Source organism: Peromyscus californicus, unplaced genomic scaffold (genome assembly GCF_007827085.1).
Source record: "Peromyscus californicus insignis strain IS unplaced genomic scaffold, ASM782708v3 Scaffold_12__1_contigs__length_115047231, whole genome shotgun sequence".
NCBI classification, from domain to species: Eukaryota; Metazoa; Chordata; class Mammalia; order Rodentia; family Cricetidae; genus Peromyscus; species Peromyscus californicus.
The window spans coordinates 72,446,529-72,517,978 of record NW_026294413.1 but is presented as its reverse complement, the minus strand read 5'-3'; the positions used below and the strand labels follow the sequence as shown (position 1 = coordinate 72,517,978).

At 44.5% G+C, this 71,450-nt stretch overlaps 2 protein-coding genes, 1 long non-coding RNA gene and 1 pseudogene across 3 annotated transcripts; all 4 read left to right on the top strand.

Annotated features, from left to right (window-relative positions):
- Window positions 1-4,913: 4,913 nt before the first annotated feature.
- Pnp (purine nucleoside phosphorylase) lies at window positions 4,914-12,725 on the top strand. Its single transcript, XM_052733365.1, has 6 exons — window positions 4,914-5,189; window positions 8,218-8,387; window positions 10,927-11,030; window positions 11,211-11,386; window positions 11,500-11,690; window positions 12,089-12,725. The coding sequence occupies exons 1-6, from the start codon at window positions 5,026-5,028 to the stop codon at window positions 12,307-12,309; spliced, it is 1,026 nt and encodes a 341-aa protein (XP_052589325.1). The 5' UTR covers window positions 4,914-5,025; the 3' UTR covers window positions 12,310-12,725.
- Window positions 12,726-44,385: 31,660 nt separating this feature from the next.
- On the top strand, window positions 44,386-54,703 carry LOC128107473 (uncharacterized). Its single transcript, XR_008217099.1, has 3 exons — window positions 44,386-45,003; window positions 45,236-45,353; window positions 47,873-54,703. It is a non-coding gene; the product is annotated as an uncharacterized LOC128107473 (long non-coding RNA).
- A 7,946-nt stretch (window positions 54,704-62,649) lies between these two features.
- On the top strand, window positions 62,650-69,733 carry Rnase10 (ribonuclease A family member 10 (inactive)). The gene has a single exon (XM_052733364.1). The coding sequence runs from the start codon at window positions 66,029-66,031 to the stop codon at window positions 66,671-66,673; it is 645 nt and encodes a 214-aa protein (XP_052589324.1). The 5' UTR covers window positions 62,650-66,028; the 3' UTR covers window positions 66,674-69,733.
- Window positions 69,734-70,208: 475 nt separating this feature from the next.
- Window positions 70,209-70,712, top strand: LOC128106954 (39S ribosomal protein L20, mitochondrial-like; annotated as a pseudogene).
- The last annotated feature ends 738 nt before the right edge of the window (window positions 70,713-71,450 follow it).

Here is a 71,450-nt window from a genome sequence, read left to right as displayed (position 1 = left end):
AGAGAGAGAGAGAGAGAGAGAGAGAGAGAGAGAGAGACTGGGCCTGACAGGGTTTTTGAAACCTCAAAGCCCACACCCAGTGACATACTTCCTCCAGCAAGACCACACCTATTCCAACAATGCCATGCCTCCTAATTCTTCTAATCCTTTAAAAAACAATTGTATTCCATTCTGACAAAGCCTATGGGGGCCATTCCATTCTTATTCAAACCACCACATGAAGTGTGGCTGATTCCCTCAATAGGAGCAACCTCTGTGAGCTAACAGCCCCTCCCACTTTGTGATGTTATTTAACTTAATTCTTTAAAAGAATTATCCTGGTGGTACAGACCTGTACTTGAGAGGCTAACGCAGGAGGATGCAGTTCAATGCTTGAATGGGTTTCATAGTGAGTCTAAAGCCAGCATGGGTAATTTAGTGAAACTGTCCCACAACAAAAAGTAAAGGGCAGGCTGGAGATATGGCTCAGAGGTTAGAAGCACTGGCTTTTCTTCCAGAGGTTCTGAGTTCAAATCCCAGCAACCACATGGTGGCTCACAACCATCTGTAATGAGATCTTGTGCCCTCTTCTGGTGTGCAGGGATACGTGCAGACAGAACACTGTATATACATAAAAATAAATCTTAAAAAAAAAAAAAAGTAAAGAGCATGGGGATAGAGTTCAGTAGAAGAGTGCTTGCCCAGCACATAGGAGATGTTAGGGTCAATCTTGACTAAGAGGTTTGAGGGTGGAGATTGGGGTGGCAGCGAGGGTGGGGAGGGGTCATCCTCAAATATAGGATTAAAAGTGGCTTTGGTATATAAAATTGTTCATAAAAGGAAAGATAAAGAAAAAATAATGAATTTAGCAGGAAGGTATAAGGGCAGAAACTACAAATGCTTACAAACATTTTCTTCATATTAGCACCCAAATGGTAACTAGTACATAGCTTGCATGGGCAGAACAGGGATAGCATTTGTTTGGCTTCTATCACTCAAACTGTTCCAAGTTTATTTGCATTTCTTAACTTTTATTTTAGGTTTATGAATGTTTTACTCTCAGGTATGTGTGTACCATGTAAGTTCCAGAGATCAAAAGAGGGCACCAGATCCCCCGGCAGATGGTTGTGAGCGACAACATGGTTGCTGGGAACCCAACCTGGTTCGTCATCGAGAGCAAGAAGTGCTCTTAACGGTTGAGCCACCGCTCCAGCCATGAGCTCTGCTCCTTTTCTTCTCCTCCGAGTTGGTGGTTTACCAATTTCATTTCCAGACTGAAGAAGGCTTTTGAGGCACTAGAGAGATGGCTCAGTGGTTAAGAGCAGAGTGTGTACTACTCTTGCAAGGGACTCAGGTTTGGTTCTCAGCACCCACATCAGGCAGCTAACAACTGCATGTGTAGTCAGAAAGTTTCTCCAGTCCCGCCCAGCCCCAAGGTCCCACAGGCATTTGTAAAATAATCATTCAGAGGCTTAATATTATTTATAAACTGTATGGCCTATGTCAGGCCTCTTGCTAGCTAGCTCTTATATCTTAAATTAACTCATTTCTATTAATCTATGTTTTGCCACATGTTCCGTGGCTTTACCAGTCTTTACCAGTCTGCTGGCATGTTGCTCCTTGGGCGGCAGGCTGGCATCTCCCCAGACTCCGCCTTTCTCCTTCCTGTCTCTCTCCTCGGATTTCCCACCTGCCTCTAAGCTGCCTTGCCATAGGCCAAAGCAACTTATTTATTAACCAATGGGAAAAACATATATCCACAGCATACAGAAAGATATCCCCCAGCATGCATGTAACTCTAGCTCCAGGGGATTCAACACCTCTGGTTTCCATAAGCACCTGCATTGGTGTACACTCCTTTCCCACAAACACATACACATAATTAAAGGCAATATATATATATATATATATATATATATATATATATATATATATATATATATTTCGGAGACAGAGTCTTTCTGTGCAGCCTGGGCCATCCTGGAATTCTATGAAGATCATGCTGGCCTCACAGAGATCCACCTGCCTCTGCCTCTGGAGTGTTTGGATTAAGGGCACATGCTACCATACCTGCATAAAATAAGTACTTAAAACATGAGTTTCATAATATGCAGAGTGAGTTTATCCAGCTGTCAGGGTTGCACAGGATGGATAGGAGTAGGAACTTCTCTGGGCTTTCACTCCCTTGTGTTTCATGTCTTTCATGAGCCCCAGTTCTTTCTATTTAGGAGGTGATCATTTTCCCTCTTTGGAGCCATTCCTTGGGGTCAGAACTGTTGATTACTTCTTAATGTCCGCCCAGTTATTCCAAGCACTAAGAGAAGTACAAATGGAGAAATGAAAATGAAGAACAAAAGTGATAATTTAAACAGCAAAATAAACTAAAACAATATTTTAATTTCAATAATTGGAGACTATTGGTGGTAGTGAGAGTAAATATTTCAAATGGGGAAAACTCTATTTCATGGTCTAGACAGAATGAGAGCTAACAGTTGAGAGTGTGAGTATCAAACAGGCTCCCACCCAAAGAATCTGGAGATTTTCACTTTTGTGATGGGGTCTCATATAGGCCAGGCTAGCCTCCATCCTACTTGTAGCTAAGAATGACCTTCAATTTCTGGACCTTCTATCTTTATGTTCCAAGTTCTGGGACATGTACCACCAAACCCAGTTTTATGTGGTGTTGGGATTGAGCCCAGGACTTTATGCAAGCTGGACAGACACTTTATAAATGAGTTATATCCCAGCTCTTGAGATTCTTCTGCAAGAATTCTGTTTGGTTTTTTGAGACAGATTCTCTCACTGTAGCCCTAGCTGTCCAGGAATTCACTCTGTAGACCAGGCTGGTCTCATACTGATCTCATAGAGATCTTCCTGCTTCTGCCTCCTGAGTGCTGAGATTAAAAGTGTGCACCACCACTCATGAATATATATCATAATTTTATTAAGTGTTAATAACCCCATGTGGCTATTATGAGTATTGTGGGATCCTAGATGATGCTGACAGACTAAATGAACCACTGATTTTTGTTTGATCTGATTTAAAGTTAGGTGGATATTAAAAGATAAAAGGAGATAATGGGAAATAATAACAGCCAACATTTACTATGTGTTTATTATATTTATAATTATAGTACCAGGTACTTATCAAAACACTTAACCATATTTTATATGATCCTTGCAAGAGTAGCAAATAAATTACTCTAATCATTTTCCAGATGAGACAGTTTAGGCACAGAAATTTTATTGGGGAGGCATGACATAATTGGTAGGCAAAGCGTAGAGAATGAACTCATACATAGGTAGTTTGGTTACAGAGTCTACTCATTTATACTGTATAAACTCAGGAATGAGGTTACATCTAAGTGACTGAGACCATGGTTCCCAAACTCTGTGCCCTGCAGGTACCACTTGGTAACTTTAAATATCTATATATTTTATTTATGTATTTTTCACTTATATTATTTATTTATTTATTTATTTATTCATTTATTCATTTATTTATTTATTTGAGACTGACTCTCCCTATGTTGCCCAAGCTGGCCTCAAACTTCTGGGCTCACATGATTCTTTTGCCTCAGTCTTCCCAGTAACTGGAACACAGCCAGTGCCAACATTCTGGATCCACTTACACACTCACACATAGCAGTATTGAAAATGGAATCCAGGACCTCATGCATGCTGGGAAAGCACTCTCCCTTACCTCCCCCCCCCTCCCCACCAGGGTTTCTCTGTGTTACAGTCTTGGCTGTCCTGGAACTCACACTGAGACCAGGCTGGCCTCTAACTCACAGAGATCATCCACCTTCCTCTGCCTCCTGAGTACTGGAATTAAAGGCGTGCCCCACCACACCTGGCCCTAATGTTTAAAAAAGCCCAATAATGATGATATTAATGTAAACCAATTAAAAATTAAAAAGAGCAATCAAACATAGATTCCCCCCCCCCCCCCCCCGAACTAGTTTTCTCTTTTTCTTTGTTCCCCTCCCCTCCTGCACCACTCCCCCCCTCCCCTCCACTTGACAGCACAGGCTGGCCCAGGCTGGTCTCAGTTGGTTCAATTCTCCTGCATCAGCCTTTTCCAATGCTGGGATTAAAGAAGTGAGCCACACTCAGCTGCTTCCGCTGCTGCTACTTCTGCTACTGCTATTGAGACAGGGTCTCACTACGAGCAGCCCAGGCTGGCTGGGAACTCACAAAGATCCCCGGCTTCTGCCCTGAGCGCTGGGATTAAAGGTGTGTAGCACCTCACCCAGCTTTCCAGCTATTATTTTTATTCTCTTATTCCACTAAAACCGGTGCGCAGTTAAGGCTCAATAAATGCTGTTAAGTGAATGAGCGAAATAGGATTGGAAAACAGTGGCTTGAGTTGTGGTGGTTAAACAACAAGCAGGAGAGATAAGCTCCCAGGAGAGGGGCAGATAAGGGATTTCACGATCTAAGCACGGGCTCTGGAGTAAGGTTTGGTTAAGGAGAAGGAAAACCAAATGCTTACCATGGCGTTGTACTGTTTAGTTCTGGGCTGTGTGGGGTGTGTGTATATAATTCTGTTACATGAATTTTTCTTCTTGACAGTGTTCTCAGGGTTAGCAGAACTGCTCCATTCAACCTGTCACCATCCTGTCTGTGCCTAGGAGCCAAGCATTCTACAATTCACATCCATCTGGGCCTCTGTGTGTTTCCCCAAATCCCGTAGGCACCAAGTCAGCACTGTTACCCGCGCGGCCCTATTTCCCTATTCCAGAAAGTAACTCAGACGTCGTTTTGCTTCATTTTATTCTAGGATTGCACAATCCACGGCTTGCATATTTTTCGATTTTCACATTCTTGCACAATAACACAGCGGAGAACGGAGTTGCTGACAGGCGGTTTCGGGGCTCTCCACCCTGCTTCTGGTCCCCTTCCCACACAGGCCTCCTTCCTGGCTGGGAGACTCATGAATGTGTGCGGGGACGACATGCTGGATGCCCTCGACTCGGAGAGGGTCCCTTTGAAAAGAACTCTGGCGAGGTTTCCTGCCACACCTCTGGATGAGGGTGTGTCACCATGGAGACGAGGCCGCTGCCATTGGCTGGCGCCTCGGCCTGGGGGTATAAAGCCGGGCTCAGAGAACGGTGCACTAACAGTGTTGACCAGACTCAGGCGGTGTCGCCCGCGGAGCGGAAAGGGCAGGATTTCGGCGCGGCGGTCGGTGACACTATGGAGAACGAGTAAGTGTCAGGCCCGGGGACTCGGACGTTCTGCCGAGGGGGATGGGCTGTCGCCGAGACCCGGGAACTTAGAACCCGGGTCCGGAGAAGGAGCCAGTCTGCTGGGGATGCAGAGAGGCCTGGCACCGAGCCCGGTGGCAGACTCAGGGCTCCGGAACGGTGGGGCGGCTAGCGCGCGAATCCAGCTGTGGGGGCGCCCCCGAGCAGGAAGGAACAGGTTAGCGCAGGGTAGGCGACTCCTTTCAGGAACTGTTGTGCCTCTGTGGTGCTCTGGGATGTTTGTGGAAAAGCAGGTACGAGCCCTGCCTACTTCCTAACACAAGTTTCTATTCTTAGGGGTCCAGGCAACCCAGGAGATAATTCGGTTGCACTATATCCCGCAGTTCCTCCTTTCGAAGGAAAATTGCTCGCTTTCCGAGACAGCCCCTCTCTTCCTTCCAAACTAGAGGTCGCATTAACAAGTTGGAAATGGAGTCTCCTTAAGGCTGGGAAATCTGTATTTATTTATTTTGGGTTTTCTGTATTTATTGATCTGCTCAGAAGACACCAACTCCTTCCTGTCCACTTTAAAAAACGATCTCTTCCGCTTCGCGTCGGGAATTCCCAGATTAATTCACCAGCAGAGCTGTAGGGATCACAGTAGCTTTGGGATGACCACAGGTCCGGGGTGTCCTCAGGGACTGACTGTGGCTGGACATGGCCGGTTGCCCTTTGGAATGCTGTTTCATTGGTTTCTTGCTTCTTTCTGTCACCCTGTGGCTCTATCCGGCCTCGCCCTACCTAGCTGTTTTACCAAGGGTAGCCTGTTGTGTTTTAGTCCTGTGCGTTTCCTGTAATATACCCCTGTGACTGTGTGTGTGACAAGGTCTTGCTATACTTCCAGGCTGGGCTCAGTTAACTAATGTCTGGGTCTGCCATGTAGCTGGGACTTAAGACTTTCTTGCTGGAAGAAAAAAAAAAATCTTTTTTTTTTTTTTTTGGTTTTCCGAGACAGGGTTTCTCTGTGTAGCTTTGGAGCCTGTCCTGGATCTCGCTCTGTAGACCAGGCTGGCCTGGAACTCACAGAGATCCTCCTGCCTCTGCCTCCCGAGTGCTGGGATTAAAGGGGTGGGCCACACCGCCCGACTAGCAGAGAATTTCTTGTTGAGGCTTTTTTGGTTGTGTTCAATCCATGTACACCACAGTTCTTCCACTCCCAAGATCAGTCTTTGATCTTTGCAGCTGGTTGTGATGGAATTGGACTTGGGACTGTGAGGAGGTTCTGGGTTGAGTTTTTTTTTTTTTTTTTCTAACACTGATTTCTTGAGACAGGGTTTCTCTATATACCAGTTCTGACTGTGCTAGAACTCGATTTGTGAACCAGGCTCACCTGGAACTCACAGAGATCCACTTGCCTATGCCTCCTGGGTCCTGGGATACTACTCCTGGCTTCTTACTGAGTTTTTAATCTGAAGGGATGGGCCCAGAAACTTCTATTTTCAACAAGTGTCTGCTGAGAATCCATGCAGCCAGTACTGGTTTAGTATTTTATAACCAATGCTGTGAAATAAGCCTGGTTCTTGTTTTATTTTGCAACCGTGTCACTCATAGTTCACAGTGTTATCCCAGTACTCCAAGGTAGAGACAGAAATGTCAGGAGCTCAAAGGCAGCCTGGGCTACATACTGAGTTTGAGGCTGGCCTAAGTTACAGGAGACCCTGTCTCAAAACAACAATAAACTCTACCAAAAATAAACAAACAGACAAAAAGTTTAGTTTCTGAGATATATATATATATATTATAGTCTTTGATTTTGAAATATATCTATGTAGCCCTGAGTGGCCTGGAACTCACTATGTAAACCAGATTGGCCTTGAACTCACAGAGATCTACCTACCTCTGCCACCCCAATCCTGGGATTAAAGGTGTGCACCACCAGGCCTGGCCACTGAGTATCTTTGTTAATTCCATATGACAGAGATTCCATTTGTACCCAGGAATCAAAGAAATATGTCCAGAGGAACTAAGGCTCTCATATAAACTTCTACTAGGAGTGTTCTTATTAATAAACAATAAAAGTAAAAAAAAAACTCAGGGCTGGCGACATGATTCCAAAAGTAAAGGTATTCCCTGCAAAGCCCCATCCAACTTCCATCCTTGGGACCTACGTGGTGGAAGGAGAGAACTAATTCCCAAGTTATGCTTTGACTGACACACACACATGCTGTAGCATGCTTTGTACACATCACACACACACACACACACACACACACACACACACACACACACACACACACACACGCACGCGCACACACACACATCAACTAAATTAAAATTTTCAATTAAAAATTAAATTTAAAAAGTTTTTGCCCAGCCGGGCAGTGGTGGCGCACGCCTTTAATCCCAGCACTCGGGAGGGAGAGCCAGGCGGATCTCTGTGAGTTCGAGGCCAGCCTGGGCTACCAAGTGAGTTCCAGGAAAGGCGCAAAGCTACACAGAGAAACCCTGTCTTGACAAAACCAAAAAAAAAAAAAAAAAAATTTTGCCCATAGCTACTCCAGTAGTGGGCTGAGGGGAGAATCCCTTGAGCCCAGGGGTTGGGGATTACTTTAGGCAATGTAGGGAGACCCTGTCTCAAACAAAAAAAAAGGGTAATAACAAAAGGCAAGAAACTTGTCCTCTTCAGGAGGGCTTTAGTTCATTCTGAGTCCCCTCCTTGATTTGATTCCTGCAGCATAGCTCTATGGCTGCCCCAAGGAGAGGTGCTGGGGTGCAGCTCAGTGGCAGGGCGCTTGAGGTGGAGCCCTTCATGGAAACAGGCTTCATTAGCTACCATGCTCTGGAATGAGCTGCGTTTCATGCCAGACTTTTAGTGGGCCTGATTCAAAAGAGAGATGGGGAAGTGGTTGAATAAACAGGGTGGGCTCCCTCTGGCCTATCATCTCTGTCCCCTGATGCCTTAGAGTCCCTGCCAGGTTTTCTGTGTGAACAGTCGTTTTCCTGTGTACTTGGAATAGAAGGTGAATTCACTTGGTTTCTCCCCCGCTAGATTCACGTACGAAGATTATCAGAGAACCGCCGAGTGGCTTCGGTCTCACACTGCATATCGACCTCAAGTGGCCGTGATCTGCGGCTCTGGGTTAGGAGGTCTGACTGCGAAATTGACTGAGGCCCAGATCTTTGACTACAGTGAGATACCCAACTTTCCCAAAAGCACAGGTATTGGCTGGGACTGTTGATGTTGGTGGGTGTCCTAGTCACTGTTGCTGTGAAGAGACACCATGACCAAGGCAACCCTAATGAAAGAGAGCATTTAATTAGGGGCTCTCTTTCAGTGTCAGAGGGTTAGGCCGTGATCATCATGTCGTGGAGCATGGCGGCATGTGTGGTTCTAGAGCTGTAGTACGCAGCCACATCCTAAGGCCAAGAAAGAGACTGGGCTTGGCATGGACTTTTGACACCTCAAAGCCCTCCCCCGGTGACACACTTCTCCAACAAGGCCACATCTCCTAGTTCTTCTAATACTTTCAAATAGTGCCACTGGCTGGTGACTAAGCATTTAGGTATATGCACCTGTGGGGGCCATTCTTATTCAAACCACCATACTGGGCTTATGTGGACTCTAATCAAGGAGACGTTCCCACTTCTGCCCTATCATTTGACCAAACACAAGTGTAAGACAGGGAAACAGACACCATGGGGTCAGAATGAGCTTAGGAAGAAATGACCCTGTTTTTACCGTGTGTGTCGGGGTGGTGAAATTCTGTAGTGTGCTGTGTGGTTTGTTGGTGAGGTGGCTCAGCAGGAAAAGTTACCTATCCCCAAACATGATGTTCAGTCCCCAAGGCCCATGTACCGAAAGAACTGACTCCCACTGGTCTTCACACTACAACACACTCTGTCACTCTTTCAGTCTCTGTCTGTCTGTCTGTCTGTCTCTCTCATTTCTTCTATCTATTCTGTGGCTCCAGTGGAAGAAGCATTATCTGTAGCCCCAGGACAAAGACCTGTTTCCATTGTCTTCCTGCCCTCTTTCATCTCCATCCCAGCTGCAGCCTAGACATACATGACAACAATAAGCATTGTGATCACAGGGATTAAGCTAGGAGAACACTTGGTGTACAGTGGTCTTTGGAAAGGGACCCATATGCCCCGTGTACTGTGGAGCTCTGAGATTTCCAGGGAGCTCTGGGACAGCAGCATGGAAACACTGGTTAGATTAGAAAGGCAAGGTGAGACAAAGCAAGCAAAGCACAAGAGTACTTTGTTTTAGGTTTTTTTTTTTTTATTCCCTTTTGCTTTAAATAACTTAAGTTTGGTTTACTTACTATTTATATATTTTCTTGTCTATTTTCCTCTTTCCTAAGGGAGTTGAAACTTTAAATAAATACTTAAAAGCCCTTTGGGAGAGGCAAGTAGATCTCTGTGAGTTCGAGGCCAGCCTGGGCTACAGAGTGAGTTCCAGGAAAGGCTCCAAAGCTACACAGAGAAACCCTATCTCGAAAAACCAAAATAAATAAATAAATATATAAGTAAATAAAAGCCCTGTGGAGTCAGTCTGGAAGGCCAGAGTAGGGAGGTGTGGGAGCAAGGGGTAGGAAAGGTAACATCACAGAGAGAAGGGCAAAGGGAGATAGTGGCATTGGCCCCTCCTGCCTCTCCTTCCTTCAGGGAGGAGAGCCCTGTACTAAGTGATAAGCAAGTTAATTTGAAGTTTATCAACTGACTTTTTATTGGGGGAATTGTACAGCTATGTCAACTTTGTTCTATTACTAGTATTTTTTTTAATGATTCTTGATTCTAGTCCCTCTTCCTGATAGATCTATTCTTTAAAGGAGTGAGTATAGGGTGGCCATCCATTAGAGGACACTGTTAGAAAATGGGAATGGTAATAATGGTTAATCTTTGTGCTCCCAGGCCCTACATACCCCAGTATGGGTTTTGTTTCCCCCAGGACTGTTATATGGGTGAAAAAGAAGGAGTTGTGTGGTCTCAACAATCCAGTATATACCAGGAGCTCCCTAGCTGGAATAAGGAGGTATCCAGTTTAGTTAGAGTTAACTATCAGACACATTTTAAGAATTTGGAAAATCTTGGAAGAGGCTTGTAATTACTGAGTCCACTATTTCTAACCTTGGTTGTACTCACATTTGCTCTACAAGAGGAGTTTCTCTTTGATATGCCATGTATGTTAATACTCATGGAAGAGTGGATTAGGAGGTGGGAACTAAGGGGGTTGGGGGGAAGGAAGTGAGAGGAGAGGAGGGAGGGGAAACTCTGGCCAGGATGTAAATAAAACAAACAAACAAACAAAACAAGCAAATAACAATCTGAGTTTCTCCATCTTTGCAAAAGTCTTTTGAAATTCTTTTTGTAATTGTGTTATATGTTCACATCAGATATTCTTACCCACATCTCTAACCTCAAGTTACATTTGTATGATTATGGTGATCTGGTCACCAGACTTCTGCTGTCTCTTGTTTAATTATATCACCATATGTTGAACACAGTGAGTGGCTTCTAGTAAATGCCAGTGTGTGTGTGTGTGTGTGTGTGTTACAGGAAAGAATGATCACTTTTCTTTTTGAGGCAGGCAGGGTCTCACTGTGCATCCCTGACTGGCCTGGAACTTGCTCCGTAGTCTAGGCTGGCCTTGAACTGGCAGGGATCTGCCGGCTGCTGCCTCCTGAGTGCTGGGTAAAAAGCGTGTGCCACTGCACCTGGCATAATCACTTTCCTTTTCCTTTTCTGTGTGCAGTGCAAGGTCACGCTGGCCGACTGGTGTTTGGATTCCTGAATGGCAGAGCCTGTGTGATGATGCAGGGCAGGTTCCATATGTATGAAGGGTACCCACTGTCAAAGGTACATCGGGGCACAAGCTTGGTTGGACTTGGAGGAAGATGGAAGGGCTGTCCTACTTTATTATCTAACTATTGGGCTAGGTGAATTTTTGATTTCTTGTTTCCTGGTGTGTATTATGCATGCCTTTGTGGGTAGGCTCGTGAGGTTTTGAAAAATCTCTTCTGACCTTTTGCATCTAAGGTGACATTCCCGGTGAGGGTTTTCCATCTTCTGGGTGTGGACACTTTGATAGTCACCAATGCAGCTGGAGGGCTCAACCCCAATTTTGAAGTTGGAGATATCATGCTGATCCGCGATCACATCAACCTACCTGGTTTCTCTGGTCAAAACCCTCTCCGAGGCCCCAATGATGAGAGGTGCGCATCTTAACCCTTTGCTCTGGATGCAGAGGGTCTGGGTTTGGTCCAAGAGTTGGGAAAGAAAGTTTGCTTGGTGCCGTTTATCTGAGATAATCCAGTCTGTGCTCCAGGTTTGGAGTTCGCTTCCCGGCCATGTCCGATGCGTATGACCGGCACATGAGGCAGAAGGCCTTGAGTGCCTGGAAGCAAATGGGGGAGCCGCGAGACTTACAGGAAGGCACCTACGTGATGCTGGCAGGCCCCAACTTCGAGACTGTGGCGGAGAGTCGCCTGCTGAGGATGCTGGGAGCAGATGCTGTTGGTGAGAAGGGGGATTTGGCTGGAGGTTTGAGGGAAGGATCTGGTAGGATAGCGAAGGGTAGGAAGAGGGTATGGATCTGGGGAAGGATGAATCAGATTAGTAGAAAAGTGGTGACTACAGGCTTGGGCTTCCACACTGTTTCAGAATATCAGTCCAGCTGCCCTCTGTGCCCGTGGCTGGGAGTTGGCCTCATATCATCATTTGCCACAAACGACAGAAACAGATTGTACTGGTGAAGTGTGCAAAAAAACTCGTAAGGCTACCTGAAGGGATGTGTCGGACAACATATGCTCAACACTCACTTAGTTGCTTCCGATGCTTTCTGAGATTTGATGAACTTATGAGAGTGGAGGGTGAGGAAAGTCACATGAGGGCCATCTTCTCTTTCTCCCCATCAGGCATGAGCACAGTCCCAGAAGTTATCGTCGCCCGACATTGTGGGCTTCGTGTGTTTGGTTTCTCACTCATCACTAACAAGGTCGTCATGGATTATGCCAACTTGGAGAAGGCCAATCACAAGGAAGTCTTAGAGGCTGGGAAAGCAGCTGCACAGAAATTGGAACAGTTTGTCACCATCCTTATGGAGAGCATCCCACTCCGGGAGCACACTGCCAGCTGATTGGCCTCGGAGTGCTCTGCTGCCTCCCTGTTGGGGTCCAAGTAGCTGTCTACTCGGCTCCTTCGATGGGGCCACTAGTCTCTGCTCTTAGATCGTAGCAGAAAGGGAAGAGGAGGATCCCTGCTCTTCGCCTGCCCTGTGTCCTTACACCATTCTGATGTCTGTCCCTCTTGCCCAGTTGCCTTCTCAAAACAGCTTAACTCCCACTCCTGGAAGAGCTGACGCTCATGCCCCACCACACTTGGAATATATGTCTTCAAACAGTACCTTCTAGATCTGGAGATCATACACATGTACACATGTTCCTCTGGGTTCAGTCTGCTTCCCCTAAAGCACTAGAGACCAAAGACCAACCCGATACCTCCTGGATTTTATTTAGTACCACAACGTTTTAAGAATAAAGAGATCAAACACTTTCTTTTTGTGTGTAATTTGGTATCAAGCTGGGGCATAGGCCAAAACAGGCTTGAAAAGCTTTGGGACCCCATGTCTTGTATGAGTCTCTGGTTTTCAGAAGTAGCTAAGGGTGGAGAGGAGGCGGTAGGTGGGTAGCAAAGGATGACGGTGAAAGAATGGTGGTGTAAGGGGCGGGGTGAGCGACCGCTTCTTTCAGACTCCTCTCCCTCCTTCGTTTCTGCTTTGCTCCGGTCACTTTCGTGAGTATCTGCATCTCACAGCTTTCCCGTCTGTACCTCAGCTGCCACTTTCTTATGCATTCTTTTTATCCTCTGCTCTAATTTTTCAGTCATTATTTTCCACTCCATCCTGGCAGTGCAGCAACAAATACCCTTTGCTGTTTTTCACACTGCTGCCAGGTTCTTTCCAACCCCAGTCAAGCCTGTAAAGTTGACTCATACTCAGTTGCTCTTTAAGCACCGTGTGATGGCTCTTCTTGGTTGTCAACTTGACTACATCTGGAATTAATTAAAACCCCAATAGAGGACACACCTGTGAGGGATTTTTGCTTAATTGAAATGAAAAGATCAACTTCTAATCTGGATCTTTGAGGTAGGAAGTCACACCTTTAATTCAGATCCTGAGTTGGGAAGATACACCTTTAATCCATATCTAATCTGGACCACTCCTGCTGGAAGCCTATATAAGGACGTGGAAGAAGGAGGCACTTGCTCTTTGCCCACTTGCTGTCTCCCTGCTAGCAAGTCCAATCCTTCACTGGCCTTACATCCTACTTCAGGATTCCAGCAAATACTGACAACCAGATGAGACATCCAACCTCATGGACTGAGAAACTACTGGATTCTTGGACTTTCTGTTCATAGTCAGCCAATGTTGGATAAGCTGGACCATAACCTGTAAGTCATATCTGTCTGTCTGTCTGTCTGTCTATCCATCCATCTACCTACCTACCTACAAATCTATCACCTTGCCTTCACCTTGCTAACAACACATTAAGGAAACTGCACTACCCTGTCATCCAAAACGGAACAAATCTTAGGAGACAAGAGAATGGCTCGAAATCAAGGGAACTAGATCTGGAAGGATGCCCTCGTCAAAAGAATTTCTGGGAAAAACTAATGAGTCCACTCTGGTTGAGAGGCCTGCAGGGTGCCTGTAAATGGACTGGGTTTCCTTGGTTTCCTGGAAGGTATCAAAACTTACACTCAAATTGTATTTTTTCCTTGATTCTACCATGGCCAGCTTTATCATCAACAAATACTTATGTACTATGTGTGGTTCATTGTCCTAAACAATCATAACATAAGCGAGTATAAGAGGAAGTGGGTGGGATGCAGAAAATGTATATAACAAATAAACAGCACAACTAAAGTAGTCATGCCTTTTGTCTGTCAACGACTTTTTACTAATCTTTTTTTTTTGAGCTGAGGATTGAACCCAGGGCCTTGCGCTTGCTAGGCAAGCACTCTACCACTGAGCTAAGTCCCCAACCCCTTACTGTGGTGGTACTATGTTCCCCAAAATATAGTGCACCCTAATAAACTTATCTGGGGTCAGAGACAGACCAACCACTAGATACAAAGGCTAGAAAATGGTGGCTCACGCCTTTAATCCTAGCACTCCAGAAGTAGAAATCCCTCTGGATCTCTTGAGTTCAAGGCCACATTGGAAACGGCCAGGCACGGTGACACACGCCTTTAATCCCAGAAATTGAGCCTTTAATCCCAGGGAGTGGTGGTAGAAAGCAGAAAGGTATATAAGGCCTGAGGACCAGAAACTAGAAGCATTTGGCTGGTTAAGCTTTCAGGCTTCTAGCAGCAGTTCAGCTGAGACCCATTCTGGATGAGGACTCAGAGGCCTCCAGTCTGAGGAAACCAGACCAGCTGAGGATCGGGTGAGACTCTCTAAGATTCCTGCTATACCTTACTAATCTTTTTTAACTCTATATTATCATGATTCAGAATCATCTTTTTCCACTAAACTTTGAGGATACCCTAATAATTTTTTTTAAGGAAAATAAGGAATACAATAATATGTGGAAAGCAGTATACTGTAAGGGCTAATGATCAGATCTACTTCAGGAATTCAAAGGAGAACTAACTTGGGAGTGGGGGAAGAGGGTGTGGAAATGTATTCGTGAGTCTTGAGTTAAGAAAGACAGGTGCTGAAGATATCCCCGAAAGCACTACTTAAACACATTTTGAATGTTTTATTATTTAAAACAAAATGGCTAAGCTGAAGAAATGAACAGAAAGATAAGAGGTAAAGTAGGAAAAGGAAGACGTTGTTCAGGTCCCTAATCTAGGCTGAGGTATAAAAACTGCATTTTCTAGTCTAAATAGATGGCCATTGAAGTCCAATAAACTAAAGACCTACAGCTAACAATTGCACCGATTATTTTGTCTGCCTAAAATGAAGCAAAAAGTGCTATTTTTCTCAAATGGTAATTTTTGCAGTAGAGTCTTGTAGCCCTAAACAGACTGGGACTCAACTCACTGTGTTGAGCTACAGCTTTTAAAAAGGCTTGAAATGGGGGCAGGACAATACAAAAGGAGGAGCAAATGAGAAAGACGCATCATGACATATATGTGTACTAACCTAAAAGATGACTGCAAAAGACTTTTTGATGGTGAAACTGTGTTCGCCTAAAGTGAACTCTAGCATAGCATTGTTAATATTAGATATTTAACCTTTTCTCGGGTTGCAGTTTTTTTTTTTTTTTTTTAGTGTTAGCTGTTAGAGGCTGTGAAGACAGCTTAGTGGTAGAGCACTTGGTTTGTGTGTGCAAGAGCCTAGCTTCAGGGCCCAGCATCACACACACATACACACACACACACACACACACACACACACACACAAAATCAGTAAATCTAATTTTAAAACCTTGCAATGGGTGGTACAATCCCATAGTCAAAAAACTAAGCACTAGCTGGACATAATGGCACAGACCTTTAATCCCAGCACTCAGTAGACGGAGGCAGGAAGATCTCTGTGAGTTCAAGGCCAGCCTGGTTGGTCTGCATAGTGGTTTCTAGGACAGCTAGGGATATACTGAGAGACCCTATCTCAAAAAAACAAACCAAACCAAACCACCTAAGTCCTACAAAAATGTAGATGATGAAATTCTCACCATGACAAACAATATTCTAGTTTCGGCAATATTCTAGTTTCGGCTGCTTTTATCCAAGATTTAGGCTGATAAAATGAATACGGCTTTTCTACTTCTATTATACATGCCAGGTAGTGTGTTAGATGTACTGGTCTGCACCATGCTCCTTTTAATCAACTTTTTTGGAGAGACTTTACACCAGTACATTGGGTGTTCCCTTGATAACGTAAGTCAGTGCAGCCAAGAATACATTTTATTTGGGGGGAAGCAAAGAAAATGTGAACAAAACTCTCCAGAAAGAAGCTACCCTGCAAACTGAACCTTCAGCAAAGCTGACTCTTAAGACCTGTAGTGACTAGGGGGAGTTCGGGCTGTTACAAGTCCAGAGGCAAATGACCTTGGGCCACCTTCAGTCCTCTTAACAGCCATTCACTGGCCTTCTTTGTCGCTGGCTGAAAGCTTTGTGGCTACTGGGTAGGTCACTTGCAATGTACCAACAGGGCCTCAGTTTCCCTTCGGTAAACCAGTGGTTTCCACCAACCAAAAGCTAAAAGTGTCATCAGATAACATCTAAGACCTTAACAAAACTTTCCCCACTTGGTTGTAGCCTGCTTCTTGGATGTCTCTACTTAATGGATATATTCATTTCCTCATTCATTTATTTATTGTGTGTGTGTGCTCACGCGCGTGCGCGCGAGAGAGCATAGCGTGCCATCATGCGTGTGGAGGTCAGAGAACAGCTTGCGGGTTCTCATTTTCTTTATGGGTCACGGGGGTCAAACTTGGATTGTCAAGCTTGGTGGCAAGTACCTTAATTTGCTGAGCCATCGAACCACCCATGAATTGTGTCTTGATGGATGACTTCCTTTGTTCTGTTACTATAACAACTTCACGAGACTCTTCCATGTTGGAACATGGAATTTGGGGTAACCTAAATCTGTGTTCCCGGGCCACTGTCACTCGTATTTGGCTCCAGGATAAACTATCTTTTCTCCACTTTGGGTTGGGAGCTGTGTTTCTGTGACCACAGAAAATTCTGGTATTAATTTTTGGTTTCTTTCTTTTTTTTTAAAGCTGTTTCCTAATGCGTAGATTGATTGTCTATGGGAACAAAAGAATAATGTCAGCACACAGAGGATAAAGAAAGGTTACCTCCCCTCCAGAATAGCCAGAGGGTAGGAAAGAGACAATGCCACCCTCTCCGTGGCATAGCCAGAGAGAGCGCTTGGCTATGCTGTACCTTCTACCTAATTTTGATTTGCCTGAGATCTGTGTGGCCCTCTTCCTGGTAAATTGCGTATGCTTTGTGTAATAATATTTTGTTTCTAAGGAACATCTTTTGAACTAACACTGGCTGTATGCCTGGTTTTTCTGCCACTGTTAATTTGTATTTCAATAAAAATGCAAATGTTCTTTTCTATAGCCTGTCTCCCTCATTTTTAGGTTTGGCCTAAATTAGATTGAATATTTTTCCAGACTCATTTGCCTTCCTGCGTCAGACCAAAGAAGCCCTTCATTTGGCTTTCGCTTTCCTTCCCTTTTTCAGTGTGCTGGGTTCTTGCCTGGCTTATTTCACTTGCCAATTCCCTCCTTTCCCAGCTCCGTTCTCTGGCTCAGTTCTCTGGTTGTGTGTTGGGGGAAGGACACTGTTTTGCTTGTGAGCTAGGGGCTCTGGGCTTTGGTTTCCCCTTTCCCAGTTTCGTTCTGAACGCTGCTGTTCCTAGCTCCTGCTGTGGCTTGAAACACAGGGTGAATGGCATGCTGTACAGCTGTAGCCTGACCTGCTTTGGTTCATCCAAAGGTTCCTTACCAAGGGTTGCCTAAGGCCATTTCTAGCTCAGAATATGAATCATCTCTCTGCTGGAAGAAACAGTACATAGTCACTACCATTCTATCTCCCAACTCCAACAAAGCATGGAGATCATTTCATTGCAATCAGGGGATAAAGGTGGTATATTGTTATTTTTTTAATTACATTTATTTATTTATTTATTTATTTATTTATTTATTTATTTATTTATTTATTTGGGGTGTGTGTGTGTGTGTGTGTGTAGACAAGTACAAAGGTGTGGAGATCAGAGGACAGCTTGAGGATGCTCAGCTTTCACCATGTGACTCCCAGGACTCAAAGGTTGTGAGGCTTGTGAGCAAGCAACTTGACCCACTGAGCCTTCATTCTCCTGCCTCAGACCAAAGAACCCCCTCCTCCACCTGGCTTTCACCTTCATTCCCATTGTCAGTGTGCTGGTTTCTTGCCTGGTTTATTTCCCTTGCCAGTTTCTGCCCTTCACAGCTCTGTTCTCTGGCTCTCTTCTCTAGGCAGCGTTTTGCCTCTTGTTTTTGTTTTTAAGAGTCGGGGTTTTACGTAGCCCAGGCTGGCCTTAAAGTTTTTATGTAGCTGAGGATGACCTAGAACACCTGATCCTCTAGCTTCCACCTCCTGTATGCTTAGATCACAAGCATATGCCGTCACGGACAGCTTCAGGTGTTATTTTTAGCACAGGTGTTTTAAATATTCTCACTCTGAACATAATGACATGCTAGGGAGCCTCTCAAGCTCTTGAGATGCAAAGCTGAGTAAAAGTGTCAGAGGTTTCAGGTGGGTGGCCACTAGGTTTCCTTGGATGCCTGTTGCTCTTCTCCCTCACAAAGACAGGGACAGCTAATCCCAAAGATGAAAAGAGAAAGACTGCCAACTCAAATCATCATGGCCACATGAATTCAAGCAAGCAATTAGTTAAAACAAGCTTTTTTATTTGAGTACACGGGCTGCCTCCCCCTAAGGCGGGCTTGAGAGGTCAGTATGGAATATGAGAAAGAGAAGGCCTTTAAAGCTCAGGAGTCGGGGGTTTCAAATGGGGGATTTGGAGGGCAAGATAGGTGGGGTCACAGGAGCAGAACATAAGCATAACAAGTTAGTCCCTCCTGGAACAAAGACATGCTTGCAAAGTAGACCAAGCAAGGTAGTCACGGGTAGTCACATAACCTTTTGTAGCAAAGGTAGGGTTGCAAGATGCTTATAAACAACTTTTTGAAACAAAGACATGATGGCCATTCCTGGAACATGCAGCACAGAACCTTTTATAGTTAAGGTTACAGGTGGGCATAGCCCAATCCTTGAGAAACAGAGGTTTAATCATAAACAGGAATGAACCAAGCTTGTCTTTACTATAAGATGGCTTTTAAGCCTAAGACGGAGGCAGGCTAATTATTCAGAATTACCCTCAGATTTATGAAGTACTTTTGCCCTGACGAACCAGCCTGCCTCCATCATCATCACTATGACTCTACTGATGTTTGTCAACAGTATGGCTGGTTGGCTTTGCAGAACCATAATGTTTATTTACAATTCTGTACTGCATTTATCTTGTGCATTTTTTTCTACTGGTTTTGAATTTCGGTCTTTTTCAAAATTTACATTTACTTATTGTAGGGGGCATGAATGAGCCACAGCGCACATGTGGAGGGTTCTCTCATTTATCTATCTAGAGCTTGGGTATTGAAGTCAGGTTGTTGTGCTTGGCGGCAAATGTCCTTCCCCACAGAGCCATCTTGCTCACCTCATCCATTCTATTCATTACTTATGTGGTGCTAGAGTGCTAAGCAAACACTCTATCACAGAGCTATCTCAGCCCATAACTGTATCCTTCCAATAATAACATTGTAGCTCGAATTATAATTGGTCTTAATAATAAAAACCTGGAGTCAGATATCAGGGTGAAAGCTGAAAGATCAGAGAAGCAGAGCAGCCAGCCACTAGAAAGACTTCTTAGCTCTAGGAATCCTCAGACTGAAAGGGCCGAGCGCCTATCTCTACCCTGCCTTATCACTTCCTTTCTCCGCCCAGCTATATCACTTCCTGTTTCCTCCTCCCAAGTGCTGGGATTAAAGGCATGAGATCCTAAGTGCTGGGATTAAAGGTATGTGCCACCACTGCCTGGCCTCTAGTGGTTAACTCTGAACTCTGATCTCCAGGCAAGCTTTATTTGTTAGAGCACAAACAAAATATCACCACATAAAATGTGTTATAAAAGGAAAACAGATGTACTCACATGTACTCAGGTGGGAATGCCAGAAGTGTGTGGATATGTGTACCTATATACACACACTTGTAAGCACACGTATGCAGCTCTGCAACTCACAATCAGTCAGTGTCGTTTATTAAAACTCAAGGAAGTCTAAGCATTCTCATATTCTTGTCAGGGCCCCTGGAATTGTTTTAGGCTGCTGATGAGAAATGCCCCCACAGACTCACAGTTTTGAACACTTGGTCTCTAGTGGGCGAGGATTTGAGGAAGTCGTGGAACCTTTAGCAGGTCCAGCCTTGTTGGAGGAAACACATCACTGGGGGAAGGATTTGACTCCTCACCTCCTGCTGACTTCCTCTGCTTTCTGTGTGTGGTTGGAGATCTCTCAGCTTTTTCCTCTGCCCTCCTCTGTTGCCGCGCCTCCCTCACCGTTGTGGACTCTCCCTCTGTGACTGTGAGACAAAATAAACTCTTTTCTTCCAGAAGTCACTTTTGGTCATGGTGTTTTATCATCACCGCATATCATAAAAGGTAGAGTATGCGTATTCATTTACTTCAGTGATCTAGTGTTGGGAGTATAGAGAAAAGCCATGTGACAGTGTTGCGGTTGTCACATTTAAATTAAGGGAGTCAGACTACAAATAAATGCAAGTGTAAAAATTATCTAAGTTAATAATAAGCAAAAAGGAAAATATTAGGGCCTGAAGAGATGACTCCACAATTAAGAACAATCACTGCTCTTACAGAGGACCCAAGACTGATTCTCAGCACCTGCATGGTGGACCACAGCCACCTGTAACTCTAGTTCCAGAGGACCCAGTGCCCTCATCTGACATCTGCGGGCTCAAGCACTCATGAGTTGCATATAAGTACAACCAGTCATGCACACACACACATAAAATCAATAATTTTTTTTTTTAAAGAGCAAGGAGAAAATAATGAAGCCAGATGTGGTATACACTTGTAACTCAGATCTTTGGGAGGTAGAGACAGGAGCACCAGGAGTTCAGGGCTATTTAAGTTACTTTTGGATTTCTGTGATAGGACATTGTGACCAAGGCAACTTAAAGAAGGAAGAGTTTATTGGGGCTTACGGTTCCAAAATGCTAGAATCCATGATGGTGGAACAAAGGCAGCATGAGGTAGATACAGCAGCTGGGGCAGAGGCACCTCTTAAATTGCAAGCACATGACTTGTGTGAGCTTGCGTGTGCACATGCACACGCACCCCCCCCCACACACACACACACAGAAGAGAGAGAGAGAACACTGGGAATAGCATGTCACTTTTGAATCTCACTTCCAGTGACATACTTCCTAGAGCAAGGCCAGACTTCCTAAACTTTCTCAAACAGTGCCACCAGCCAAGGACCAAGCATTTAAATGCTTGAGACTATGGGGGGGCATCCCCTTCAAACTACTACAGAGGAGGAAGAAAAGAAGAATAAAAAAAATCAAATCAAGACAGTGAAGGAAAGACAAACCGAAAACAAGTACAGAGGTGGTTGCTTCTTGGAGCAGCATTTTTTTCCTGAGCCATTGTGGCTTTTCACTGGGCAGCAGGATCCCTCAGGCCAAGAAAACTGTGGGTACCGGCTAAACTCATGAGAAGCCACCACTGAAGCTGTCCCGAAGGATCCCTGTGCCTGCCTATCTGGGGTATGTGAGAGGTTTCCAGTGTCTCCCCCACATCACTTCTCCAGAACGGTGAAGGAGACTTCCTGGGACTCTGAACCAACCTGAGGCTTCAGAGTGCATTACCTGTGGCTTGAGGAGCTAGTACAGCCTACCTGGTGGGTCTATGTGAAGATGCAATCTGTGCACATGCCTAACTTAAAAATAAAAATTATAGGGGTCGGGAATTGGCTGGATAGTCAAGAGCACTTCCTGCTCTTGCAGAGGACTGGACTTCATTCCAAGTGCGAATGTCAGATAGCTCACAACTGCGTGCACCCCCAACTCTGGAGGATCTGATATCTCTGGCCTCCTTGGGACCCTGCACTCACATTCACACACCCATACTCAGGCACACACACACACATACACATAGTTTTTAAAATTTAATCTTTTAAAAATAAAAACAGTTACAATGAGGTAACACTTCACCAGGGACTTGGCTCAATGCTGCATTTGCCTTGACCCTGAAATCCATCTTTAGCACTGAAGACGATGACCCATGAGATAGCATTTCCACTTGCTAGAACGGCTGTGATAAATAAGACCAATATTAGCAAGTGTTGACAAAGATGCCAAGAAACAGTGCACTCCCCTGTTGCCAGCAGGACTGAAAATTGGGTTGACTGACCATTTTAGAAAGCAAGTTGGTTATTTTCAAAATGTTTAGCACAAGGGACTGGAGAGATGACTCAGTGACTAAGTGTATTGGGTGCTCTTCCAGAGGTCCCAGGTTCAAGTCCCAGCACAGATGCAGTCCTTCACAACCATCTTTAATTATAGTTTTAATGAGCCTTGATTCTGGCCTCTGTGGGCACTTCTGGAATGTGGTGCAAAAAGCATACACATAAAATAAAAATAAAGCTCAGCACAAGGTCCACGCTTAGCTACACCTTTTTAGGCAGGTAACCATGGATCCATGTGCCAGGCCAATCAGTTGGTTAAAAAATACACTAAACCTGAAAGAAATCCAGATTGCTCTGGCCACAGCAATAGCGTGTTCTTTAATGGGGTCAACGGCATCTTTGGGAAACGATCCCCAAGCCTATTATGTTCTTGTGGGTACAGTATTTCATCCTAGGGTCAAGGGAAGAAGTGAGGTGTGAGGAGATCATGATGTCAAAACTTGCCTGTGTATTTTATGCCTTCTCTCTCTCCTTCTAAGATTTTCCTATTTCCATGGCTTATACGTTTGAATGTTTGGTTTCCAGTTGTTGGCATGTTTAGGAAGGATTAGGTGATGTGGTCTTGCTGGAGGAGGTGTGTCACTGGGGTGGGCTTTGGAATTTCACAAACCCAGGTCAGCCCCAGTCTCACTTTCTTTCTGTCTCCATCTTGAAGATCAGATGTAGGTGCTCAGCTACTGCTCGAGGGCTGTGCTTGCCTACCTCCCGCTGTGCTCCCCGCCATGATGGCCACAGGGATTCACCCTTTGAAACTGTAGGCAAGCCTCCAATTAAATGCCTTTTTAAGTTGCTTTGGTCATGGTGTTTCGTCACAGCAATAGAAGAGTAACTAATGCGCATGTACAGAGAGACATTCACAGTAGCACTATTCATGATAGATGAAACCCAGAAACAACCGAAGTGTCCATCAGCGAGTGAATGAATACATTTTTGTGTATGTCGGCCTGTATGATGGCATACCAAACCACTGACACAGATCTCAACATATGCTAAATAAGTGACCATGGATTTGTGATTCTATTTACATAGAATGTTCAGGAAAGGCGTTTATAGAGATAAAAAAATAGATTAGTGATTTCCTGTGGTTCAGAGTAGAACAACAATTAATATAAATTAGCCTAAAGCTCTCATCTCTAGTATTAAAATAGTCCAGAACTGACAGATGGTGATAGTTGAAGCACTAGATAAGGTATCTAAAAACCTCTGGGTTGTCCACGTGAAGCAGGTGAATTCTATCGTATGCAATACACCCTAATAAGATGTATGTAGTCGGAAGTTTTCTCCGGTCCCAAGTTCCTCTGGTCCTGCCTGGCCCTGAGGTCCGGCAGCCATTTCTAAAGTAATCATTCAGAGGCTGAATATTATTTACAAACTGTATGGTCTATGGCAGGGCTCTTGCTTGCTAGCTCTTATATCTTAAATTAACCCATTTCTGTTCGTCTATGTATTGCCACGTGGCTTCGTGGCTTACTGGTACTTTCACATCTTGCTTCTCCTGGTGGTGGCTAGCAGTGTCTCTCTCTCATCTCCTTTCTTCTCTCTGTATATCTGCTTAGAATTCCCACCTGCCTCTAAGCTGCCTTGCCATAAGCCAATGCAGCTTTATTTATCAACCAATCAGAGCAACACATATTCACAGCATACAAAAAGACATCCCACAGCAGATGTTTTATATTATTTATTTGCTTAAGACAAGATCTCCCTCAATAGCCTAGGATGGCCTCAAACTCACATTGATCCTCCTGTCTTAGTCTTCCAAAAGCTGAGATGATAAGCACACATCATTTCACCTACCTTAATAAAATGGATTGGGAGCTGGGCATGGTAGCGTGCACCTTTAGTCCCTGCACTTGGAAGGCAGAGGCAGGTGGATCTCTGCGTTTGATGCCAGCCTGGTCCACATGTAGAGGGAATTGCAGGACAGCTAGAGCTACAAGAGAAATCTTGTCCTGAAAGCATCAAAATAAATAATAAAATGGATTGGGGCTGGGGGAAGACAAGTGATGATGTACTGGTCCTTGCAGACTCTGGTGGACAGAAGAGCTCTGTGACTCCCACAGTTACACAGTACCTGTCAGGTGCTGCTAAGGAACCACCTGGCTGGATTAGCATCAGTGAGGTAAAACTAGATCTTGGGGCTGCAGCAAGGAGCCATCCCTGTAGGCAAAGTCAACACTGAGATTCCCAAGACACATTCCAGAGAGGAGTAAAGCCGTATCCAAGGTCAGACATCGTCAGGTTTTCACCCGCTTTATTGTTACTTTAACACTCTGATTTGAGAACATCACAACATAAAACAAATACTAGAAAGGAATGAGTGGTTAATACTGAAAAATATATTGCATATATGGATGAAATTGTCAAAGAATACATAAAAATAATTTAAAGAAAAAGTATCATATCTACATTGTTAACTATCTTCACAGCAAATGTTGGTGATCGTGCTGGTTCCTGACTATCGCTTGGCAGAAGGCGTTACACTTTTCTTTCCATGTCCCCACAATTTCCCGTCTTTCTATCCTGCCTCAAATAAAGAACTTATTACATATTAATAACAATATTATTAATTATAGTAATAATATTAATTATATACAATAGATAATTTATATAATAAATCACTTATTATTTTATGTGATGGGAAATACTTTGGAACAGAAAGATGTCAACCAATTGGGGACTTGAGTGTGGTATGGAACTAATAAAGCAGGAGAACAGGGCAGAGAAGTGAGGAGCCTCACAAAGGCTGCAACCTCAGCACGTGTAAAGAGCAGGCTGGCAAACAGGAAGGCTGGAACTCCTAGCAGAATCCCACTGAATCTGGCCACTGGCATCGATGCAAAGCACTCAAAGTGTCTGGCATTGCCCTGTGGCTCATTGCAATACAAATACACACACACTTGCTCAGGGGATTTGAGACACTGGCTGAGGAAGAATTGAAAGATGGAGAAAGTTATGTACGTGAAAACGAAGGGATCTCCAGAGTCTGGGTGAAGTCTCCAGCCAGCTAAAGGTCAGATTTCCCGATACAGCACTGGTGATGAGTCTCGGTAGGTAAAAAAACACTTGCAAGCAAACTTGAGGACCCAAGTTCAATCCCTGCATCCCATGGTGGAAGGAGAGGAACAATCTGATAATGTTTTCCTCCGACCTCCAGATTGTGTGCTATGGCACATGCACACGCGCACACACACACACACACACACACACACCTGCATTCAAACAACATACACACAACAACAATAACAAATTTTAAAAATAATTCTAACACAATGAACATTTATTAAGGCCTTGTTCTTTTCCCAGCTTTTTTTTTTTTTTTTAAAGATTTATTTATTTAGTATACAGCACGTATGACTGCAGTTCAGAAGAGGGCACCAGATCTCATTACAGATGGTTGTGAGCCACCATGTGGGTGCTGGGAATTGAACTCAGGACCTCTGGAAGAGCAGTCAGTGCTCTTAACCTCTGAGCCATCTCTCCAGCTTTAAACCCACATTTTCTAGGAATCTTACTGTTAGGAGCCTGCCCTCACTCCTGCACATGCGCAGCTCGGGGGGTCTTGCTACGTCATCAGGGGGCGCTGGCGACTATGTAAGTGGGGCGTGGTCACGCAATCTGTGCCTTAAAAGCCGGATGCAGACCCCACGCTCTCTCTGCTCCTTGCTCTGCTCTGCTCCCCTCTTCCCCACCCCACCATCTCTCTCTCTCTCCAGGCCTGGTCCCCTCCACTCCCCTTTTCCTCCTAATAAAGCTCTGAATACTGATAGTGGGTTCTGTTGTGACCATGACCTTTCCAGGCCACAACCAGCACCGCCACCAGCGCTAATTAGCATCCTTTCACTTACCCCAACCACTATTCATCGTAAAAGGTATTTCCCACCCCCTTATACACCCCTAGCGGTTCTGGCTTTGCTTTATCAGATTATTATTCCATCAGAAACATGTCTGGAGCCACTTATATTAAAAAAAATAATAATAATAAATACGTGCTAGAAAAGAAATGGCTCAGTGATTAAGAGTATTGACTGCTCTTCCAGAGAACTGTGTTCGAGTTCCATCTCCCACATTGATGGTTCACAATGGTCTGTAACCCCAGTTCTAGGAGATTCAATCAGTGCCCTCTTCTGGCTTCTGAGGGCATCAGGCATGCACACACACATAAGAAAAGGAGAAAAAAAATCTTAGCAGCCCTTTCAGATGTAAACTGAAAGCCACGTAAACTGAAAGCCACCAAAATGGCAAATATAGCTACTCTTAAGACGTTCAACGGTAACTCTCCCTTGAGAATTCCATGCTCACACTTGAGTATGTCTTATTGTTTCCTCAAGCATCTCACTTTCTCTCAACATCCATGGTCAGAATCTGTGTGAAAAACATCTTTTGGTGGACTGCAGCTTCGAGAAGCCACGCCCATGCTTTCCCCACGCCGTACTCTCCCTCCAGCAACTCTCTTTCCATTTTTAATGACATCTCCTTTCATATTGGCTCATCCTGGCTTTATTTTATTTTTCTAGTTGAAGCCAAGGATCCAGTTTTACCCAAGGTCCCTAAGAGATGAAGAGAACTTCCCAGACTGCTGGAGGTGACAGTGTGGAGCTGCACCTCTGTTTCCGACACTGTTCATATGAGATGCACAATGATGCATAAAGCTGTGACAACAGAGCACGCATGGAAAGCCTGCGGTATGCAAAAGAGCCCAAAGTGACAAGAGCAGGAAGTACAAACTCGTCAGCCAGTCTTCAGGAAGGAACCTTGGAATCAAGCAGTTCTAGTTCTTATCCTTGGCCACAGGCCAGAAATATCCTTGGTTATGACTTTGGCCAGAGGCAAAGCATTCCAGAAGAGAGCGCCCTAGTTCCTTGCTGGTTTCTTGTGATCTTTCTCAATTCCTCTTTACACAACAGATGAGCACCTCAACACCCACCCACCCCCACTTCCGTCTTGGAAACTATGTGTGAGGATCTGATTGAAACTGAGAAGCACCTGGACCCCTTGTTGGTACGCCAACTGTCCTGATGGGCTACCTGTGCCTCACCGGGTTTCAGCCATCACTTCCGTAAAACAGTTCCCAGTAGCTGCTCGATATATGCTGGCCTCACAGACAACAGCCTGTGAATTTCATTCTTTGAGTTGGTGAGACAAAGACGCCATTGGATTCCTTTAATGTTGTGGATGAGAAAGCTTCTTTCATTCTCAGAGATCACAATTGCCCCAATTTTACATGGACATTTTCTTTTTTTCTTTTTCTGAGACAGGATCTAATTATGTAGACCAGGCTGGCCTGAAACTCAGAGATGGCCTGCCTCTGCCTTCTGTATGCTGGGCCTAAAGGTGTGCACTATCATGCCCGGCATGGACCAACATTTTATTTTCCTGCTTAAACTTTACCTTCTTCATCTTCCTCTTCCTGCCTTCTGAACTCAGCTCTGTACCAAAGGTCGGAGGTCTGATGGGCGCTGGTCCCTATCTCTCTCCTTTGACACACTCCCCTTTCGCCCAGGATTGTATGCTAGTGTGAGTGGAGACTCCTGAAAAGCTGTGCCTGCAGAAACTGATTGGCTGATTAGAATTTCTGTCCTGTGGAGAGACTGGAATGTTGCAGGTCCAGATGCTAATGACCTTATCTTGGGTTAAGTTTTAGCCACAGTCCCACCCCACTGAATTCCTTGACCACCTCTGTGTCTGAGCTAATAGGAAAAAAAAATCTTTTAGAACCTATTAACTTAGCAGACCACTAGCTTCCACCAACCTGAAAGCTAAGAATGTCATCAGACACATCTTGGGCCTGTAGGAAAGCTCCCCCATCTCCCTGTCCCTGTCTCTCCGATGGACCCACCAGTGTATTTTAAACTTGCTTTGATTCATGACTTTGTTCTGTAAAACTATAAAACTTCATGAAATTGCTTCCACATTGGAACACTGACTTTGGGGTGGCTTAACTCTGTGTACCCAAGCCACGATCACTGAAAATGACTGCAGAATGAACTCTCTCTTTCTCTCTTTAAGATAAGAGCTGTGGTTTTTTGCGTTGACCTTCTCTCTGCCTTCCTTTCTACAACTAGGGCCCTTGTGAGCAGAGAGAACTTAGGTGGGCAGAGGTTGCCTGGGGCCTACACCCTGCCTCTTACGAGCCACTGCCAGCGTTTACTGACTTACTGCTCCTTCTGATACTGTGTGGAGGTATAGGAACGGGTTTCTTTTCTCTACCAATGAAATAGCTAGAAGGCAGGACACGTTTGAAAGTCAAGCAAAGGCAAAGTTTATTAAAGGGGGACACATCATTTAGAGTTTAAAAGAAAAGCCTCCCGAACTGTAAATTTCAGCAGCTTCCCAGAGGAGGAAAACTGAGGGGAAAAGCAGAAAAGGCCACTTTGAGTCAAGCTGGTTCAGAGGTCAGCCACACAGCAGCAGTCTGCTTTATAGACTGAGCAAGGAAGCCCAAAGTGCCTGGAAAAGGCATATTTAGGTTCTGGTCAAACAAACAGGAAAACAGAAAACAGGATAAGTTGCAACTTTCTGAGTCAGCACTAGGCAGAACCTCACCCGAGCTAAGCAACAAGACCCAGACGTCCTTCCCTTCCAGCTCCTGCAGTCACACTCGTGCTGGCCTGGCGGGCCGGGCTACAGTCCCACCCAACCCCTCCGTTACTCACTGTTCACTTGGCTGCCTTAGGCTCCTGGCTATGGCAGGCTTGCCCTTGCTCTCCAACCATCCCTCCACCCCCACCCCATCTGATCTTCTCGGATGTCCCATGAGGAAGGGGGAACCTTAGACTTTGTTTAAATTTCAATACCCCCCTCACTGCTGTCACCCCTATCCCAAATGACTGCCCCTCAGCCCCACCATGTAGTCCTGGCTGGCCTGGGATTCTCAGAGATCTGTTTGTCTCTGCCCTCCTGAGTGCTAGGATTAAAGGCAAATGCTGTTAATCCCAAAGATGGGAGGAGCAAAATCAAGGAACCAAATCATCATGGCCAAATTAATTAAAGCAAGCAATTAATTAAAGCAAGCTTTTTAAATCGTGCACATGGGCTGCCTCCCCCTAAGATGGTGTTCAAGAGGTCAGCACTGGACAAGGGCAAGATAAGGATTTTTATAGCTCAGGGATAGGGGGTTTCCAAATGGGGGATTTGGAGAGCAAATAGGCAGGATTACAGGAACAGCATAATAAGGTGGTCACAACAGCCTTTTGAAACAAGGTAGGGTTGCAAGGTGGTCATAACAACTAAAGACATGGTTGCAATTTCCAGGAATAGGCAATACAGAACCATTTGTAGTTAAGGTTCCCTGAGAAACTGAGGCTTAATCATAAACAGGAATGAACCTAGTTTGTCTTTACTATAAGATGGCGTTTAAGCCTAAAATGGAGGCAAGCTGGTCCACAAGTGCCACCACACCTGGCCCAAATTTATCTTCTGCAAACTTTGGAAAGGTACAGTAAGACAGGAAAGAGATTCTCCTGAAGAGTAGAAGAGCTCTAAAAATAAGAACTTGAAGGGGCTGGAAAGCTGATTCAGTGCTTAAGATCAGGGATGCTCTTCCAGAGGACTGGTTTCAGTTCCCGGCATCTGCATGGTAGCTCACAGCCATCTCCGGTCCCTGGGGATCTGATGTCCTCTTCTGGCCTGTGTACGGAAACCTCCCATGCCTACAAACTTTTTTTTAAATAATTAAAAAAAAGATGTTGTTGGTAATATTCTGAGTCAGAGACCAGGGAATTACTGGTTAGGCTTTACAGAGAAACTTTTTACCCATGATGTCTAAAATACTTCTCAAGTCATGTCATCCAAAACATTAGGGCTGGGTTGATTCACAGAGTGGGATGTCATAGCACTGCTGTGTTACAATAATTGCGTAGTCACAGACCTCCGTTTCTTTTGACCTGCTGCAGGGTGAGATTCAAGTTTCCAGAGACCAGGTTCCAGAGAAACATGAAAGAGCAACTTCTTAGCTTAGTGTCTGAGAAACCCTCAACTTCAAGCCAGCGTTTCTGTGAGGCTGACCTCAGGGGACAGTGAGTGACTCAGATGATAGGGGTAGGAACCTTGCAGGAGCAGGGGAGGCTTGTGGGTGGGATCCGTGTGCACTCGGTGGTGAAGGAAGCCATTTGTTCTGGTAGAGCAGTTTAAGGGGCTGTTTTGTGTGGGTAGTAGTTCACGAAGGAAGTGTTTGGGGGAGGCTGGAGGAACTAGTGATTCCCATTGAGGAATATGGTCTGTAAGGGGTTTATTTTGCTGAGTCCCAGAAGCAAGGGTGTATAGGAAACAGCCGAGAGACAGAAGAATAGGTCTTTGTGTTGCTTAAGTTTTATATAAATACTATATGGATACAAAAGCAATACATATGAATGTAGAACAATTCACAATATAACAACAGAAAGAACCCATCCTCCCAGCCGAAGACATTCTTAGGAGTTATAAGTGAGCCCATATTTGGGGGACAATGTTTTATACATATTTGTCATTGACGTTCTAGGAAGAACATCCTTAAGCTTAGGGAAGATCGTGTGATGAGCACTCTTGTGCCTTTCACCTAATCCCTTACCTCACTGACTACTCACGTACTACCTCACCTCAGGCCATTTGAAAATAAGTCTCTGCAGACACCCTGTCGGTTCACCTTTGACTACTTTGGCATGCCTCAGCAAGGACAAGGCTATTCTCTCAGATAACCTCACCACGATTCTGCCCATTCTGATGGGTCTTTGTGTCTTAATTATCAGTCTGTCTTATGACAGTTCTAAATTCTTTCCTTCTTCTTACTCCTCTAGCTCTTGTCTTTTGAAAGTGGAACCTCAGTTGTTTATCTAGGCAGCCAGGGCAAAAACAGTGTAGTCTACAGTCCTGGTGGATTAGAACAAGACTGGGAAAGTGTGTCTGGTAGCCTGAGACCTAAGAACCTAGGAAGGATGACAGAAAGGCATCTTTGTGTAGACAGGGATGTCTAATGTTTTTTCCCACCCATGGAGTTCATCTCAACTCCCTTTCTCCAGACACTGCCCTGGGATCTCTGACTCCTCAGCTATCCTAACTCCTATGTCAGTATCTGCCAACCAAGTGAACTTGACCTTTGGTCTCATGAAAGTTCTGAAAAGGTGGTTTTTTTTTATTGATAAATTGTTCTCTTCCTAGGCTTTGTAACTGACCATCAAACTGATAGGTGCGAGCAGCTTGTTGATCAGGTGCCCTTACCCGGAAGCTCATGGACTTCCCAAGGAAAGGAAGGGCTAGTTTCTCGGATATCAGATGCCTTGACAATCATTGTTAATGAAGACAAAATACATCTCTCCAGTCTGAAATTACTTCTACTATGATGATTCTTTGTGTGGGGATGGGGATATGACTTATAAATTGAGGAGTATCATCTATATCTTCTTGACTTGAGTGGAGGGTTGTGGTTTTTTATTTGTCTTTTTTTAGTTTTTGCTACAAGCTCTCACTATGTAACCCCTGCTGGCCTGGAAGTCACTATATAGACAAGGCTGGCTTCATGCACAGAATACAGCCTGCCTCTGCCTCCTGAGTACTGACACTTTATAAAGGGGTGCACAACCCTAGCTTTTTGGGGCAAGAGGATTGAGAAAGGTTTCTCTGTATAGCCCTGGCTGTCCTGGAACTCACCCTATAGACCAGGCTAACCTCAAACTTGGAAATCCCCCTGCCTCTGCCTCTTCAGTGCTGGGATTAAAGGTGTGTGCCACCACTGCCCAGCCTTTGTTTTTGCTTTTTTGAGAGAAGATCTCACTATAGGCTGATCTCAATAAGGCTGATCTTGTACATAACATCAGCATTATTTTGCCCGTTCAATTCCATCTTTGTGTCTTATTAATCTGTCTTATGACAACTTTAAATGCTTTGTAATACTCCTGCTTCAGCCTCCCAGGACTGTGGGCATGTACTACTATGCCTAGAGACATTTTAAATAAAACAGGGTTGGTCTCATGTAGCCCAGGCTGGACTAAATTCATCATGTGGATGAGAATGACCATGAACTTCTGATCCTCCTGCCTCTACCTCCCCAATGCTGGGATGACAGCATTGACCACTGTGCTGTTTTTGTTGCTAGTTTGTTTTTCTTAACATGATGTTGGGTAATGAACTCTGAAGTTTATGAATGCTAGGTGAGCACACTAGTGACTGAGTTACATACTCAGTTGCTTGTCTATGTGAAACCCTATAGATTAAGATGGCCTTGAACTCCTCTTGTAAGTGTTACAGATCTGAGGGGTATCCTGGCAATCAGGACACAAGGAATACCACAAAGTCACACCTCACAATAAACCTCACACAAGAGTGTAGCTAGAAGTTTTCCCAAGTCCCACCGGGTCCCACAGCCACTTGGTCCCAAGTAAATACACAGAAACTTATATTAATTACACACTGTGTTGCCTATTTGTATTTGGTAATATTAGATAATAATATTAGGTAATAAAGAAAATATTCTGTCATCTATCCTATTTTTGTGAGTTTAAAGTTTTATATCTAATTTATCTTTTATTATGACTAAGGAAAACTATAATTATAACTATCTAGTCTTCAACTCCACCAAAGACCCCAGAGTGATATAATATTACCTAAGTAAACAGGAAGTACATTATAAGCAACTTCCAAAATTCTGGAAATGACAGAGACATCTGGCTGCCTAGACAGTCACCAAAAATTTCCTCTGTAATGTTGGGACTTCTATCTTCAGCCTACAGACCTAGAGTCTTTGATAGACTGTTTTGTGAAGCAGGAAATTTGAAGGATTGTCTCGCCTAATGGCAAAGTTCATCAGTCTCTTTCCTCTGTGTCCTGCAGAATGTCTGGCAGTATCTTTTGTGAAGGAGGAACCTGAAGGACCACCTCGCCTTGTTTTGGCAAAATTTAGTGGTCACTTTCCTATGGGTCCTGTATGTCCAGTTTACACAACATACTGTCAAAGCAGTGCAGGCAAGAGCAGTTTCTTGCCAAAATGGCTACCTTTTGCCAAAAAGAAAGCAAACTCCATCTGGAGTTTCCTCTATGTCCATCATCTTCTCTGAAGTGGATTGGTGCTGCCAGGAGCAGATGTGTCTCAATATCCAGAAAAGTCTAAGTTTTTAAAACATTTTAAATACCATGTTCTGTAGGTCTTTAAAGTATTTGAAAATTACCTACCCATCTGAAATATATCTTTGCATATCTATAAAACCTAACTAACATGACTATAACTTTGACTATTAAAATGACTATTAAGTTGTATTTCTTAATTGTATATTACACTTTTAAATAAGCTACATAAACATAATACCTTAAACAAGAGTAGAAATATATATACAGTATAACAAAATTAACTTTAAATTTGTATCAATAAACCAAAATCCATAGTAATGTAAAATATGTAAGCTTAATAGTTGTTTTTTAGATTAAAGTAGATTCAATAATCTACCCTTTTATCCCATCATTTCTATATCATATATTTCTGTATCATATCTCCCTTTCTTCTTCTAGAAAGAGATTGTCTATGACCAATAACAATTTGTAACCAACCCACTAAACAGAGACAAACATCCTTAATCCATTTTTTGGGAAAGTGGGCATAGTTTTTTTGACTACTTCCTGCTGATTGGGGGTGCTGTTAATCTGATGGAAACCCTAAGAAATTTTAGGATTATGGTCAAGTCCTGACTGGAGTAGTCTGTGAGGCTGGATCATCTCAGCCAGCAGCCTTGAAGCCTTTCTGGATGCAGAACTCAGAGGAAACTGCAACAGAGGCATTTTGAGATGCTGGATCATCTGGGCCATTTGTTTTCATTGGTGTCTGGTCCCTTTATCCTGAAAATACATAAACTTTTAAAGGTAACATACATATCTGCATTAATACAAGTACAGACTGTGTATTGTACACAAATCAGCCAACGATAATTTCTTGTTATGTGTTTGAGCAGGTAAAATATACATCATGTGTCTTGCAGTTCTTTCAGGTTAATTTTTTTTATGTCTATAGTCAGGATTTCAGGGGTCTTCCTCAATCAAATCTGGTCATCTTTAATTTTTAACAAATCCATAGTCTCTTATTACCTGTGGAAATAAAAACACAACCCCTCCCCCAAAGTGACATACCTTTTGACTTAAATTTTGGAGTCAAGATATTTTTAAAATATGTAGTAGGTTGATTTCATCCAGCAGCTTTTATAATCAAATGTCTCATAGCAGTCAAAAAATTTAAAGACAACACATTAATATACATAATCCACACTTTCTGTGCATTTTCCATCCTCATGTGGCTCATTTTCTTTATATTGCTTTACTCCTCTTTCTAAGGACTTTATTTTGCTATTTTAAAACTATATGTATCCTTTCTATGACTGTCTATACCTTCTCTTTATTCTCCTAAACCTACATATATTTTTAAACACACTGTAACCCGTTTTGAGTTTTTTCCATCTGAATCTGTTCTTGTTGTGTATCTGTAATCTTTTTCTGGCAGGGAGAGATTTTAAACTGTTAAGCTGCATGGCTAGGACAAAGGGGGCAGCATTCCTGGCTGCTGCCTCCACCCCACTTGGCTTTTCAACACAGGGCAGGCACCAATGAGCCACACTTTACCTCCCCAATTCTGGGAAGTGGTCCTAAGTAGTATGCTTGTGTTTTTAAGCCTGCAGCTGTGCTCCCAAGTCCGCAGGCAGTGGCGGGGAGAAGCTCCTCTATGTTGTGGCCCATGAGAGACAGCAGGAACCTGCCATGTTGCTGCTGTGCAGCAAGCCACAGGAGAACGTAATGGAACCCAGCTACTATCACAAAAGCTCCTACTTGGAAAAGTCAAGGACTTCTCCAAAGGTCAAGCCATGGCTTAAGTAGCCTTGGTGATATTTTAGCTTTTGTAAATATATTAGCTGGTTCGTACAGTGATTTTCTTGTAATGCTATGTATGCTTCCAAGAACTCCTAACAGTGTATTTATCTAAAATACCTATCAAGCATCCAAGCCCAAATGAAACAACACCTGTCTCCTAGGTCAGGAGGATAGCTTTATTTCTTGTGCAATTTAGGGTGAGACCCTCCTTCCTTACAGCCTTACTAATAGACTCCTAATTTTTTACCTAACCACTTCTAGGAACATAGATTGAACACATAAATTCCCTTTTTGATATACTAACCGATCATTAGCACTCAGTTGACCTCCTCCTTTACCACTTCCCTTTTGAGTTGTAAAAGAAAGCCTGGTGGTCACTGGCTGAGGAAAATTCTTACCTGCCTTTATGACCCCATAAAAATTCAAGCCTGATGACCTTCCTCTGCCAGAGGATTGCTATTGCTTGGGTTTATAACTGGATTCCTGAGAGATTTAGAGGGAACAGAGAGAATAAGGAGATGGAGAGGAAGAGAGAGAGAGGAAAAAAGAGAACAGAAGAACTAGATGGGTAAGAACTGGAGAGGAATGGACTAGATGGGAAGAACTAGATTGAAGGGCTAGAAGAGAGGACTAGAGGAACAAGATGGAAGATGAGGAAGAGCCAGGTGGGGAAGAACAAGATGAGAGAGAAGGAGATGGGAGAGGAGCCGAGATGGGAAGGAACTAGATGGATGAGAACCTAGATTGGGGCAGAACTAAGATGAGAAAATTAAGATAGAACTTAGAGGAGACAACAGATAAAGGTAGAGACAATTCAGGCAAGAAAGGAGCTAGGCATGAGAGCAGAATGGAAGCTGTGTAGAGAGAGAACTGACACAGAATAATAAAGTGTATGGACTAAGGAGTTTCATGTACATAGATTCATTTCTTTTTGTCAAAGATTAAATTATCAGCTGGTTGTAGATTCTTCCCCAGACCCTGGGAGGGGACTGTCAAGGGGCCAGACCCCCCTTAGTTTCTGAGTCTGCTGAAGCCCCCGCCATGACCAGGGGATGTGTCTCTGTACCATGGCCCATAATGAGAGACATGAACTAGGAAGCTGCTTTTAGCTCTATTCTAGAATCTCTTCTTAAGTTCTCTCAGGTTTTAAGTAGAAACTCTTGCCACCACATATGGGCACTAAACGTACCTAGAAGTTTTCCTGTGTTCTGCCCAGTCACAAGTAAACACACGGAGACTTATATTAATTACAAACTTTATGGCCTATGGCTCAGGCTTCTTGCTAGCTCTTACAACTTAACTCAACCTATTCCTATTAATCTATGTTTTGCCACATGGCTTCTTGGCATTATCTGTTCTCTCACATCTTGTTTCTCCTGGTAGCGGCTCCCAGCATCTGCCTCAACACATATTGACAGCATACAGAAAGACATCTCACAGCACAAGAGATTTATTGGGAGGGAAAAACCATGAGGGTGGTTGCCTCTGCTCCAGAGAGAAGCAGCAGGGGACTGAGCAAAAGTCAGGCTTTGTATAGGGTTTCTGGGGGAGGGGGAACTTTCCAGGTTAGCCTGGGATTGGTGGAATTTTTGTGGCCTGATCTTGGGGCAAGCTCAGGGATTGGTGGGAGTCTTTCTCTTTCCCTTGTCCCTGATCTTGGAATCAGGTCAGGATAAAGGAGTTCTTTCCTTGGCCCTTTTACCCTACGTTTCTCCCTTTTTTGTTTATTATTAATGAATAGTTGGGAGTTAGACAGGGGATGGTGTTATCATTAGACTACTTCCTGTTGATTGGGGGCATTGAGGTTCTTGGGGCAAACTTCACCTTCACCAGGGTATGAGTGGAAGTTGCAGACCTCTGGCACTGTAGCTAGGGGCTGGTACTCCTGTAAGAGCAACTGGTTAAAAACCTGGTTAGAAATCTTTTGGATCTGTTGTTGAAGAAGTCTAGATGAGACGTTTATAAGGCAGGGTGTGGGAGGAGTGGGAGAGTGGTCCCCACTACTTGTCTGTCATCCAGAGGAGTGGATGGGGAGAGATGCCCCCCCTTACCCTTCTCTGCCTGTGACCAATGAGGGAGCCGATCCTCCCCCTTACCAGCTGCAGCACTCAGGGAGGCAGGACCTGCTCCTTGCCTGGGCAGCACAGTAGTGCTGACCCTACTGGCAGAGGCTAGGGTAAGCTGGCCTTGAGGGTGTGAGAGTGGGATAGCTGGTCACATCCCCCTCCTCTTCCATCAGTGAGCAAGTGGTGGGGCCAGTTCTCCTGCTTTCACACCCTCAGGGTCAGCTCTCCCATACTGACACCACCAGAGCCAGCTCTACTGTGTTGTCCTGGTGAGGTGCAGGGGCCACTCTCCCGAGTGCTGCAGCTGGCGAGGGGCAGGGATAATTTGTGCAGTGGCAGGAGTTGCCATCATTGAACATTGAGTTTGAACTCTCCTGAGGCCCAGCTGTTTGTAGTAACAGAGCTAGGCTTTAATAAAATCTGAGTCCGTGGAGGAAGAGAGGAAGGGTCACAAAGCGAACTCCACTGGAGGGAGTTTCTATCAGCTTCAAGTGGGAGCTGAGGAGCAAGAGAGAAGCCCAGGAGGGCATAGAGAAGCTGGGAGACAGGAGGGACAAGGTCACAGAGGCCCAGAAGGGCTTAAGGAAGCTGCAGGACTTAGCAGGCAGCTCCTATGGGGAGGAGGCAAAGAAACAAGGAGGATTCCAGCACAGGGAGAGGAGCAAGTGTCTCAATAACTAGAGAGTTGCCCACAGGGTGGGGCCTGGAGGGTGTAGCAGGCTCCAGGAGCCAGAGAGAGGATGCTTACTAAGTGGGCAAAGACAGATTGTGAGAGCAGGTGGAGGAAGAAGCAGCTGACGAGGCAGACTCTAGAATTTGGAACCAAGTATGATGGGTGGCAGAAGCCAGCAGAAACAAATGATCTGTATGTACCTGGAGGGAGTCAAACCAGCAACTTGAGTCCGTTTGAAATGTTGAGATGTGGGCGTGGCCAAAAGGTAAGTGTAACGTCCTCTACCAATGCTGCCTGAAGAGAGAGAACTCTGGAAGGAGATAGCGTTTGGAGACCCTTGTACGTTAGGAGAGGCTAGGTGGAGAAAAGAGAAGACAGTAATGGGTGATCCAAAGGTTAACTTTTTTGATTTGTGTATAAGAAGTTTGGCTGTGGCCAGAGCATACAGCCAAGGTGCTCATCCTTAGAGAGTATGATCCAATTTTTTTGATAAGTATTCAATAGGAGCAAAGGAAGGTCCCAGTTGGTGACTCGGGACCCTGAAGGCATATTCCCTCCTTCTCTATGACATACAATGAGAAGGGGTGAATCAAATCTGGAAGGTGTAGGGCCGGGGCCTGGAGGAGGGCACGCTGAAGCCTATGAAAGGGCTTAGTAATGTGTACAAGGAAGGATTTATGTGAGGGGCCAAAGGCTGCCTCATATAGGGGGTAGGCAAGAAGAAGGGGATCCAAGAGTGTAAGAAACCAGCTATCCCTAGGAAGGACAGCAATTCATCCTTGGTGTGGGGACTGTGAGTGACCGAATTATGTGTTTTCTATCTAGGGTAATGGCCTTGTAGGTTGTTGGAGTAATAGCTAATCTCAGGTAAGTAACTTGAGGGGTGGATAGCTGGGACCTTAGAAAGTGAGACCCTATATCCCCAGCTGGACAGAAAGTTTAATAAGGTAGAGGTGTTGGTCTGGCTAGTTTGCAGGGGTGGACTACAAGGAGAAGATTGTCTATGCATTGCATAAGCTTGGATTTAGGAAGAGACAGAGAGGATAAGTCAGAGGCCAGAGCCTGGCCAAATAGATGTGGGATGTTCCAGAACCCCTGAGGAGGACAGTCCAGGAGAGTTGGGTGGAAAGGCGAGTATCCAGGTCAGTCCAAGTAAAGGCAAAGACATTTTGTAATCGGGGATTGAGAGGAATGGAAAAGAAGGCATCCTTGAGGTCTAGGACAGAGAAATGGGAGGTCTCTGAGGGGATGGCAGAGAGGAGAGTATAGGGGTTGGGTATTACAGGGTGAAGGGGAACCACTGCCGAGCTGATAAGTCAGAGATCTTGAACAAGGGGGTAGGTGACATTGGGTTGTTTAACCACAAGTATGGGGGTGTTAAAGTGGGAAGAAGTAGGGCGCAGCATATTCCTTTGTTAGAGGTCAGAGATGAGATGTGTAAGTCCCCCGAGGCTTTGGAACGAACATGGGTGTTGAGCCTGGGTACATACTTGGTGGAATTTTACAGTTGAATGAAGAGAGGGAGGTGAAGTTTGGCTATGGTGGGGTTTTGGGTGTCCTATACTTGGGCATCCATCCAAGAGGCCAGTAAAGGGAATGGTGTATTAGATTATGCGGTTTGGAGGAGGAGGAGGAGGAGGAGGAAGGGAATGGTTGGCAAGCCTGGAGTCAAACACATTGGGGAAACAAAGGAAATAGAGGCTCCCACTTTGGATAGGAAGTCCCTTCCCAGCAAGGGGATGGGACAGGTCGGTGCCACTAGGAAAGAGTGGGTAAGAGGGGTACCCTTAAAGATACAGCTATGTGGTAGGTTTGGTGAGGTTGGCAAGGCAATATGTCTTATACCCTGAAAATAGGGGAATGAGGAGGGTTGGATCCCCAAAACTCCATCAGGACTGAAAAAGTGGCCCCAGTGTCTGGAAGGAAGGAGATGAGTCACTCTATACTGTGATGACTACCTGAGGCTTCCTGTCAGAGATGGTGGTGGTCAGGCCAAGGAAGCCTGGAACTCCTCAGTGGTCCAGGGCCAGACCTAGGTGTTCGGCTAGAGGGCAATCTTGGCCTGATGTTCCCATGCTAGAAAGGACATGAGGACAGTCAGTGACCCAATGTTCCTCTTGATGGCTCCATGGGCCATGTCTGAATGGTTTGCAAGGGTCCAGACAGACCTGGACCCGATGACCCTTCTGACAGCATTTGAAACAGGGACCTGGAGGTTTGGGGGCTTTGGGGGCCTGGGAAGCTGCTATAGCCAGATGAAAGGCCTTAGCTATCAGGTAGTTTTGTTTTCAGGCTTTCTCATCTCTCCCGTGGTATGCACACCTTGAAGGCCATGGCTAAGACTTCTCCCTGTGGAGTCAGGGGTCCTTTCTCTAGACATTTAAATTAGGCCCTAATATCAGGGAAACTCTGGGAGAAGAAGCAGGTCATAAGGAGTTGTTTGCCATCAGGGGTCCTGAGATCCAGATGGGTATAAGAGGGCCTTTGTAAGGCAGTCTAGGAATTGAGGTGGGTTTTGGTGTTTATCCTGGATGGCCTCTTGGCTTTTTTCATAAATTACTGCTCTAAGGGTAGCCTTGCAGAGACCAGTTAGGAGGCAGGTTATAAATTAATTCTTGGCTAGGATGTCCCCTAGGGTATTGTAATTCCATTCAGGGTTCCCAGGGCACAGCCTCAGCCCTGACCGGGTGGGTGGCATTAGTTTGGTGGGTTTCGTCTGCATGTGCCCTATCCTGGTGCCAGGCTTGCCTGTGCGTCTCTGGGAGAAAACTGTCGGTGAGACTCATAAACATCATGGAAGGTGAGGTTGTGAGATTGGGTAATATACTGGCATTCTTAATAAAGGTGGGAGAATTAGTGGGACAGGACGCCAATCTCTTTTCTATCTGAGAGTTGACTTAATGAGAAGGGGACATGTACTCTGACCAAGCCGTCCACTGTGGCAACCTCCCACAAGGGAGAACCATGGCCTGTTTAGGCCAGGTAGCGGGAGAAAAGGGGGTTCCGTGGCGGAGCAGGAGCAAGCAGCAAGAGGACTAAGGGCTGCCAGTGGACAGCCAAGAGGGTCGATTTAGGTGGCCTATAGCTGAGGAGGGGGGCACGGAAACAGAAGAGGCCAGAGCAGGAGAGAAGGGACTGTGGGTTGAGGTTGGTAAGTGCTGGAATTCCTGGCCACTCCCCCAGCTACATGACTGCACATGCGCTGTCCAGTAGCCAAGCAAGAGGCTTAGTCATACCGGGGCCTTACGTCCTACGTAATCTGTGCACTGCGTGGTCACATCATTTACGCACGGTGTGATCATGTAATCTATGCACGTGCGTGGCATAGCTACGTAAGCCCATATGCACATGTGCGAGGGAATCCATAAAAAGCAGGTCACAGACTCCTCCCCGCTTTCCTTCTTCCTCTCTCTCCCTGCACAATCTTCCATAGGCCTAAGCACATTCCCCTCTGTTCCTTCTCTTAATAAAGTCTTTGTCTTAATAAAGGCTTTGTTGTGCCTTGTGGCTTTTCTCACACGGTAAACTGCAGTGCTTAATGAATAACACAGTGCAGCATAATAACTAACCATAAGGAGGAGGATCTTTAGCATAATCAAACATAGTGGAAGAATCATCTGGTTTGGGCTTTATACCTAGGGAGAACTGGTTTTTCCTTGGTTGGCTTATGCCATGTGGTCACTTTTAATCAAGATGGACGTGAAGTCACATGTCAAAATCCATCCTTTCCAACCCTAGCAAAGATAGCTGTCAGTCATCATGGCTGCCTCCATCCCAGTGTGCGGACAGTAGCTGATATGACACCAAGCCACATGTTTCCTTTAAAATTACTCAGGTGTAGATTTTTTTTTCTTTTTTTTTTTTTTTTGGTTTTTTGAGACAGGGTTTCTCTGTGTAGCTTTGCGCCTTTCCTGGAACTCGCTTTGGAGACCAGGCTGGCCTCGAACTCACAGAGATCCACCTGGCTCTGCCTCCCGAGTGCTGGGATTAAAGGCGTGCGCCACCACCGCCCAGCCAGGTGTAGATTTTTAACTAGCAACCCCTATGTTACGAGTTTTAAGTGAGCAGGGCGGTGGTGGCGCACGCCTTTAATCCCAGCACTCAGGAGGCAGAGGCAGAGGCAGGTGGAACTCTGTGAGTTTGAGGTCAGCCTCGAGGTCTACAGAGTGAGTTCCAGGAAAGGCGCAAAAACTACACAGAGAAACCCTGTCTTGAGAAACCAAAAAAAAAAAAAAAAAGGGTTTTAAGTGAACCCTTTTGTTACAGATTTTACAGGTTTTTAAATCATACCCAGTATGCTTACAAATCTTGAGGTACAGAAAGTTTACACAATAGTCTTACAAATCTTGAGGTAAGATTTACACCTTAGCAAAAGTTTTAGAGAGTTAAACCAAAACTAAAAGAATATGAGATGAGTAGCAATCGTCCCCTTTGGGTACAGTCTGTCCCTTTATTTAGTTTTTCTCTCCTTTCTTTGTCACACTCTCAGGTGGCTCACCTGATACGGGACAGAGATTTTGGAGGCAACCTTTAAATGAGCATGCTTGGGTCTAGAGGAGGGGGAGCCATATCCCAACTCCAGAGCCAGCTTTTAATCGAAGTGGGACAGCATAAAACAACAGTCTAATTCCCACATACCTAAAAGACACCTGAACCCCTGTAAAACTGAATCTAGCAAACTGTGAACAAAGAAGGCTTAGAGAATCTTAAAAAAAAAAAAAAAGAAATTGGCAAGATACAACTTGCCCACTTTCCACTAAAAGAAGGCTGAGAGATAGGAAATGTTTGGGCCCTGGCTATAGACAGAGGACTCTGAAGGAGGCAGTGGAGAGACACACCAGCCAGCAGGCAGTGTGGCCCCGGTGTGTGCTCGCTGTAGCTGGCCTGCTCTTGCTCTTCTCCCCCTCCTGCTAGTTCCGGCTCCCCACTCTTACTTTGCAGCAAACTTCCAGATCCATCAAGGGTCATTTAAAAGACAGGACATTTACACAGTGTGGCTGGGAGACCAGACCAAAAAAAAAAGCTCGGAGAAGAAAAAAAGAAAGAAAGTTTGAACATAGGGATGGGAGGTTTCTTTCCATTTCCCTGATTGCACGCCTATTTGTAAATGTCCTGAATACTACTGGGATCTAGGGTGCCATTAGGCGGAAGTTTGAATTGATTATCTAAGGGACGTTGAGGCCAGATTGGATTGCAAAGGGAAACAGGTTTAGGCCCTTCAGGCTGGGTGCCAGGTACAGAGGCTGAAGGTGTTTTGAGAGGTATCCCAAAGGGGAAATGAGAGAGTACGGAAGACACCATTCCCATGGATGAGAGAGGGGGCTGGGAGGAAAAACACACTGCAACCTACAGTCGAGGGCATCGCCAGGACTCAGGGAGGCCTGAAGGAAGACACAAGCCATGGGCCATCAACACACTCAATAGGGGTGAGGGGCCTAGCCTGGCCAAGCCCAAGGAGAGACTTGGTGCCTGGTACCAGGGCTTTTGTGGAGGCCAGAAGGCAAAGACTAACACAGCGCTCTAGAAGGGGGGGTCACATCCAGAGGAAAGGGGTCAGGAATGGGGTTGCAAAAGCCATAAAGGCCTAGAGGAGCCGTGGGATTACAGGCAGCTCCAAAGGAAAGGTGGGAGAAGAGGGCAGGAAAGGGGCACAATGGCCTAAGGAAACTGCAGGATTGCAGCTCTAAGGGCCGGGATGGGGCCAGGTGAAGAGAGCCAGCCCTAAAGATTGTGCCTGGGTGTACCTCTGCTTCCAAGAGTACCAGAGGAGGGCTGGACACTCAGTGGTCACTTCCTCTGACTCAGGGAAGTGTTTACACCCACTGAAAGGGGGACCTTACCTAATTGTCACTGGTGGATGGGGTGCTGAGCGATCGGTGAGCCCGAAGGTGAGTCTTTTGAGGGTAGAGTGGAGATGAGGGATAGGGTCAGACCCCGAGGGGGAGCACAGTCACCAAGAGAGCCTATCCAAGTTACACCAATGCAAGTGTTACATCTCTGAGGGGAAAGGTATCCTGGCAGTCAGGAACCAAGGAATACCACCACAAAGTCATACCACACAACAAACCTCACACAAGAGATTTACTGGGAGAGACCCATGTGGCTGCCTCTGCCCCAGACAGAAGCAAGGGAACTGAGCAGAAGTCAGGCTTTATATAGGGTTTCTTTTGTGTGTGTGTGTGTGTGTGTGTGTGTGTGTGTGTGTGTGTGTGTGTTGGGGGGGCAGGGCGGAGCTTTCCAGGGTGACGGGATTGGTGGGGTTTTTGTGACCTGATCTTGGGGCAAGCTCACGATTGGTGGGATTCTTTTTCTTGGCCCTAGTCTTGGATTTGGGGTCAAGTCAGGGTCAGGGTGTTCTTTCCTTGGCCCTAATCTCAAGGTCAAGTCAGGGTCAGGATGTTCTTTCCCTTGGCCCTGGTTTTGGAGTCAAGTCAGGGTGGGGGTGTTCTCTTTTTGGCTCTTTTACCCTATACCTTTCCTTCTCCAAGCTCTGGGATTGCTGGGATGTGCCAACACACCCAGCTTGCTTTGTTTTTATAAATGTTGAAATATATTTCACGAGTACTTCTGGGTGTCAAAAACATAAGAAAAATGGAATTCTGTGAACTCATTTTAATATTTCAGAGATCTTCACAGAAACTGTACATTTATCAGGAATAAGGCTGCAGCATGCTAACTACAACCAAGTTTACTTGAACTTTTAAATCACTCGTGGGACCGGCAAAATTGACACATGGATAAAGGCTTTTGCTTCCAGGACTGGAGACCTGAATTGTAGAGGAGGGTTAGAGGGACATAGAGAAGAAAGTGCCTGACACGGTGACTTCTTGCTTCTGGAAGACATTGAGAAGAGAAAGGGTAGGATGGCTTAGGGGTGGGCTTCCAGACAGGACCAATAAGAGAAAGAGGACAACCCTATGAAACACCCAAGGGTCCAGTGAGCAGACTTCCAGCCTTAGCGTCCCTCCTGCCCTGAAGGGATGAAGCGGTAACTTATGCTTTCTCTGCGACTTGGTCTTCTGTCTTCCCAGACATTTTGATTCTTTGTGCCAGGGAACACACTTGGAGGTCCCCTAGAAGACTACCAGCACCCCTGTTACATTTCTTGGGGTCTCTCATCTGGAATTTGAGAAGACCTCTTCTCAAGGTAGTACACCTCACTGAATCTCAAGAAGGACTTGAAAGTGGACAAAATGATCTTTCAGCACTCCCAGGGACCCTTCAAAGTGAGTGGGGCCCCTCATCAGGACTAGCATGGTGGGAACCACTAGTTAGCTCCCACCAGGAGTAAGGAGGGTAGGGGGCTCATGCTCTAAAGGAATGAGGCACTTCATTCTTTTTTTTTTTTTTTTTTTTTTTTTTTTGGAGCTGAGGATCGAACCCAGGGCCTTGTGCTTGCTAGGCAAGCACTCTATCACTGAGCAAAATCCCCGATACTGGCACTTCATTCTTTTGCAGCGGGACAGAGGTTTCTCCCAAGAAAACCAGGGCAGAAGCCTACGCCACCACTCCTAAGTCAAGAGACAAGGCAAACCTTCCTGACCCCGAGGAAATGGTCATCTTCCCAGGAAGGAAGGTGAGAGAAGGCAGGCTCCCCATGCACTACCCCGGGAAAGGTCCATGGGGAAAGGTCATTCCTCGGCTCCATAGCTTCCTCATCCCACCGAGAATAGCTAAGTGTACATACTTGGGGCAGGCTGTCAGGGGAAAGGGGAGATTGTATAGGAAAGTGATATCCAGCTTCCTCTGAGCAGGAGGAAAGAAGCATCTGAAATTTGCATGGAGGCAGCTACAAGAGAGGTAGGAGGGAGAGCTCTGTCTCTGTGTAGGAAAGCTTCAATGGACTTGACAATCCTGCAGGGCTTTAGCTGTTTGTACAACACCCACGTGGCTACTGCTAATACAAATGCCTCCTCTACACACACACACACACACACACACACACACACACACACACACACACGCACGCACCTTCTCCAGCCCAGTCCCTGTTGTGTGTATGGAGTTCTCTATTGCAGGAGACACTGATCTCAGGTTCCCTGGGCTGATGGGGGCGTGGGGAAGAAGATGGCAGGAATGCTGGCTGCGGGGCTATACACACATGGGGCCCTGGTTTCCGTCTCCGCACTCATCGCAACTGTCAATCAGCGGAGAAAATCCGCTGTTTTGTCTCCGCATCATAGTTTTCCTGGTGCCAGTAACAGCTGGAACCAAAGAAGGTGCAGCTTGCTTTGGGTGGAAATCACTGGGTTGTGTTTGGTTGAGGAACAGATGCCTTATGTGTATACATTAAATTGTCCCGTGCTGTTTGAGCTCACTGAGAAGTTCGCTTAGGAGATGGGATTTGTTCCTCTCACTTCAGATACAAGCATGGTGTCTAACAATGTCTTCCCAAGCCCCCTTTCCTGAGCAAGGCTGGTCTCCCGACTCTGTCACATGGAGAAAGGAGAACAACAGGGCAGACAGAGTATAGTCATCGTGAATATTATTGATCTCATGATATAAAACTGTATCTCTATCCGCTACCTACACTCATTCAAAGCCAAGCGCACAGATGGCAGATTGGTCTGTGTACTGTGTGCAGACTGTCTTGTGTTTTCCATAAGATTAATCTTGGGACTTAGCAAACCCCATAGTCTGACAGCATCTACACAGGCAATATTAATTTACTGTGTATGCAGTTCGGATTCAGTCTTCTTTTATAAAGGCCGTGTTAACAACGCCAAGCCAAACAACTACCCTGACATCGGCCTGTGCCTGCTTGGAAAAGATCAATGGCTAGGCTTGTTGACTGTTGGTTTGTTAATGTTGTTATATTTCATAAGACGACTGGATGTTTCTCCAGAATGAAAAAGAAAACTGGAAGCTTGAGCAAGTCACAAAGGTCTCAGCAAGTTACATAAGGCATACAAAAGGTCAAAGCTCATTGATATCAAATTTCAGCTTAAATCAATAGTTATTGGCATACTCGCAGTAACAATTATAAGGACTAGATTAAGTGTTTGGTTTTTGCCCAAGCTTTATCTAAGTATTACAAGCAGCTAAAAGCAGCAGACTGGTGTAACTGACCTCCTGAGTGTTCGACAACCATACCTGGATGCTATACTGATGTTCTCATGTAACACACCCCCAGACCTTAGTAGGCCCCCAGACCTTAGCAAACTGACTTCATAATGGAAGTACCATTTGGATCATAAAACTCAGCATAGCACCACCTGCCTAAATGAAAATAAAACTAATCTATCAAAGTCTATAGTTCCAGGAAAGTCTCTAAGTGTACTAACCTTGCTTTTTGGGTTCTATAGTCACACTTCTGGCTAACTGTTTTTATTAAATAAAATATGGCAACTCAGGATGTTTTTTTGTGCTTAAAAGCTCACCTTGAGAAAGGCTTGGGCTACACTGGAATCTGGAATAACCCGTGTAGTTGCTGGCTAGCTAATAAAATAGTTCTATTGGCTTAAACCCAGTCTTCTCTGGTGGATACCCTACAACAGTCAGAGGAAGAAAAGGAAGAATATTTTCTCTCTTGTTCTCCAGTGAATTAGATCCCAGGGGACTACTAGGTGTAACTGTGGAGAAACAGCTGTTCTCTGGTTCAGGGAGCCATGGAGAACTCACCCAGTGAGCTATACTCAATATCCAGTCTGCAAAGAGGAGGCTCCTGAGTGGAGCCATGATTAAGGAATACCTTGGGCTTATCCTTACACAGATGGGTCCGGTAAAAAGAATGATAGTCAAACAAACAAAGTAACTTTAATTAAAAAAAAAAATAGCAGGGCCTAGTGACAAATATCTGTGATCCCAGCACTGAGGAAATAGAGGCAGAAGAATCAGGAGATCAAGATCATTCACAGCTATATAGCAAGTTTGAGGCTGGCCTGAGATACGTGAGACCCTGTCTCAAAAATAATAACAAAAGCCAAAAGGATACTAAAAGAGAATACAAGCAAAATCTCTCCAAAATATGAAATGAAGTCAAGATAACTGAACCAAATCAAGTCAATATTTAACAAATAATTAGCTAACATTTGTGATATTATGTTACCTAAATTCCTAATCTATTAATAAGAGTATAAAATTTTAAATTTACAGATTCTGGGGCTGTAGAGATGAATCAGCGTGTAAGAATACTTGCTGTTAAGAAGAGGACCTGACTTCAACTTCCAATCATCCATGTAAAAGCTGGGTGTGGCCATACATGCCAGTAAACCCAGCACTGAGGGACCTAGGACATTCTGATGTACCCCTAAAGATTACAACACAACTACTGTTGTCTTCTCCCTTAAGAGTTAATCCAGTTGGGCCTATCAGTTAATTGGCCAGAGAACAATTCTTGGGAAAGCAGATTCACCTGCTAAGGAGATTGGAGGAATAATTATACCCTTATTGAAATAATTTGCTGTGATGACTATTCTTGGTTGTCAACTTGCCTATATCTGGAATGAACTATAATCCAGAAATGGAGGGCACATTTGTGATCCTGATCTTGGGGCAAGAAGACAATATGCCTTTGATTCAGATCTTGAGGCTGGAAGATACATGCCTGTAATCCAGACCTTGAGGCTGGAAGGCACACCTTTAATCTGAGCCACACCTTCTGCTGGAAGCCTATATAAGAACAATGGAAGAAGAAAGGGTTCATTCTTTGCCTGCTTGCCCTCACCTCGCTAGCACATCTATTCCTTCACTGGCATTGAAGCCTTGCTTCTTCAGGATTTCAGCATCTGTAGAAGACCATCTGGGACACTCAACTTTATGGGACTGAGCAACTACTAGATTCTTGGACTTTTCATTCACAACTAGCCATTGTTGGACTGCAGCCTATAAGTCGAGAGAGAGAGAGAGAGAGAGAGAGAGAGAGAGAGAGAGAGAGAGAGAGAGAGAGAGAGAGAGAGAGAGAGAGAGAGATTGATTCCATAAGTTCTGTGACTCTAGAGAACCCCGACTCATACAGATTTTGGTACCAGAGTGGTTCTAGAGAAACAGAAGTATAAGGATGACTCTTTTAAGTGTCTGGAATAGGCTTTTTAATTCACCAGCACCTTCAAATTCACCAGAACCTTCAACTACTGAAACCTCTCCAGTCACTTTCTCTCTTGGGAACTCAGAAAGTACTAAAAGTTCATGGTGTAAACTGTATTTCAGACTTAAAAGAGATAAATGCCTTTAGTTACCTTGATTCATCAGTAGTGAGTGGCAATGGATTTAGTGATGTTATATATGAAACTTTTGACATTTTGGGGGAAAATGCTGCTGTTGGTTGGTTGCTCTTAATCTCTCTGGATAAATTGCTAAAGGATAGGAATGAGCTCCATGATAAACTTAACCAACTTCAGAATACAATGAAGGACAACGATGAACTTGGTGATGAAGTTGGCCGGCTCCAGATGAGAATAAACAGTCTAAAGTTTTCTAAGTGTGCCATGGACGAGAATCTTCTCTCCAGCAGCCACAGAGTTCCAGTTGCAGAAAATGAAACTGAAGCCCTCATTATAAGGTTGGCTGAACTACAGCCAAAATTCAAGTCTCAGCCTCAGTGGTGTCGGCGGTTAAAGTAAGGGCATTAATTGGTTAAGAATGGGATCCTGCCGGGCAGTGGTGGCGCACGCCTTTAATCCCAGCACTCGGGAGGCAGAGCCAGGCGGATCTCTGTGAGTTCGAGGCCAGCCTGGTCTCCAAAGTGAGTTCCAGGAAAGGCGCAAAGCTTCACAGAGAAACCCTGTCTCGAAAAACCAAAAAAAAAAAAAAAAAAAAAAAAGAATGGGATCCTGTCACTTGGGACGGGGATGTGTGGGAAGACCCGATGGAAGCTGAGAACTTTGAACCCTCAGATTCTCAAGGACTTATCTCACCTGAGTACCCTCAACTCCACCCTTTTCACCTCCACTGAGGAAATTAATCCTTCAGTGTCTGCTAAACCATCAGGGAGTTTTTCTGAAGGAAATGTCCTGCAAGACAATACCAATGTCCCTCAAGGCCCACCACTAGTTGCCTCTAGACCTATAACCAGACTCAAGGCAAAGTGGGTGTTCCTAGAGGGGAGGTAGAAAGTGTAGTCCATGAGGAAGTACCTTACACTACTAAGGAGCTTAATGATTTTGCTAAATTGTTCAAGCATAAGTCTGGGGAATATGTGTGGGAATGCATTTTAAGGGTGTGGGATAATGGTGGAAGGAACATAAAACTAGATCAGGATGAGTTTATTTTATTGATATGGGCACATATTAAACCTTGAGTGCCACCATCAAGGACTTGATTTGAGCTTCCATATTAAACCTAGAATGGTTTAATATGGAAGCTCACACAGTTAAAAAAAGGTGTGAAAACCTTGTTTGAATGGTTGGCTGAAGTGTTTATCAAAAGATGGCCTACTGAAAAAGAAGTTGGGGATGCCTGATATCCCTTGGCTTGGTGTTGATGAAGGGATTTTAAGGCTCCAGGAAATTGTAATGCTAGAGAGTGTATACCATGTAAAACTCAATCCTCCACAATAGGAAGACCCAGAAGACATGCCCTTCACGAATCCTATAAGATGCACAATGGCAAGGGGCACCAGCACATTTGACAAGTTTTGTTGTCACCCTTTTCCTTGTGCCAGACCTTAGGGTTGAAGATGCTGCTGCTCAGTTGGATAAACAAATGCAATGGGTTTAATTGGGCCCTGAAATAGCAGGGGCCAGATGGCAGCACAAAATCACCAAAGGCAAGGTGATCATAGTTATTGTAATGGGCAACACAGACAAAACAATGTTCATAATGGCCTGACCCATAATGCTCAGCACAGGCAAGGAGAATTTTATAGTGGCATGACTTGTATGGACCTTTGTTACTGGCTAATCAATCATGGTGTTTCCAGGTATGAAATAGATAAGAATTCTACTGCATTTCTGTTCGATCTGTACAAGCAGGAAAATTCTCAAACAAAAGAAAGTAAGGCTGCATTGGATCATGGCAAAAGGCAGTCAATCTGGGCCAATGAATCAATTTCAAAACAGACTTGAGCCTGTTTGCAGACCCCAAACCCCTTGAACGAAGGGGTGGCCAGGTTCCCCCAAGGAAGAACCCTGATTAGGTACCTAAAAGTTTAGCCTTTCTCCAATTCTTCCTCAGAGGCACCTACGGCCTTTACAGGGTAAGTATACACTAAAAGAAAGGAAACAATCAGACTTCCAGGGTCTGTTGGACCCTGGAAGGTCCATTAAATCTTAAATCCATTGCCACTCACTACTGATGAATCAAGGTAATTAAAGGCATTTATCTCTTTTAAGTCTGAAATACAGTTTACACCATGAACTTTTAGTACTTTCTGAGTTCCCAAGAGAGAAAGTGACTGGAGAGGTTTCAGTAGTTGAAGGTTCTGGTGAATTTGAAGGTGCTGGTGAATTAAAAAGCCTGAAAAAGGGTTCTGAATTGTCACTAATTTTGGGAGACCTCAAGAGACACTGTGGCCCTCCAGTTAAAGTAGGGGCTTAGGGAGGCCAGGTTATTAATGGAGTTGTGGCTGATGTCTGACTCACAGTAGGTCTAGTGGGTCCCCGAACTCATCCTGTGGTTATTTCCCCAGTTCCAGAATGTATAATTGGGATACATATACTTAGAAGTTGGCAGAGTTCTTACATTGGTTCCCTGACCTGTGGAGCGAGGGCTATTATGGTTGGAAAGGCTAAGTGGAAGCCTTTAGAGTAGCCTTTGCCAAAGAAAATAGTGAATAAAAAAACAGTATCACATCCTTGGAGGAATTGCAGAAATTAGTGCCACCATCAAGGACTTGAAAGACGGAGAGGTGGTGGTTCCCACCACATCTGTCTTTACCTCTCCTATCTGGCCAGTGCAGAAGACAGATGGATAGTGGAGAATGACAGTTGCCTATCAAAAACTCAGCGAGGTAGTAACTCTAACTACAGCTGCTGTGCCAGATGTGGTGTCCTTACTTGAGCAAATTAACACATATCCTGGTACATGATATGCAGCTATTAATTTAGCAAATGCCTTTTTCTCAAGTACCTGTCCTTAAGAACCACCTGAAGCAATTTGCTTTCAGTTGGCAAGGCCAGCAGTATACCTTTACTGTTCTGCCTCAGGGATCTATTAACTCTCTTGCCCTGTGTTATAACTTAGTTAGAAGGGATCTTGATGGTCTGTCTCTTCCACAAAATATTAATTACATTGGTTACATTGGTGTATTATATTGTTGACATTATGCTGATTGGACCAAGTGAGCAGGAGGTAGCAACCACTTTGAACTCATTGGTAACACATATGCTTGTCAGAGGATGGGAAATAAATGCAACCAAAATTCAAGGACTCTAGAGAACGCTGACTAATACAACACCCCAGAAGCTCTCACTCAGGGCAGCTGCTTGCTGGTCTTTACTGATAAGTCTGCCCATTTTTTTCTGAGTTTTAACTTTAATCATTTTATCTCCCCCACCCCCATTTTACCTCTTCTTTGAATACGAAGCCCAAATTTAAAACATGTTTGCCCTGATACTCTGGGCTTTCTCAGTGTTTCTCTGAAACTTTCCCTCCATCTGTCCCTTCTATTGTTTGCACACCTCCATTGTTGACCCTAACTCAAAAGACAACTTTCTTCCTGTTCTCCATCTTCTTTTTCTTGAAAACTTCCAGGACTTGTGATTTGTCTACTCTTTGTAGCTAGAGTTTTCCTGCCTGGCCCACGGTCAGGACAAATCTCTCTCACCTGCCAGTCCCACAGTCGCTCAGACCCAACCAAGTAAACAGAGACTCATATTGCTTACAAACTGTATGGCTGTGGCAGGCTTCTTGCTAACTGTTCTTATAGCTTAAATTAATCCATTTCCATAAATCTATACCTTGCCACGTGGCTCGTGGCTTACCGGCATCTTCACATGCTGTTTGTCATCATGGCGGCTGGCACTGTCTCTCCCACCTTTCTGTTCTCTCAATTCTCCTCTCTGTTAACCCCGCCTATGCTTCCTGCCTGGCCACTGGCCAATCAGTGTTTTATTTATTGACCAATCAGAGCATTTGACATACAGACCATCCCACAGCAACTCTTCATGTTTCTCTCAAACTCTACTTCAATGGTCCCAAAGCTTCTTTCTGAAGCCATTTTAAAGTTATTTATCCACAATGCTGAGAAGCTACAAAAGGGAACTTCATTGAAGCTTTTTGTTTTCAATGTAGCCTCTGCTACACTGTCGGAAGACACTGCTGGCTGGTCAGAGGTTACAGCCTCCCCAGGGCCTAAAGCTCAGTAACATGGAGCTCCCTCCATCCAGGAGAACTTCCTGCCTCTACCTGCCCTTATTTGGAGACTGTCTCCGGTCCTGAAGAACTAATCTTATCTAAAAGCTGTCTCTAAAACCAGATGCCTGATTCATCTGTAGCTTGGCCCTTGGCACAGATCTCTGCTCAGAGACTTGTGCTAGGGACCCTACTGCCACATACAAAGCTTTGTGATAGGAGCACGCCACTTACTGCAATTAGGGTTTATCCCCGGGCTCCTTAATCCTTATATATTCCTGATGTTTTGAAATAAAATGAGCTAATTTACCGAAATCTGTCTCTAGGGAGGGCTGTCTCCGTCTGTGCTCATGGACCGCCAAAGATTTCTGTCACCCCATCTGCCTCTTTTGCCTCTCGACCTGGTGGCCAACAGGCTGAGGGGGGAAGAGGACCCCTACACTACATTTTCTAATCTAGAATTGTTTGGTGTGAGTCAATCGTAAGGAACCCAAAAATCTTCCCACAGTTTTGTCTGATGCACAGGCAGAATATATTTGGACCTGAGCCAATGTGGCTAATTGTGGGGCTTCTCCTACCTAAAACTCTTTCCAGGAGGTCACCTGACCTCACTGGGCTGAATGCCTTTGTTATCTCCTTGTAGACTAAACAGGAGAAATCATTGAAACCAGTCCATGATCACATGTGTTCTGAGCCTGAGGCACAGCAACCTGGGACAGAATTCTGGGAAGGAGGACCATCTTCAAGGCAGACAGGATGAAGGAAAAAGACCACTGTGTTCTTGCTCATCTTTCTTTCCTTCAAAAAAAATGTCCCCCTATCCTTCCACTGATTTTTATACATCAGCAAGGAGAGGGGCAAAGGACCTCCCCCTTTCAAGGTTGAGGTATAAAGTATCAACAAGTATAGACCCTTCAAAACACCTGATAGCCACCCCTTTGGCCAAATCACCTCATTATGCAACCCTACTGAACAAAGCAAGCTCAGACTTTCTGACCTTGAGTAAGGCCTAACTAGGGAACCTCTGTGTATTCCCACAGATTAAATCAAGACACTTTTCAAATCCATTGATGGAAACATTAGACAGGTTGTAGCACAGTAGGGAAATCTCTTCTAGGGATGCTCTGGACCACCAACATTCCAGCCTCTCTACAATTGTGTAAGAGTTAATCAAGCTGTTTATAGGGGCTCATGCCTTTAATCTCAGCATTCAGGAGGCAGAGGCAGTTCACGGCTAGCATGGTGTACATGGAGAGTTCCAGGATAGCCAGGGCTACACAGAGAGGCCTTATTTCAAAAACTAAAACAAAAGCCCCAAAACAACAAACATCAAAAACCAACAAACAAAAAACAAACAAAAATTATTTAGTCAGTAAAGTAGCCTTGTAGAAAGTTAAGTAGGCGTGGTTACTTTCTCTGAATTTTTATTTGGGGTGGGGTTAAGGCAGGGGTCAGCATTGTTTGTCTTTCTGCCCAATTTGATCTTCTGTTCTTTTAGCATTCCATTGTGTTCACTTCTCCATCTTAGGTACTTTTCTATCGCTGTAAAGAGGTGTCATGACCAAAGCAGCTTATAGGAGAAAAAGCTGATTGGAGGTTTACAGTCAGGCAGACAGGCACGGTGCTGGAGCCATAGCTGAGAGCTTACACCTGATCCCCAAACACAAGGCACACATACACACACACACCACACACACACACACACCACACACCACAGACACACACACACCACACACATACACACCACACACACACCACACACACACACCACACACACACACACACACACACACACACACACACACACACACACACACGCACCACACACACACACTACACACACACACCCCACACACATACACACCCCACACACACACCCCACACACACACACTACACACACACACACCACACACACACACACTACACACACACACACACACACACACCACACACACACACAGAGTTACTGGGACTGGCATATACTTTTGAAACCTCAAAGCCCACCCTCAGTGACACACCTCTTCTAACAAGGCCACACCTCCTAATCATTCTCTACCAGCTAGGAAGCAAGCATTCAAACATATCAGCCTGAGGGGTCTATTTTCATTCAAACCACTACGCCAATCAATACTAATTTGAGCATCCCTTTTTGTGATACAAACTTAGCTAGGAAGCTATAAAAACAGTTTTATACATATACTAGTCATCGTGCAGTAAAACAAATGATTTGGATGCTTTCCCACTGTTTTTCTAGTATATGCCCATTTGGGTATAGAATTCAACATTTTCAATGCTGGCTGGATGGCTCTTCTGCCCTAGTACACTCCACACAGTAAGTACAGCGATTAGTCACTCACAAAGCTGAGGTCTAAAACTCCGTTTTCCTCCACTCATTTTTATGCTCTGTGTTTCTGAGGGTTACCTTGGGAAATAGAGGGTTGAATTCAGTTTGGTATGCTGATAACAGACATGGCAGGTGGCAAGTACCCCAAGACCAGTTTGAGAAATCTGGCAAATCATCTGAATTCGAATGTTCTATTAATTCAATACATGTTGTCTAGTTGAATTCAAGCAATCCAGAATCTCTCTCCACAACAGAGCCATAATACAACATAACAGTCAATCCCAGACTCCAGAATTTTACAAGCTTTACTAGGGAGACAAATGATTCTCATTCAAATATAATTTTCCCGTTGGTATCTATGCCAACAAACAGCTGAATGCATGGGTAGGTTTTAGCAGCCATAGAACTCACTATCACCTCATTCTAGGTCTACAGACTTCTTGGATTCGTGTTGCTCTACTAAATTCCTAGCAAAGTGGTATGGTTGTTTGTATGATGGAGGTTTTTTGCTTAATTACTCCCCTGAATACAATTCTTCCAAATTACCATGCATATATTGCATAGTACATTCTTACCTCTCATTTCCATATTTTGTTGACACAAAAATATGAATATATAATTTAAGCTCAATATCAGAGAATCTTTGGCTCTGAAAGAGGATGTTTAAGTTGAGTGCCCCACCCTTCTGCCCTCTGCAGCCTTATCAATGTTCTTTCTCCTCACTTAGTACTGTTAGTGTCAAGTACTATTGTGTGCCTCCATGATTGCCTGGACTTCCTCACTGTGGGGTTTACCGAATAGTGTATTTCTGTACTTCTGTATTTTTTTTTTCTGTCTATACGGGAACTTCGGTGAATATAGCAGTCTGTCAAAGTCAGACAGATCTGAGTTCAAAGGCTAGCCATATGCTAGTTATGTGGTCTTTGGTATTTTTCTTAAGTGTCCTAATGATCTATTTCTACATATACAAAAGGAAGATATAGATAGCATCAACTACTTAGAGTAGGGCTAGGTGAGATAATGTAGAAAAGGTGCTTAACACAGTTCCCTGGGACTTTATTTATTTATTTATTTATTTATTTATTTATTTATTTATTTATTCTGGAGCTGAGGACTGAACCCAGGGTCTTGCACTTGCTAGGCAAGCGCTCTAGCTAAATCCCCAACCCCTCCCTGGGACTTCTTAAGTGAGATTATGCAGAAGGGTTTAGAGTCAAGTCAAAATTAGCATACAAAATATATGTCTGGGAACCCCACCCCACCAAGACTCTATGAAATAGACATGCTCAGGGAAAGTGCACATCATATGAATGACCTGTGAAAGTCCAGTCTTGGGGTACAGGAACCACTGAGTGTCTAAACTTTCTGTCAGATCTGGTCCACTTTCCTTGAGAGCGCTCTCTCAATAAATTCTCCCTGTTGCCCTATCATTGTCCACGCATCCCTCCATGTCCAAGAACCTGGAGATGTTATGCCCTGATCGTGGGGACCCCCAAAAGACCACCATGGAGACCGAATCCCGCATGTAAAAAACAAAGAGCCTTTATTTCAAGCTCCAGAGCTTGGTCCCTCTGTCTGTCTGACACAGCAGTGAGAGCAGAGAGCCCTGAAATCAGGTGGGGCAGAGTTTTTATCATAGCAGAGGTTGGGGTGAGGGGATTTCCAGGGTCCAGGACCCTGATTGGCTGACAATTGTCTAGGGGTATCTGTAAAACAAAAAATAGGTGTGTGCTAGACTCAAGGACGTCTGGCCACTTTATCTAGTGGTTGGAATGTTTGGGATGAGGTTGGGGATTTAGCTCAGTGGTAGAGCGCTTGCCTAGCAAGCACAAGGCCCTGGGTTTGGTCCTCAGCTCTGGAAAAAAAAGAAGGAATGTTTGGGATGTCAGGTACTTCCTCACCGCTGGGTAGATCCCTGGGTGGTATCAGCTTAAGGCTTTTCCTGGATCTGGGTATTGCCTGCCAGTAAGCCTGTCACAAAAGCTGTGTCTAGGCCCCTAAGCCTGTCATGGCTGCTGTGTGGTTAAGCTATTTTGGGGCCCCTCGTCCAGACAAATACCTTCTATACTCCAGTCCTCACCTGAACAATATTACCTCTTTTTATCTCCCAGAGACAACAGTTCTGTTACATGACATCATACTAAGCTGTTCATGACTGCAAGCATTGTTAAGTAGTCAACCCTTTCCAGGGTAACGCCCCTTTGAAAAAGAAAAACTCTGGGGGAAGAAGATCAATGTTAAAGGACTGTAATTAAAATTTTCCAATCCTACTCACTGTGAACAATTTTGGAGGGGTGTTAGTGGGAAAACTCTAAAAATATTATGCCACCAGATCATTTTTATTCTGTGCTTACAGTAATGTTGGCCCTTGGCCTGGCAGGACGTCCTGATGAGCTGAGTTCAATCTTTGAAATAGAAGCAGAAACAGAGAACTGACCCTTGAAAGCTGCCCTCTGACTTCCGCATACGAGCCCAGGCACACTCACACCTGCACTCATGTGTGTACATATCAGACACACACACACACACACACACACACACACACACACACACACTCACACGTAATAAATGAAATTAAAGTACAAAATGAAAACGTTAGTGCTGTCCCTGTGTAAAGCAGTAGACACGGAACATTCATACTTCAGCACCAGTCCCTCTTCTGTGTCCTCGGGCCCAGGGCTGACACCATTTATTCCTAATTCCCTCCAGGAGAGGATAACGAACAAGGCCCATGCTCCCTCCCCACAGCACTGCTGTCTCTCCTTGACGATTCCCTGAGTGGATCCAGCTCTTTCTGTTCTCCTCTTCCCAGGACAACCTTTGACCCCGTCTGGCAGGGCCCTGGGTGTGGGTGTGCTGACTTCTGAACACTTAGAGTGAAACCAAGTCATGTGAGTGCTTCCTCCCTTGGCCGGCTCTTCCCAGAAGCCTCTCCTGTTTGTCCTCAGCTAGAACAGGAAAGGGACGTGCGGCAGGAAGTGGTTTGGATTTCTCAGTGTGAACAACCAACCTAAAGCAAAGCTGCTCTAACGGTCCCTAACCTCCTTCCTCTCCACGCCAACAGACTTTTTAAAATTTCTTTCTCAAAAAAAAAAAAAAAAAAAAAAAAAAAAAATTTCTTTCTCCTCCAAAGACTTGTTTTGTTTTAATATATATAGAAGTTTCAGATATTGAAGTACAAAGATGAATATAATCATCACATGCACTTTTAACGGTCATCACATTTTGTCCATTGTGTGCCCATTCCTCCTGATTTTAATATTTTAATTTAAACTTTTCATTTATTATCTATTGTATAATGGTCATATTCCCCCATGCCCTCTCTCTCCCCTGCCATTAGTTCCTGTTGTCTCCTTAGACAGTTTGAATTCTACTTTCACGGCATATATCCATATATAATTTTATCTCTCTCTACAAAACCTAGGAACCACTGATGAGAGAAAACCAACATTTTTCTTCTGATAACTTTCTCACTGTGATTATCTCCAGTTGAACCCATTTTCCTGCAATGACAGAACTTTTTTCTTTTCTTGTGGCTGAAAAAAATCCCATTGTGTATGTGTACCACACTTTCCTTATTTATTCCTCTGTGGTTGGACACTGAGGTTGGTTCCACAATCTAGTTACTATCCAGAGTGCTGCCTTTACTTCATCATTGAACAGTTTTTGTTGCATTTATTGTTTTGTATGTGTATGTGAGTGCACACATGCCACGGAGTGAGTGTGGAGGTCAGAGGACAGCCCACAGGGGTCAGCTCTTTCTCTTCCGCCATGTGGGGCCCAGGAATCAAATTCAGGCGGCCAGATTTCAAGGCAAGCAGCTGAACCTACCAAGAAGAAAAAGGAATAATTCCAGTTTTCTGTTGTGTTTTGAGACAGGGTAGCCCAGGTGGGCCTTGAGCTGTATAAGGCCAGAGATGAGCTTGAAGTCCTTATGCTCCAGTTTCCACCTCTGGAGTAGCTGAGATTACAGGCCTTTGAGCTCCCACTACCCTGTTCTAAGCAGTTCTTAGGATTTGAATCCAGGTCCTCGGATATGCTAGGCCTGTGGGAATTTCTAGCCACTCCCCCATCACCGCACGTGCACTGGCGAGACACTTAGTCATTCTGGGGCCTTATATCCTATGTGATCCATGCGCTGCTACGTGGTCATGTAATATGCATGCAGTGTAATCACGTAATCTATGCACATGTGTGGCACAGCTAAGTAAGCCCATATGTGCATGTGTGGGGGAATCCATAAAAAGCGGGTCGCAGACCCCTCCCCTCTCTCTCCCTGCAGACCATTTCCATAGGCCTAAGCACTCCCTTTCTGCTCCTTCTCTTAATAAACTCTTGTAGTGGGTTTTGTTGTTTCTCGTGGCTTTTCTCCCACAGTAAACAGCGCTGCTTAATGAATAACACAGTGCCGCACAATAACTAACAAGGCCAGCCTTCTAGCCACTGAGCTACATGGACATTATTTTATTATCTTTGTTGCTGAGATATTTTAAAGTTAGCCATGAGTTTATTTTAGTGGAATCTCTGCCCTTCTGGTCCTAAAACTGGAGGTTGGCAGAGCAATCCGGGCTCCGTGAGCTCAGTCTCCCTTCCTTTCCCTGCTCGGTCTCTATTGCTGCCACAGGGTTAGAACCAGGTACAATGAGCCGTCATTAGCTGGTAACTATTCTTCACATAAATATTGCTGACTACCTTGATTGCAGACAGCATTTGACTCTGAGGGAAAGAAGAAAGCTGGAGACGGGAAATATTCACTGGGAAAGAAAAAGTAAAGGCAATGTGATCCTTTTTGACTCATGAATTCAATTAGTATTCTAGAGTGTTCACTGCTCACACAGGTTGCCCCTTCCCGCTTATTCTACAGTTGATTGACAAGGCCGCAGAATGCAGTTCTTCCTGGAAGTTCCCTTAAGTGGTCTCATCGTGCACTTTTCAAAGTTTCTATTATTCATCTCACAAGTTTAGGAAAAGTAAAGTTTAAAAACTTTTCTAGCATGTTTCAGTTGAGTGAATTCTTTGCATAGTTCTTACATTTTCTTCAAGTTGTGGACCTGCTGGAAGGTGATGGCCTTCATCTCCCATAGGTGGATAGGACCTGCAATCCAGGGCCTAGCAGGCTTTCCTGAGAGGGTATTGCAAGTAGTCCTCACTGTACCTGACTAGTGGAGCACTATTGTTAAAGATGAACTTCTCGGAGGCCATGTTGAAAAACTGACTTTTCCATTATATACATATACATATATGTGTAAAAAGGATGGGCCATTACTGTCCCTATGCAACAACTCTCCTCACAGGAAAATAGGAGTGTTGCTGGGAACTTCTGGATTGTTGTTTGGGGGTATATGAGTCAGAAAGAATCGGTCATCATTTCAAAAGGCCTATTTTGTTGTTTTTCTTTTGTTTGTTCATTGATTTGTTGTTTTTTGGGGGGGACAAAGTCTCACTCTGTAATGAAAACTGGCCTTAAACTCACTGTGAAGCCTAGGGTGGCTTTGAATTTGTGGCAGTCTCAGACTCCACCATACTGGGATTATAGGCATGTGGCACCCCACACAGATGATTTAAAATGCTTATTTAGTTTATAGAAGTAGAACCTAGTGTAGGTGGGTTTTTTCATCAGAACTGCTGGCTCCCCAGTAAACTCACAGAGACTTAATAATTAATTATAAACACTTGGCAGATAGCTTAGGCTTATTACTACCTAGCTCTTACAACTTAAATTAACCCATATTTATTAATTTCTGTGCTGCCTCATGGCTTGTTACCTCATCTTCTACATGTCCTGCCTCTCTTGAGTCTGGCTGGTGACTCTTCCTAACTTCTTCCCATTGTTCTCTTAGTCTGGCTCTCCCTCCTAACCTCTTCCTGCCTAGCTATTGGCCATTAACTCTTTATTAAACCAATGAGAGCAACACATCTTCACAGTGTACAATAGGATTATTCCACAGCAACCTAGTAACTTCTGAGGAGCAGAGAGTTAAGAAAAAAGAAAAAGGTTCCAGTGCATGCTCAGAATAGACCACAAAACATCAGGGATAGAGGAGAGCTTCAAAACTGTGTTTTAAACAACTACAGGGTGTGGACAGCAGCTCGCTCATTTCTATCTCTTATTCTCTTGAGTTAATAGATTTATAGAGCTATTCTTTTTTGGGATGAAGAGAGTTCTGGAAAACTTGAGTTAGTCTACATCACCGTGGCTGCAGGCACACATGGGATCATGCCTGGTTTGATACATGGGTGCTGGGATCTGAACTCAAGATCTTCATGGTTGAGCAACAAGTGTTCTTAACAATTAAGCCATCTCATAGGATCTCTCTGTGTTCTTTTTTTTTCTTTTTTTGTTTCTTTCATTGAAAATAGATTTCCCCCATACAAAGTATTCCAGTTACCGTTTCTCCTCCTTCTATGTCTTCCAGTTCCTCACTGTCACCCTTCCATCTGGATCCACTCCGTGTCTGTCTTTCATTAGAAAACAAACAGGCACCTAGGGAATAACAATATAATAGAATATAAAAGACAAAACAAAAATAAATCCATCAGAATAGGACAAAACTAATAGGAAAAGAGCCCAAGAAAAGTCACAATAAATATAGAGGCAGAGATCTACTTGTTTGCACATTAAAGAATTCCACTGAAACACAAAATCAGAAGCCATAAGATATACACAAAGGACCTGTATTTTAAAAAAGAGAAAAAAAAAAGATAAAATTTATATGAGAAAAAGCCCCCACATGACATTATGAGACAAGGAACCTCAAAACATGCCGGTGAGTTTGTTTTCTGTTGGCATCTACTGCTGAGCATGCAGCTCACCCTTAAGAGTAGTTTGTTTCCTCAGTGAGATGTCTTCAAAGGGGACATGATTTACCATTCTCAACCTTTCATTCTTAGATCGTAAGGTGAGTCAAAAACCACTCAGTCCTTCCAAGATTGACACCCATGTGATAAGTGTGGAGTAGAAATAGAATGAGATACACTGAGTAAACCTCACTCCTACCTCTTTAAGAGCATAAGGATGGGTAGGATGTGCTAGCAATATACAACTGGCCACTCTGTTCAGTTAAATAATCTTCACTCTGCAGAGACACACAGCCTTCCAGGATAACAGGGCTTATAATCCAGTCCTCCTCACCAATTTATCACATGAAAACTCTAGGGACTTCATCTTATTGAAAGAAACTAAAATTTCCTTCTTTCCCCTTCCTCCCTCCCCCTCCCATCCTCTCTATTTCTCATTTTTTTTAAATGGGTGTAGTGGTTTATTCTTTTTTTTTTTTTTTTTTTAGGTTTTTCGAGACAGGGTTTCTCTGTGCAGCTTTGCGCCTTTCCTGGATCTCGCTCTCTAGACCAGGCTGGCCTCGAACTCACAAAGATCCACCTGCCTCTGCCTCCCAAGTGCTGGGATTAAAGGCGTGCGCCACCACGGCCCGGCTTGTTTGTTTTTTTTAATGCCAAATGCTGCTGATTGAAGGAGGGAGGAGGTCTTAAATACAGGCTTACAGCACAATGGGAGAACCCCAAAGGGCAGAAGTGCACTACCGATGTTTTACAATCTTGCATCTAAGCTGTTAACACCCAATATGCAGGATACACAGACAAGGAACTTCCCTTAAGCATTTAGGAGGGTGGAACTTGGCAGGGAATTAACATAGGGGAGGACATCAAGGTCAAGGTCAGCAAGCAAGGCAACAGTTACCCAAAACGGGAGCCAGGACCCACAGGTCCCCCTTTTTACTAAAAAATGAGCTTCTGACTTAGGTTGTGTGGGATGTCAGCAGGTCACCTTACCCGTCGTGGAGACACCTGCCCAGGCCACACAGGGGCTTTGTCTTAGGTTGGTGAGCGCCCTCCAGGCATTACCCGTCTCTGAATACTCATTATCATACAGGCTCAATCGTGTGTGAGCCGAAGAGTTAACTGCCCGCAGCTCTCATCTTGAAGGGAATGAAAGACAGCCATTGTGAGTGACCAGGGCCTGGGAACACAGATTTAGGTTACCTCAAATTCCATGTTCCAGTGTGGACACAGTTTCACAAATTTGGTAGTTTTATGGAATGATGAAAGCCATACATTAAGGCAGATTTAAGATACAAATACATTGGTGGGTCCATCAGAGAGGCAGGAACAGCAAGATGCCATCTGATGACATTCTTAGCTTTTGGGTTGGTGGAAGCCAGTGGTTTGCTAAGTTAATAGACTGCAAAAGATTTCTATCTGTTAGTCACAAGATGCTAGTTCAGACGCTGACACAGACAAGGGATGGCTGTTTGGGAAGGAAAGCTAGACCTAGCCCAAGATAAGGTCATTAGCCTCTGGACCTGCAACATTCCAGTCTCTCCACAGCGCTGACATTGTGATCAGCCAATCTCTGCAGACACAGCTTCTTTCAGGAGTTTCTGTTCACAAAGACAAGGATCAATGAGTGGGAGCTGACAGAGCAGGAGCGCCCATCCTGTCCTTCCATATCCTGCTAATGTGGCTTCACAGGTCACTAAACATCTTGTGGCTTCAACTGTATCATAAAACTGGAGGAAGAATTCTAAATCTCATCTGCTAAAGAGGTCAGAGGGCCGTATGAAGTGACTTATGTGAAAATGAACTAAAATATAAAAACATCTACCTAAATCCTCAGATCTGGGGAGGGTCTTTGTAGTGTCTTAACCATCCCCAGGTGATGGGAAACCCAGCCGAAGGGAATGTCTACATGGTGAGCTGACTGCTTTTATTCACCCCGTGCAGGAGCTGATGAACTCTTCTGCTTTGGGTAAACTTTTTCTAAGGGCCGAGTAACCACATTTACAAAATCTGGACTTTTTCTTTTTTCACTCCAAATAGTCAAATGAAATCATGATACAGTTGTAAACTGTGAGAAGCAGTGTTGGAAAGGTGATGCAAATGGAAGACAAAACAAAACATCAGAAACTAACATTCCAGAAGCGATACGAAAGGGCTTACAGCAGTGCGTGTAGGAAACAAGACCATAATAAGGCCTGAAATTCATGCACAGGGTCAGACGGCTCTAAACCACAGGTCAGTGGGCGTAACTCGGAGTAGAACAGTTGACTGATGAAATAAAACTGTCTTCAGTTTCCCCCGGCTAAAGACACTTCCTGTCATTGCCTAAATTGCTTTACTTCAAAGTGTTTGTGGGAGCAGAAATGCAAATTAGCTGAGTGTGTTTATTCTGTGCTGGGAAGAAGGGGAGCGGAATGGGTTCAGGAAACCCGGCTGTGTTTAAAAGCCCACACAGCTCACAAGGAGATAGAATTTTATGGAGAGTGGCTTCTGGGTACTGCTCACAGACAAGAAAGCTCTAGGAGGGCAGAACCAGGGCCACAGAAAGAGCCAGGACTATCTGAGGCTGCTTTCAAGTATAGGTAAGCCCACAGCAGTGTCTCGGGGAGCAATCCGGGGCCTCGTGCACACTAGGCAAGAACTCTACCAACCGAGCCACATCTACTGCCCATTTGGTTTCATTCTTCCTACGTTTCTTTCTTTCCTCTTCTTTAAAACAAAAGCAAGCTCTATCTAGTTTTATTAAAGAAAAGCTTTCCTGGTTTATTTCTCACTGGTCTGTTCTGGCAAGCTTCTGATAACGTCAGAATCACTTGAGTCAATGACAGCCAGTGTACACATGCAGTAGCATTTTCCACATGCGGTGCCCAATTCAATATTATTGCCACTGGAGTGATGGAAGCGAATTTTGGCCAAGAGCATAGTATTCTATTTCAGATTTCCTCAAAGCTGGGCAGTTGTTGACCAGGATGACCAACCAGTTTTATGCTTCCTTGTCTCATCATCTTCAGAGTTTGCTTATACCCAGTGTGTCCTTCCCACTTTTCGTAACAAGGTGAAACCTAGAGTTGGCGACTCCTAAGACCTGTCTTCTTTTCAACTACCATCTTCCTGCCTTAGTTGTGGAACAGGACCCAACCAAGAGCAGCTGCCATGATAGCTAGAGAGTGGGAAAGCGCGGGTGCGTTTCTCCCCTAACTACAAATAGAAGCTCGAGTGGCAGGATGTAGCAGAGGCCTGAGCTGTGACTGGACATTCTTGAAGCTTTACTTTAGGAGCGAGAATGAATCTAGTACTTTTTCTATTCATTTTTATCTCTTTTTGGGAGAAGGTAATAATAACAAGCAAAATCAATCCGGGATTAAAAAAAAATGAATACACTGTCTACTATGATGAGTCTAGTTCTCTAACTAGAGCAAGGTTTTCTGCAAGAATTTCTCTATACTCATTCATTTGTCTTAGCTGTCCTCTTTGGTGATTAGGAAGTAATTTCTGTTTAAGAATTGACTGATGGGCTGGGGCTAGAGCTCAGAGGGAGAGTTCCGGCTTAGCATGTGCAAGGTTCCAGCACCACAAGGAAAAGGATGGAGTGTATCCAGTTTCCTTAGTGATTCCTCAGATGCAAACCTGTTTAATACCACTTTACTGGTCACTTTCCAATCCTCAAAACCCACACCTGATTACACAGGAAAGGAAAATGTGGTGAGGAGGGGAGAAAGGAATGTTCAAGAAAGAGATTCTTTCCTGTAGGTGGGTAGAGCAATGTGGAGAACTGAGTGGAGAATCTGGAGCCTATTTTGCTGACTGTGGCTCACCATGACATGGGTCCGAGATTGTCTCTACATCATGCCTTCATTTCCCCCCTTCTTCTCCAGGCAAAATGAAGGTGACTCTAGTGAACCTATTGTTTATGATGTTGCTGCTGCTGCTAGGCCTGGGGATGGGCCTGGGCCTCGGCCTTCACATGGCTGCTGCAGTCCTGGAGGACAGTGATCAGCCACTGAGTGATTTTTGGCCTAGTGACTCCCGGGACACAGCTGAGACCACGGAAAAGGGAGAAGACACCCGGACCACAGAAGCCCTGGTGCTTGGCTACAAAGAAATGGCACAACCTATTGGGCCAGAAGAAACTGTTCTCAATGAAGATGAAGTTGGAGGAAGTAGAATGCTGAGGGCTGACACTCTCTTTCAGAGCAAACAAGATTACCTGAGGTTTGACTTGCGTGTCAGAGAATGTAACACCTTGATGGCACCCAAGATGAAGGAGCATAATCACAGTTGCATAACCCAATACACATTCATCCATGAGGATCCAAGCACGGTCAAAGCAGTCTGTGACAGTCCTGCGGTGGCCTGTGGCCTCAAGGGGGGCAAATGTCACAAAAGCTCCCGTCCTTTCGATCTGACATTTTGCAGGTTGTCCAAAGCAGGCCAGGTCACTCCCAACTGCCATTATCTGACTTACATATTTGAAAAGGTCATTGTCACAACATGCAGTGACACAAAGCCACTGGAGGTTAACTGAGGCAGCTCCTGCCTTTCCCTTCTCTTCACCTCATTGTCTTTCTTCTTTTGCATTTCCATTTGCTGATGCTTCTGTCCCCCACTTGGGTGCACTATAGAGAAGATCCTGGGAAGAGAGGATGGAGCACCGCTGATCTTTGTCTTCTGAAAATATAATTATTCTTTTCATTAGGGGTCATCCAACTGGCATTTTATTCCGGGGGTCAGAAATGGCAAAACTATGCCTAGTTTCTCCTAGATGTCTCTCACCTTCAGTCCTTGCCCTACAAAGGCCAAGCTGTAGACCCCCACCTTAGCCAAGGTCATCTGCCTGATGCCTGGACTGAGGACAACTTGGGCACAGATTAGAAGAGTTCCGTACATCCTCTACCCATCTCCTTCCTTGCTACCCACATGTGGTAATCACAGACTCCTGGGCCCTGCCTGTACAAAGGCAATGCACTTCTCTGACGCAGACGTAATTAAAGTGATTCTATCTAGGACTGTGTCTGGAAAGCCATGTGGTCAGGCTTCTTATCCTGAGCCTGGAAAATTACAGAGATGGTCGAGAAGAACAAGGGCTTGGATAAGGACCCCCCCTTTCCTCCCCTTCCCCTCTTCCTGTTTTCACAACCTTTCTCTTTGCTCCTCTTTTCTTTGTTTCTTTCTTCTCTCAGACTTTTCTGTCTTCTCCTTTTCATCTACCTTTTCTTTTTGGGCCCTCATTTCTCTAGATTTTTTTTAGCTTCTCAGTAAGCTAATGTGTTATCTGGGCTATACTAGGTAAGCAGATGTTGGTCCCCACAGATTGAATCTGGCATAGGGAGTTGGAGGTTAGATGAAGAGAAAGAAAGGAAGAAAGAAAGAAAGAAAAAAGAAAGAAAGAAAGGGAGAAAGGAAGGAAGGAAGGAAGAAAGAAAGGAAAATAGATAGATAGAAATGACTATTCTTGGTTGTCAACTTGACTACATCTGAAGTTACAAAAACTCACTTTGTAGACCAGGCTGGCCTTGAACTCACAGGGATCCACCTGCCTCTGCCTCTGCCTCCTGAGTGCTGGGATTAAAGGCATGTGCCACCACTGCCCGGCCTAATCTGGGTCTTTTGAGGTGGGAAGATCCACCTTTGATCTTCACCTTTTGGTGCAGCCTATACAAAGCACATGGAAGAAGGATGCTCTCTCTCTGCCTCCTGGCCCTCACTCTTGCTGGCAAGTTCATTACTTCACTGGCATTCGAGGCTACTTCCAGATTCCGTTGTATGCTGGAGACCAGCTGAGACATCAGCTTTGTGGACTGAACATCTGCTGCATTCTTAGACTTTTTGTTGGTAGACAGACATTGTTGGACTAGCTGGACCAGAGTCTGTAAGTCATAGATTTTTGAGATTTGCCACATCCATACTTTCCCATTATCCTTCCTCTGCTTATTATACTTCAACTAAATGTTAGTTATATTTCTATTACTGTCATAAAACGCCTGAGAACTAACTTAAAAGAAGGAAGCATTCATTTTGGGACCTCTGGAAGAGCAGCCAGTGCTCTTAGCCACTGAACAATCTCTCCAGGCCCTATAATTTTGCTTTTTGAAAATCCAAAAGGTTTCAAGTTCCAAAAAGCACAGGCCTCAAAAGTTTCAGGTAAGGGACTGTGTTGCAACATATACATATTATATAATTAGTCTTTGATGAATTTGTTTACATATGATACTAGTTAGGCTGTAAGGTCTCTGTGGGAACAGCTCTATTATATGTTTCTCCCATTCTTCATCAGTACATTTACAGGTCACTGATAATCTACTTAGTGATTATCCATCCAGTGCCTCCTCAGAGGTTATAATAATTACAGTGAAACATAAACTCACTTAGGAGAAGTGAAAAATTCTGATCCTTGTCAAGCGCTGTACGAGCAATGTTTCAAAGGACTGTAGATGGACTCTTTCTTTTCTAAGACAAGCAGGAAGAAAACTGCCATTGTATGTCATGCACACTCCTACAAGCTGTCCCAGAGTCATTTGGCTTTATTTAATTACATTTAATAGAAAAGTAACAAGCTCAGGGATGCCCACTGTATTGGTGACTTTGCTGTTGCTATAACAAAATACCTAAAGCTAGGCATTTATAAAGAAAAAAAAAAAAACGTTTCTTTAGCTCACAATTTGGGAGACTGAAAACCCAAGTTTGGATGTGGTATTTGATCTGGACGGGGCATTTCATTTGGGTGTGGCATCCGAGTGAGGAGCCTCCACAGTCTCAGGCTTTTGTGCACTCTGTCTCCAGTTGGTTGGTGCCGCTTGGGGAGGTTCAGGTGGTGCAGCCTGGCTGGAGGAAGTACATCACCGGGGGCGGGCTTTGAGATGAAAAGCCTCAGGCCACTTCCGGTTTGCCGTCTCTATTTCGTGCTGGTGGTTGAAGATGTGGCCTCTCAGCTTTCTGTTCCTGCAGCCGTTACCTGCTGCTTGCTGCCACGCCTCTCCACCGTGGTGGACTCTTTCCCCTCTGGAACTGTAAACCCCAATAAACTCCTGATTATAAGTTTCTTCTGGTCGTGGGTATTATCATAGCAACAGAAAAGTGGCTGAGACACTGAGAAACTCTTATCAGTTCAGCCTATGGTGAGGGCTCCTTCAGTTGGGTCACAACGGGGCAGGCAGACATCATGGCGCTAAAGGGAGGGATGTAGACCAAGACAAGAAGTTGGAGACGGTGAAGCAGAGAGCTTTGCTCTTTTGTGACAGCGTGGTCTTGTGAGAACAAACTTCTCTGTGTGACCAGCATTGACCCTTTCAGAAGCAGTAGCATCAATGACCTAACTGCCCCTCACCAGGCCTCACCTCTTAAAGGCTCTTCAGCGCTGACACTCCGAAGAGCAAGCCTCTACCACATGAACACTTCGGGAACAATCCTCACCAAAACCATAGTCCCAGCCTCTGTGAGCCAAGACCACCCAATTTACCCACAGCTGCTCTGCTCCTCAGTCGGGACTCACTGTACCTCCCTCTCCTGTCTGATACATTACGGAGTTTGCTTTCCTGTGCTCCTCAAAGGGAAAGATCCAGCTCTAAATAAAGTTTGAGGACTTGGATTCTGTAGTGTATGCCTTTTGTGTCAATCAAAAAGCATTTACAAGCCAGCATGGTGGTATATACTTGTAATCTCAGGACTGGGGCAGGGAAGTCTTGAATTCATGCTAGCCCTGGGATACACATAGAATTTCAGGACAGGCTGAACAGCAGAGAAAAAACTTCAAAAAAACCTCTACAGATTATCTATCATCTATCTATCTCTTTATCTCTTCATCTCTATCTATCTGTTTGTCTATCTAACTATCTATCTATCTATCTATCATCTCAAGCACACATACACACAAATAATTTTTCAAAATAATCCTATTTACAGTTTGAAAATTTTATACAATGTATTTTTTTTTTAAATAGTGTTTTTCATGCAATATATTCTGGTCATGGTTTCCCCTCCCCCATTTCCTCACAGATCCTCCCCACCCTTCCAACCCTATGCTTCCTTTTTCTCTCTTAAGAAAACAATCTCGGGAGCACATGATGGTGTTCCTAACAACGCGGCTCTGGCTTGAAACCGCCTCACAGACCGCTTTTGGCGAGTTCAGGAGGTGTTGAAACCTGCTCAGCATTTTAGGGGAAGGAAGAGTCTGGCAGTCAGGGTGGTGACCAGAGACTTCCTTAAGTGTAGGCAGGCCTGCAAACTGAAGAAGCAGAACCTGAGGGCCCTCTAGACTAATTGGATTACAACTGCCTCCCAGGAATGTGGCTTACAGTCCCCAACATTCATTGTCAACTTAATGAAGTGCCAGGTGGAGCTCAACAAGAAAGTACTTGTGGACTTGGCCATCTATGAACCAAAGGCTTTTAAATCTTTGGCAACTTTGGCTAAGGAGGAGGCAACAGGAATGATTTGCTCCAGCTTTGGGGGATAGAAAGGAGCCTGAGGGCATCTTTTCCAGAGTGGTGCAGTACCACTCAAGGCTGCAGAGCTATGGAAATTCTTATAAACAAGATAGTTGCAAAAGGATTGTCTGTCACCAGTAAGTCTGATTTGTATTTATTTACATTTTAGCAACAGGCTTGAGAGAAAAGGTTTTTACTCAGTGGCACAGCCCAAACCTGCCCTGTAAAGACTGTACAAATTTGCAGTGTTTAAAAAAAGAAAGAAAGAAAGAAAACAAACAGGCAAATACAAAAGACATACAATCAAGAATAAAACAAAATAAACTAGCAAATGAAGAAACAAAGAAAGACCATGAGAAACACATACACACGCAGATATATACACATACACATAAACAAAACCCATAAAAACACAAAATCAGAAACTTTAATATACAAGCAAAAGACATTTAAGTTAAAAAAAAAAATACCGGGGGCTGGAGAGATGGCTCAGAGGTTAAGAGCACCAACTGTTCTTCCAGAGGTCCTGAATTCAATTCTTATGGATTGGACTGCAACAGTGACTTCTGGGCAATCACGGAGGGGCTCTGCTAGATTATCAGCTGGCAGTAGGCTGGCTGGCTTGATGGTTGACGTTTTATAGAATTAGATACAGGGCTGGTCCAGGAGAAATGTCTGGTGATGCATTATTTGGGCTTTGGACGTCCACCTCTCTGAGTCCCTCTCAAGGGGCCTCGACAGAGTGTGAGCTGGTTAGGAACAGTTCCTGGCCCAAGCTCAGATTGTCAGCATCTTTCACTAGTATGGCTGTAGAAGCAACCGCCTGAAAACAACTGGCAGAAACAGAAGCTGCACGTATCTTGAATCTTGAGCATCATT

Bases quoted from the DNA above. Each gene is read 5' to 3' on its own strand.
- Pnp (XM_052733365.1), top strand. From the start codon at position 5,026: ATGGAGACGAGGCCGCTGCCATTGGCTGGCGCCTCGGCCTGGGGGTAT. The intron at 5,190-8,217 runs GTAAGTGTCAGG...CTCCCCCGCTAG, and splicing joins GGTGACACTATGGAGAACGA to ATTCACGTACGAAGATTATC. The intron at 11,031-11,210 runs GTACATCGGGGC...TTTGCATCTAAG, and splicing joins AAGGGTACCCACTGTCAAAG to GTGACATTCCCGGTGAGGGT.
- Rnase10 (XM_052733364.1), top strand. From the start codon at position 66,029: ATGAAGGTGACTCTAGTGAACCTATTGTTTATGATGTTGCTGCTGCTG.